This window comes from Glossina fuscipes, unplaced genomic scaffold (assembly GCF_014805625.2).
Source record: "Glossina fuscipes isolate IAEA_lab_2018 unplaced genomic scaffold, Yale_Gfus_2 2, whole genome shotgun sequence".
Classification (NCBI taxonomy): domain Eukaryota; kingdom Metazoa; phylum Arthropoda; class Insecta; order Diptera; family Glossinidae; genus Glossina; species Glossina fuscipes.
Genome location: NW_023998416.1, coordinates 5,774,573 through 5,845,936, shown reverse-complemented (window position 1 = coordinate 5,845,936; position 71,364 = coordinate 5,774,573). Strand labels below are relative to the sequence as shown.

The window sequence follows — 71,364 nt, the reverse complement described above, 5'->3', positions numbered from 1 at the left end:
CACCATTAAATGCCCTGCACCACCCTGCAATTATTCATAAGTCGACTTTTCAAAATAAGCCATTACACTGGAGCTCCTAAATCGCTTAACTTATATAATAATAAATAAAACCGAATTTTAAAGAATAAGGAAAGTGTTGCACGATTTCAAGGCAGAAAGCTTTGGTTTAACCTTTCATCGTCGTGTGGGCCAACTTTTACACCGGGGGGAAATTGCATCTGTTTTCAGGTTGATAATTTTCATAGGTTACAGTTTCTTCTCTGAGTTTCAGTTTCTTCCAAAGTCGTTAATTGCGTTTCAAAATTCATTTCGCTTTTCTGGACTATTTTTTTTCGAAAAATTTTTATTACCAAATTTTAATGGAACCGTTGCTTATTTTTATAACATTTACATCATTTTATGATCATTTTTCATTTCATGAAATATGAATATTTCCATATGAAATAATATTTTATATAAATAATAACTGTGGACAATTCATGTGTGTCGACAGAGATGGATTGAATTATTTATACGTGTTTTTTTGACTCCTGTTAATCATTTATAGTATAATAGTTAATATTGAAAATTCTGCGCCTTTTTTTTTCGCGGTATGATGTCGGTGCCTATATATCGAGCAACATGCACCTGATTGTCTCAAAGAAACATTTGCTTAAATTGTGATATTTCAGCTTATATTTCTTGTGAAGATAGTTTTCTGATTCTTTGCTAAGGTATAACACTCATATTGATTTGAAAATGAGAGAAATATCTGAAGAAACACGCTACGTCATGCTTTTTTAGTATAAAGACTATAAAAACGATACACCTATCAGTCACTGAAAAGGTCGGTGAAATTTTGCAACGGATGGAGCAAGACACTAAACATCAACTACATGACAGACAGATAAAAGCTGACTGCAAAAAGAAGCTCGAAGAAGCGGAAACCTTTCAATGTGACCTAATATATAGGTTTTTTTTAGTTTAATTATTTTCTTTTCTATTTATAATTTAAAGTCACACTGCCTATAATCTTAATTTAACTGAAATTTTAACGTAAGCTACTACTTTACGTAAGCTAAATACTTTACGTAAAATCATGCAGTGAGACAGGGTAAGTAGTATAACTTAATTGCCAAGGCAAGGAACTTAGGTCTTACCTAAAAGATATTCAAAATATCTGCACTAAGAGACGAGCAGCGTCAAAATGTCTGTTTACTGAAATGACATTTTTTTTCATTATCAAGCACAGATCATGTCCACCGTTTAGAGTTGACAAAAAGCCGGATTTTATCAAACTAGGTTGCTTCAAAATTCCTGCAACAATCTGATGGTTTCTTTCTGTTGCATTCGAATTTACCTAACAGACGAACAGTCGTCTTTGGAAACTATTTATATTCATTCAATAGCATTTCCAAGCAAAAACCGGCTATGAGGTCGGAAGCGATTCGATTCGAAACTCTATAGTGTTTCTGCCAAGGAATGAGAAGTTTGTGTAGAAGTTTCTAGTATTGATTAAAGGAACCGCGTTTTTTCCTAATTGGCCTACGGAAGACCTTTTGTATTTTAACTCCTTTCATCTGGATTTTTAACATACCTTTAAAACGATATACTCTAGAGTAGTAAGTAGGACTGTTTCGAGAAGTTAACTCAAACATTTTTTGATAAAAATAGCGTGAGTTTATTTCACTTAGAAATCGGAATAAAGAAAAATAACCTACGTATTCCCTTAGCTGCAAGTGTGCAAATTAAATGATTTTTTTTGAAATTTGGACAAAGTTGGGCCTTGATCGCAGAGGCCTGGCTTCGGTTTTCATATGTTTTCGATATTTTTTCACAATAATTGTGCATTTTAAGGCATGCTTGATAACAGTTTCAAATAGTGTTATTCGATTACCTTTCATTCCATCCCAAGAAGAGGCTTTAACACTGATATTCTCCCTTAAGTTCAATCATAATCATAAGTTCAATCATACTCCTACTGGACAGGAAAATAAGAAAACTAAAGTGCTCACCACGACTTCCATATAAACGGATATGGTTGATCAATTTGCCTAATGATTGTAGATTTTATCTCAGACCTTTTATTAAATATTATATAAAAAAACGCATTGGCAAAATTAAAATCAAAAGCTTTTTATTTTTTAAGAAATGCAAATATATGTTAAATCTAAGATCATTGCAATGCATAAGCATTTGATAGAGAACGAATAAGAAAATTATATTTTTCCACTCTTCCACATTGCTTTCTTTCTGCAAATTTACTTGTTTAAGCGTGTATAGAGAACATCTCTTGAGTGAAAAGCTTCGAAAGAATCCTGATTTCAGATGAGAAATACATAATATGTGCAAGCTTTCGTAGTCGGTCTCGTTATGGCGCCATTTCAAACTTTAATGGGAGACTTAAAGACGAGCGACTTAAATCAGTTCCGAATTTTATCTATATCAAGAAGATCGACGCTTTAGGGCACCCCCTTTACGTATGTTACACATGGAAGGATAAAAAAAATAAATAAATAAATAAAGAAGCTATATTCTATTATATAAACTCACTTTCCATTTTGCAGTGTTTATTAGACTTGATAGGAATGATTTCTGCAAAAAAGCCTGGACATGGTTATATTAAATACGAAGGAAAGTTTACATCATCAACTATTATGAGCTTATAAAATTTGCGATATAATATATAATTTGCATATATAATACAATCGACGGACTGATGGACGGATCATCTAAGCTAAATCGATTCCAAGTCTCACGTTTATCAAAGCAATTGAATTGGAATTGCAAATAAAAGAGTGGAAAATGTAAAAAGGAACAAATATGAAAAAATAAGATATTATAATAGATCAAGGTAGAGAAAACAAAAATAATAATTATTATTACTATTATTATTTTAATTTTAGACTAATGAATTGAATTCTTAGACTAAAAAAAAGAGACATTGAGCACTAGCAACACAGGCTATCGGAAGTAAAGGAAAACCTTATACAACAAGCTATCTTGATTACTTTAACATCATTTACCACAAAGTTAGCGCACAACATACCTAAGCTTACACTTAATTTCAATCGAAGAAGTGCATTCATTATTTTGCAACACTGTACTTTAATCTCTCAGCGCCATCTTACGGTTATTTTCCTCACCAAATTATACGGTTTATGTCCAATCTCTTGCATAAGTAAATTTTATAAATGATTATCTTATTATTGCCACATGCAAGAAAACTAAATTCATCTAAATAAGATTCAAGAAGCATGTATAGATATAAAAAAACATCTTTTATTTATCTTTTGTAAAATGCAATAAAGACTTGGTTAAGAACAATTGATAAGAGTCTAAAGTCCCTTCTTACAGGTCAATTACGTTTAAATGGGAAACGGACGTTAAAAAGTATGTTCCATTTATACGATATTTATGCTTCGTTTGCGCGATGTTTATTTTATGATTTTTTCGGATCTTATATATGATCCAAAACCGGTATTTTCTATACACCTCAAATTGCAATTGGTATGCACTTGTTAACTTTTAAAGAAAATTATTATTTGCTATGTACTTTTTCATCATCGTTCGCTATTTACTTTTCAAAATATTAATAGAAATGAATTAATCACATTCGTTTTCAAAGAACATAACGAGCAAGAAAATTATTTTGGGTCGCACCGGAATCTTTTATCACGATTAACCTGAAAAAGACTAAAAAAAAAAAAATTTCGATGCTATTTAATACTGGAGGGGTGCGGTTGATTTGTACCTTGTAAACGTGTACTTTGAAAATTTTGAATCCTTTTCAAGGTCTCTTGCAACTTTGTGACTGTTGCGTTCATTTTTGCGAGCAGCAGAATATTTACCACAAATATTATACAGTTGGGCAGACGAACAGACAGACGTGTTTAGATGCATTCTGAATTTAAGATTGGCCAAGAAGTTATATGTTTTATGGAGTTTTTGCGTTTCTGCGTCTTCTAAAGGCATTAAAAAAAACACTATGATCTCTTGTATGTGTCCTTCCATTTCTTAGTTCAAGCAGCGTGCACGAGCTTGCAATCTTCCTGCCAAGATTGGAATTGATGGCTTCATTTTCGCGGCCGAAACAAACATTACATAGGCGGACAAATGGACGGATGCTTAATCGATTGAGAATGTAATGCTGATCAAGAATATATATGTTTTGTGAGGTTTCTGAAGTTTCCTTCTGAGCGTTGCAAACGTTTCGACAAAAAGTAAATGCATCCCTCATCCTCCGATGATGGGATAATATTAATATCTATGAAACGACGTTTGAAAGTTCCGTGAATTCGGCAGATAGAACGCTTATTACCCAACTTTCTTTTTGGTCTGTCTGGAAAAAGAATCATAGCCATAAGGTCGACCAGCTCCCCTAAGATGATTTTCTGCACAATCACTTTCACTTGGTTAACAACTTCCTTCCTGGCAGCCGTGTTAATGGTTGTGCGATAGTTTTGAGAAAAGACATCACTGTAACAAAAACTATCACCAAAACGAAAATTAAATTTCGAAATCATTTTTGGAAATTTGTCAAAATTTTTTCAAGTTTTTTCTATTTTTCTTTTGTGACTTTTTTCAATAAACGAATAAACGCAATTGTACGTTATATGCTTCATTATGGAGTTAAACGGTGGAATTATTGATGACCTGCTAGAGCAGATCAACCAAAAGTTGAATTTCTCAGCGATTGCAGCTGATTTGGAACGTATGAATGTCGCCCGCGAAAAGTTGAACTATTTACAGCAGCAATATGTGATGCAACAAATTTTCACTGGGAAAGGTAGACCATCAACCGCCAATTGTTCATTTCTCAGCTTAAACAAGAAATTGCAATCATTACAAGATGAAACAAGTGAGGCGTCATCGACACTTGACGAGAACGAGGATCTTGAAGAAATTGAGGAAGAAATGTGCAACGAATTGCAAGATGATGCTTGGTTAGGTTTTTTCAAAGGATTCAAAATACTCTGCGAGGACGATGAATTACGCATTTTCGAGAATAAACAATGCATTGAAATTTCGGATTTCGATGCTAACGCTTTGGAGAGCTTACTACGCGGCGGTGTGCGTTGTTTTATGTTTGATCTATTCAAGGGCACGGGATTCGAAAATCAGAAAAATATATTAAAATTACGCGAAAGCGAATTGAATATATCGCGGGAATCTGGTTTTCCGGTAATGGCAACGCTATTTGGTTTATTGAGTCCACGCATGCAATTTACCGGTATGCTTGAGCCTCCAGACGCTGTTATTCCGTTAGAGAAAGGTCACGCTTTAGTATTAACTTATAAACGGGAGTTTTCGATACACAGCACGGCTACTAAGATCTTCGTAAATGCCCGATTTTTAATGGACGATTGCAAAGTAAATGACTTTATACTTATCGGTCCGACAATGCAAATAAAAATAGATACGATAGTAAAGTCTGAATTATATTGCACGGTCATGGAACCGGGTGTGTTACGTTCCAGATTACCAGTCCGATTCCCGGGTAGATGTAACCGCGTTAATGTCTCACTTGAAGAACTCGAAGATATAACTTTCTCCCGGGAGGTCGGTGTACAAGTTTTGATTTCATATGCCCCGGGAAATCGTCAATATTTCGACGATCTAAATAAAACTCTCGGTTTATTGAACTGTGAAAATGTGCGCTTGGGTACACGAATCGTAATTAATGATATTAAAGAAGAAGACGATGACGATTTAGATTGGATCGCCGAGAGCTATGACGTGTTTCTCTTTGAATTAACTATGACGCAACAGTTTGATGAATGTAAAGATCGTGAAGTACCTGAGGTATCTGCCGATATTTTGCAATTATCGCCTGGTGTTGTAAATTTCATTAAAAAGATTTATGCAATGAAGAAGCCGACTATTTTGAATGCAAGCCTTGTTGCCGAACGTCGCTTATTTGTTCATCCATCTTGTTTAAATGAAATATTTTTCTATCCGGACCGCTATGTATTCCGTACTGGACATATGGAGAACTCATTCTATTTTCTATTCTTGCAAAATGCTTATTTCAAACAATTGACAAATACTTACTGGGTAAACCAACCGTTCTGTGACGATTCTAACACAGGCAGCGACACTCTCGCTCGTTCCTGTGTTTTATCCGGCGAAGAACACGACGCCGTGGCTTATGTTGTGTATTCAGTAATACCCGATATGTCAATTAAGCTTTCGCACTTTCGCCCATCTGCTCCGATCCTATATGTAACTGCCATAAAATCATCAAGCGACTATATATCGATGTATCATAAAATTGTTTTACTCTACTATTGTACACGAGATACTGAAATTTCTCATTCCGAGTACGTTTATCGGAGTCTTCTGTACGGCTTAGCATATCTGAAAGCTAAACGTATCGTATCGAAGGATAAGAATGTTATGCTAGTCTATTGTACCGAAGAGGGCACAAAATTCCCAGATAGGTACACAAATTTTAAATTTCCTGCCACAAATTTTGCTCAACTCTTAACAACCGCATTAGATTTTTGAATGATTCGATTATCTTTTTTTTTTTTTGGTATATTTTTAAATGAATTCTGTCTAATAAAATATTTTTGAAAATTTTTTCATACATTATCTGAAACTCTATAAAGCAAAACAAGAAGAGAAGGCGAAAAATTAAGACAAGTACTTATTGTAGGATATTAAACGAATAAGAGAAACAGAGAGAGTTACGATATCTGAATAATCCTTTAGATATGAAGAGCTAAATAGGTAGGAATAGTTAACACTTGATTTTTGCAAAAGATTTTTCTAATCGACGTTACATGACGTGCATGAGGCCACAAAACCCATTAACTAAATAAGAGCTAACTTCTTACACTTACCAAATGGTATCACCTAATGGAACGGAGCAGTAACCAGTGGGCATATATGTTCCCCAGCTTATAGGCAGATGAAACGAAAAGAAAATTTATATTCGCCTTGTGACCTGTCCTTTTTTGCCTACCCTTTTAAACAATTAGATGAAGGACATTTGATCATTTCGACCGTGAGATCAAATTTGCTCTCAACTTTTAAACGGCCAAAGGATATTCTTATACAAAGTTCGATCATAGGCGAAAATTATAATTTTTTACGAGTTTAGTTGCAAAGCATGTGCAACTGTGCATGTGCGTTCGTTTTCGAATTCTGATAGAAGTAAGTAAAGTAAAAACATGTAAAAACACTATGGCGGCCCAACGTTACACATCCTGTACTTTTTCGCTTAATCATATTTTTGGACAGTTCAGAACAAGATGTTATATGGAAAGTGGTCGAAAAAGTGGTTCGATCCGAACTGTTTCCATTTTCAAATTTTATCAAAATATCTCACAAGTTGCGACCTGTAGGTGGAATACAAGAAAGTAAAACAGCCGGACGGTCAGACAAGCTTAAATCCTATAATAAACGATAGATCTACCTCATGTCCTTTTTCTTGTCCCCCCAAGTGATGTAGGGTATAATAAAAAGGGAATCAAGCTTTTTTTTGCAATATTGTGGCAATATTGAGCTGTCAACCTTTACAATCCTAGGCTAACAAACAGACGAGCAACGCAATCAAGGATAATGCTCCATGTTCCATAATGTTCATTCTTCGGCGATCATGGATCGTTTAAGCTATTTTTTCCTTTAGAAGACAATTCTTTCTTTTTTTTTCTTCTTAGAAACGTCAGTAAAATTAGAAAGTCAAACAAGGGGCGTCATTTTTGAGACAAAGGAAGTCTTTGCATTATAGTAAGTGAAATGCATTAACACATTAACCTTATCAGGCATTTTAGTAGAAAGCAACATTTAGTAGAAAGCGGTTACCCGCCTTAAGGAATCAGCAGATCAAAGGAGACTAACTAAATTGGCCCCGATACATGATCTTTATTTTTACTGTTTTCCTTTTTTTTTGCTTAAAATTTTAATAAACCATTCGACAAAAGATTTAAAACTAAATAAATAATATTCAGTAAAAAAAAAAAAAAGACAGAAAATTGACCATAAACGTGTTAACGTAAATAAATATGTCAATGATGATGATACATGAAAAAAAAAAAAAAGAAACTTTTGTATTGATGTACTGACTTAGGCAATGAACTCATTATTAACCAATGTTCTGACCTACTTTTCATAAACGAAAATTGTCCACTCAGTAGCCAACAAAGAAAATAATAATCCATTGAATAAACATTAAAACGAAAAAGCCAACTAAAGCAATATTTGCCGTCGGAAGCAGTTTAAGCGATTAAAACAGAATTCAACTTAATTATAAAATGATATAAAAGCAATTGCTTTAAACATCATTGCAATATAATCAGTCATCTGGTCTACTACTTCAATTCCAAGTTAATCGAATTGTGAATTAATCATTATGAAAACTACTATTGTTTTCCTGCTTACAATCGCTACTATATTCGTCGCAGCAGTGCAAGGTAATGTTGTTGCGGTCGGCACTGGAGTTGGTTCACAAGCTGCAGGCATAGTCGGTGCTCCTTTAATACAAGCGCCACCTTGTCCGAAAAATTACATGTTTACTTGTCAACCGCATATGGCTCCAGTGCCATGTTCTCAGTCGGCTCCCGTTAATTATGGTCCAGTTGGTGCTTACTCGGAAAGTATACCTACTATCATTGCGGTACCCTACGCTGCTGCCTCATATCCGAATGCCTATCAAAGTTACCCGCCAGCCTATCAAGGATATGCAAATAATCACGAACATGGGAATAATTCAAACTGACCGCTAACGAATACAACAAAAAAACAAAAGAAAATATGTGGATAGTGTTGAAAGGATTATTGAATAAACATACATTTTTAACAGAGCAATGAAATTCATTTCAATTTATTTCTTCGCGTTGAACAAACACTCAGAGCTGAAATGGTCTGCAATGTTAACTAATTAATAGTTAATTTTATCGATTTGGTTAGCAACGAATTAAGAAAATATTTAACTCATAGATCCATCCTGCTTTAGGAGCATTAATACGTCGAAGAAAAGGCGTCCAATGAATTTGACTTCATTGTCCAAAAGTTTTACTCCAATACGAAATATGTGTAGTTCAAGAAGCCTGAAAGGCATGTTTCTAAAAACGGATGAGATGCTTTGACTATTTGTAAATGAGTAAAGAAAAATGCAAGCATATCAAGCAAGTAGGAAAGTTGCATTCATTGTGTTAGTGAAAGCGGATTATTGAAGCTAGTGAAAAGGCAGGAAGAGCAAACAGCATGAAAAGTACTTACTTGATTAAATTTGTTTTCCCATAATAATTTCCGCGAACGTGTTTTTAACGTGATAATGCATGGGCCGCATAGTGTACAGCTAAATAAGAGTTTATTACCAATGCGCCTGAATAAACCTATTTTTGCCCATCAGTGGGTATATTAATTCCGTGAACATGCTTGCAGCATGTAGAGAGGTCTTACACATTATATATATATTTTTAAATCTGTCTTTGCCCGTCGATATCCGTTCCTATGTTTTTTTTTTTTGAAACACATTCCAACAGTCGCGGAAATGAGTCTATCCTCTTCAAATTGCACAAAAACATTAAAAGCGAGCGTACGCAGACTGATGTTAAGCGAAACGCTTACATTCCTACATAAATTAAGAATAGCGATCCCATTATCCACAAACTGCAATGTGTATGTAATCATAAAAAATTATGGAATATAGGAACTTCATGTTTTTCGTTTTAATGAGTTTTGTTTCAGGTAAGGCTGAAGACTATAAAATATTTGGCAAAAATTTGCATTTTTTTTGTTCTGCTGAAATTTTTCGTCAGAAGCACAGACAGAGATCCCTTGAGTTCGGCCTCACTGCAAAGCTGCTTCATAAATTCAAAGCTTATTGTACGGCCGATTTAGCTCCATTTGACGAGGGATTCAAAGACCCACTCCGCGCCTATGGTTTTGAATCAATTGAAAATTTAACTCCGAATCAAAAATTCACTTTCTTTGTTGGAAGTCACCAATGGTATCTCATCAACTGCTCAAAATATTTGAATAAGGCTAAGTTAGGAGGCTGCCAGCTTCGCATGGCAGCTGATTAGTTAAGAAAAGCTATCCACTTTTAGTCGCACCTATAGTGAGGGCTCAGTTAATAAATGCGTAGACCACTGGTCGGTGACCGACGAGGATGCGGCCACTCTCTATCTCTTTTTCTTTTTGTTCACTTTCCCCTGACTGTCAGATAATGGGAGGTATCCCGCTTGTGATATCTTATATTAAGAAAAATTACAAGTTATTCGAATAAATCCATGTAATTTCCATAAAGAAATCTTATTATCTTTTATTTACCATATTTTAGTGAAATAAATAAATACATAGCGTTCACGTTCATTTACATATGCTGTACATTTATAAATATTTATTGCTTATCCTTAAGCAATAACATATCCAATGTAAAGCTTGTGATTTATTGAGGAATTTCCATATTTCTCGATGCAAACTAATAAACTGTACTTTTAACGTCGCTTTTTGGTTTTTCTTTACGGTTAGTTAAAATATTTGTATAATGTATACGGTATTCAATAAGTCCCTCGTCGTTTGAGGAGAGTTGCGTACAAAATATTACACGCAATCTGTGGTATTTATGGACAACATGTTACAATAATAAAATTTTGAATATTTTCGATTAAAAAAAAAAAGAAGAAGATTTTGCGAGCGTCATAAAAAGAACAGAAGGTTTAAAAGCCCAAAAAGCTAAAGTGTTGAGGAACGCTTGGGAAATGTACTTTACGTATAGAAAAAAGCGCATATATGTTTATTTAGTTTATTTATTTGTTTTTCTTATGTAAAAAACAATTCTTTTAAAAATTACGTACGCGAATACGAACGATTGTCTTATGAATTTTTCTTCTATTTTTTTAGTATTCTTGCTATGGTCGTTTGGTTTCTAGATATTGCGAAAAATCAGAAAACGCCAAACAACAACAACAACAACAACAGCAGCAGCAACAATAAAAACAACTTGTTGTCTCTGCTCATGTCGCATCCGCTATGTCTGAAGATCAATTTAGTTGAAATTTTTATCTTTAAGATTTCGGTTGTGCGCGTTTTTCAAAAGGAAATTCATTCACCTACGTTTTCTAAACAGATTTTCAAAAAATCAAAAAAATAAAATAAAAAAAAATTTAATTTTAATACAATTTTCAAAAAACATACATAAATATATGTATATGTATATATATATATATATATATATATATTACAAAGTGTATTAGAAATGCATACGATTGCATATAAAATATTTTATACCCTCCGCTCTCGTACGCTCAGTGAGTGGGGTCATAAAGATGTGTGAAGAGATTTATGGTTTTTTACGCACAACTACTTATTATGTATATATATGTGTGTTTGTGTGCATTAAAATATTTAAAACATTTAATTTGAAATATTAAGATTTTTTTTTTAAATATGAAATTACTGGCGAAGCAATGAAACTCAAATAAAAAAAAAAAATAAAAAAAAAAGAAGAAAAGGGGGAAAAAATTGTATTTTTCTCTTATTGCATAATTGCGTATGAATTTATTTATTTATTATTATTATTTTTAATTTAATAAAACAAAATTTAAAATAATTCATTCAATATGAAGAAATTACATTTGGGTAACAAAAATAAAGGCAAACCGTATAAGCAGATTAAAAATAAAAACCGCAGGGTAAGCAAATTTTTAATAAATTGTACGTACATACATATGTATATAAAATCATTAAAATAATACAAAAACAAAAGTTGTTTGATTACTGCTTAGCAGTAAATCTAAAAATTATTGGCCTATCTCTGAATATTGCTGGCCTTTCTGTTTATTTTTATACTCGCACCACTAAGCAGTAAACGTATATTAATATGGTCATTGTATTTGTAACACTTACAAAAAAAAAAAGTAAATCTGAGACTCCGCAAGCACTATACACATTTTTATATTCTTTTGTTACAATTGTGGCAGTTAAGACACAATGTAAGCCTTTCGTTGTAACTGAAGTTTCTTTTTCTAGCTGAAGCTCAAGAAGTTTGATTCTTTTACAAAAATGTTTAAAAAAAAAGTAAGAAAATTCCATTTGATCCTGACCGAATCTTTTATACGCAGCACCATTATCTTAAAAAAGTCTAAACAAAAGGAAAAGAGTAAATATTCATACTCATAAAAAGTGGAAAAAACGTGGAAAGGAAAATTGTTCTCAGGCGTTGTGGGCGTATCCTTTGGCTGGCCTGGATCATTTTCAAATTCCTTTGCACATTTGTAGGCGATTTCGAACGGCAGAATCGTTACTACAAATAACACACAGTTGGGCAGACGGACAGGTGGACAGACGCATAGACAGACCAAGAATTTATATGCTCTATGGGCTATTGCGCTTCTGCTCATTATAAAGAAACCTATAGAGATACTATTCAATTAGGTAGGCGTGGTCAATTTTTCCCCTTGATGTAAAGGTACTAAAGCATCACTTATAGAATATGCTGCAATTTTTGTAGATTTATTTGCTGTAGTTGATGAGTAATGAGCAAAAAAACCAATTTCTTATTCCTTTTGAGAAGCACAGGTGTTCTCAGTTTACGTTGTGCTGTAGATGTGTCCTTCGCCTGATTCGGTCCATTTTTAATATCACCCTGCGTGCAAGAGCTTTCAATGTTTCTGCCAAATTTGAAATCAATAGCTTTGTTTCTGCGACCAGACAGACATTACATACAGGCGCAGGCAGACGGACAGACATGCCTAGATCGCTTCAGAATTTGATACTGATCAAGAATATATAGACTGTGTGGGATTTCTGAAGCTTCCTTCTGGATGTTAAAAAAGTTTTAACAAAATGAATATATCTCTCATGCTTCGATAATGGGTATAAACAATTCTATATATTATTCGTGGGGTATCTGTTAGCCGATTAGTATTTTTCTTGCATCAAATTTTAAGACGGCGCCGTTCTTTAAATTGTTGACTTTTTGGCTTTTCTTCAAGATTTTTCAAAGTTGTACATGTAGACACGCGATTGAAGAGAAACTGTATGAACTTGAAACTTGATTTGTGCCTCGACCCTGTACCTGCTAAAAACTAAAGCTTTCTATTTATTTCGAGGCCTTGGAAGTTGCAAGCTTGGCCAAATGGTAAACAGAAGCTCTTAGAAGTTTTCGCGAAATAATAAAGTTGTTCTTGTTATATGATAGGCATAGCAACGTCACCGCAATCCCTAGCGCTTGATTGATTTTATTATATAAAAAACAACAGAAGATAACTTTTATTCGTTTTAGATTGCACCCCCTTGGATATCTACCACGGTTACTGTTCTAATGGAGCTAGCTTTTTTCAATAAATTATGGCAGTTATACAGTGTATATCATTGCATATGTATATGAAATATAAATATGATATTTCACTGAAAAGGACGGAGCAGATTCGTGAATTAACGATATATGTATTTTTATTTACAATTTATATGGAAAGGATATTTATATTCAATTCCACGAGTTATGATAGTCACCATTGGAAACCAATTTCCATAATCAAAATAATCCTTTGAATCGTTGATTCTAAAAAAAGTTGTGTCATTGTTGTGCTTATGAGTGAAATAATTAACCGAGGGATATATAAATTTCTGAAAACTTTTCGTTATGCATGTCATAAACTGTAATAAATATTTAATGTAATTATTTCGAAAAATTCTTTGTAGTGTTAATAGTAACTCAGATCAACTTTCCCATGGGCCTACAATTAATAAAAAAATAGCGATTTTTATAGAGATAAATCATATAAAATGCAGTCCATAGTAATTATGAAAATGTTTAAATTACCGTAAGTACGTCAGAGTGGTTTAAATTTTATTTTGCCGACAGTTGAAAAATACGCAGACTTTAGATTTCATTTTTCAAACTAATCGATGTAAATAACTAACTAACTAAAAAGACACGTGTAAATTGTGAAGTTATCTAAGATTCATCTCTTAATAAATATGGCCTTCTTGGCCGTGCTGATCTCTGCACGCTTTTATCAAAATTTTCCAATCCACATACGTTGGATGATGGTCCTTAATTCATCGCTGTAGCTGGTACGTTTGTAAAAATTCGTTTCAAAGAAAACTAATTTAACATAATAACATCCGACAAGTAACAAATTAACAATAAAACAACATTACTAACTGAGATAACATATCTTCCCTGGATTAAATAGAGCATAGTCAACCATTTTAGGTGGGTTGATAAGTAATTCTGTGTTATCTTCTCTTTTCTTTTGTTTAACCTTAATGTAATGTTAAACTTATTATGAGCACTCAATGCGAAGACTTGTGTTATTCTGTACTTATGCAATAGGATTCTCAAGCTTAAAAAGCATTTAGGGTTTAAAAAGCGATTACCTTCTTCTCATAAAACATTTTTAGTTGGTTCTTTAATTTCTTCTCTTTGTTTTTGACCCCACTTGCACAACACCCAGCAGGAATGGAAACACTTTCCGTTATACGGATCTGTTTGCAATCGCTTTCTGAATCTATTTATATTTGTCTGTCTGTCTGTCCCTTTTGGTTTTGTGTGCTCAGCCTACAGATCATAATTTTTGAGATATCAAATTTAATTTATCGACATGTCTTCGTCCAATTACGAACGGTATTGAAAATATTTCGGATCGGAGCCTTCCCATGTAACGTCTCATTTTGAAAAATCATTACATGAATACCTGTAGGGTAGTGCCAGACATTAATTGATGGGCCGTGGACAGCTGCAGTGATCTTACTTTTGAAATGCTAAAATTAAGTAACTCATAGTTGACTGTCTAGACTGACATGATTTGATTTACTCTTGTCATCTACTCGCTGCATTTCAAAACTATAAATTGTTTTATTACCAGAAGCCTAACTTGCGCGCAGCGACTTTATTCGAAAAACTATATAACAATACTTCGCCAAAAATTCGTTTTTTGCGAAATAGACAAAATGTGCAATGTGGTGAGTAGTCTTGGATAAAAAAAAATGTTTTTCAAATTTCTCGTTTCAAAGCATATTCTTTTACGTAAATCTCTTCAATAACTTAAGTAAAATTTATTCACTGATAGTTTTCACGAGCGTTTAGCTCTAATTCAATTAAAATACATTTATCAGTTTGCTTGGTTCGTGAAATCGGATACATATTATGACCACTTGAAAGAGCCACTTAAAGGTAGTTTCAAATTACTTTCAATTATGTTAAGCGAATTATGTGGAAGAACTGACTTAATGGGATTAAAATTTCGTTAATAGTAATAACAAGTAATACTACAAGAACAAGTAGTAAAATAATATTTTTCATAATATTGTATTTACGTACATTGTGTTACGTTTCATTTACGTTGTATTTACGTTTCATATTGAAATAGATAAAATAAATTTTGCGGTGCAGACAGTGACGTTCCAAACACTGCTCTAACGTTGGTTGATTTAGTGCTAAAATATATTTTTTATCCTAAGCGCACCTTCTAAAAATGGGGATATATTTATTTTTATAAAAACGTTTGTGCCATCCAAGGGGCAACTTCAAAAAACATATAAAGTGTGTATGTACATTTTTGTTCGGTACTATCTGTCTATCTGTCTGTCTACGATAAATATTCTTTTGGTCGCAAAAACGAAATCATTTCTCGTGAAATAGAGAACGTCTCCAGTTTCCGTGCTTTGCGAACATTTCATATACACTGCAACAGATGTACCACAGAAAATTCCGCATATACTTTAGAAAAATAGAGAAAATCAACCACGCCCCCTTAGTATAATAGAGTATAAAAATTTAGTATTCTCGTACGTATTTTTTATTCTCTTTTAGGATAAAGGTGGTGGCAACCAACAATTCGGTCACTGCTTACTTACTTTTTCTTCTCGGCTTCAGCTTAATTTTTAACAAGTAGCCAAACCACTCGGAGCGTTCGCTTACAATTAGTAAATATTGAAAAACTATTTGTCTTTTACTCAACTGTGTAATAAATTCTAATTTATATTGTGACGTACACTATTCAAGTGTATTACGTTGTCTTTACCTTTACGGCAAAGTGTGACAAAACAAACTCCAGGCTTCAGTTATCCTATGTTACAGATGTAATTTATCGTGCTAGAGAGTGCGATATTGGGCCGCTTTTAGATAAATTATCATATACGTCCACTTAGCTTGTTACGTTTATGGTATCATGGCAACAGTTGAATTTTTTTGAAAAATTTTGCTTTTAGTTTCGATTTATATATTGAATATGCAACGAAATAATAAGAACAATCGCCTGGTGAAACATCCATCCTAAGGCTAATATAGCAATTTCATTAAGTCAATCTTTCTGTTCTTTTCTTATTGAAAGGCTTGACTATGTACGATATGGGATAAACTACAAAAGTACATAGGAGTATAATAGTATAAAACCGTACGAATAATAGTGTGTGTCCTCCCTTCAGACTAAACTAATTGTTGCAACACTGACTGCCAGCTCCATTGATTTTAATCTTCAAATTGATTTACAAACAAATTTTCAATAGACAGAAGCAACACAAAGAAATACACTAAGAAGATTATATGCGGTTATGGTCGAATTTTTCATATCCACCGCTTTTGTTTTAGAAGCAGCAGAAAAAAGGTTCAAAAAACGATATTTCGATATTCTATAATATTGGATGAGAGTGGCCAGTGTTTTTCAGTTTTGTAAATGTATTGAAGAATATTTATGGAAATTTTTATCACTGCATCTGTTGATCAAGGAGCGAAAAATCCAATTTTTTTACTTATGAAAACAAAATTGTTCGTAGTCCAGGCATCCATCGACGAATTTCCAATACCAACCTACATGCAAGAACTTCTAATGTTTACAACAAATTTGAAGCCGTTATTTCAAATCTATAACAAAACCAACACAGGAATACACACAGGCGGTCGGACGGACGGATAGAAAGTTCTTTGGCGACTCAGGACTTGATTTTTACTAGGAGATTCTCTGAAATCTCCTTCTTAATGTTGCAGGTCCTTCGACAAAATGGATACACCCGCACCTTGCGGCGATAGGTACAAAAATTAATTCAATTAAGATAAATCTCTACTTTTGTATATATATGAAAAGTGTTTTGTAATGCTTAATATTTCTTACCAGCGACATAATCTATAGGAGAATTGCTTTATAGCCCTCCCTAACTTCATCTATTCCTAAATTGGTCAACGGGTAGAAAAATAAGAAACGAGTCAGTCTTGTTAACTATAGCATTATAAATTGCTTTAGCTTCATGGAATATATTACAGCTGCATATATCTACAATAGTGTGAGCCCTGTAATAAAATTAGGTCAGCAATATTTGCCAACATAAGCAAATTGTTTCAGCTGAGACACTTCAAATGTTCTGCATATAAATAAATTATGATTCGCTGATGTAGCCAAAAAACAATATAATTCACAAAGCTAGCTATATATTCGCGTCAAGACGATTTTATCATACCCGCTGCTTAAAATGAATATAGGATAAGTTTTTTTAGTTCTCTCAAAAAAATTTACAAAATAATTTTTTGTACAATTTTTTAATTCTTTTATGACAAATTTCATCCGATCGATTCATGGCAGCAACGCAAGACTGAACAAGCCGAATATGGATTAATCGTTTTAGAATACAAGCGCTATTTAGGTTAGCATAAAAATTCTTACCTTTAGCAAACGTAACAAAAAAGTTTATATAATTCGTCATACAATAAACCACACGGATAGGATAGGAATGTGAATGAACAAACCGAATAGGTATTGAAATATTTGTAAGGTCTACGATATAACATCAGATTATTATATTAAAGTGATTAACAACCCTAACAAAGAAATTTTTATACCTTATTTTTGGGTATTAGCTATGAAATTTGAGGTAGAAAAAGATCCACAAACAAAAAACGATGCCAGAAAATTTAAGATTTTAGATGAAAATTTTTTAACTTAAGATCAAGTACAAGAGAAAATATATAAAAATATTTATATCTTACACCTGAGAATGGCATGAAATATAGCACATCGCTCAATAAATCTCCGATCTGACATATGGATTTGACTTCAGGGTCAAATCGGCAGTCATCTGGATGAAAAGCAATCAACGAAAGCCGTCTTAAGCGATCGAAAGAGAAGTCTCACTAAAGCAACTGCAGCTTTAATTAATTAATTAAATTAAGTAAGTTAATTAAGTAAATTAATAGTTGGAATGTCATGGAATTTTGCAACATTTCGTAAAAAGGCTGGTGCATTGCAAAAATTGTATGGGCCTGTCAGAAAACTTGCCATATATATGTCAGATCGGTGACTTATTGAGTGGTATATTATATAAGAGATTATATAAGAGATGATATTAGCACATACTAGCTACTGAGCTTTCGATATTTTATTTACAACCATTCTCTCTCAACTATTCAGAATTCCACTTGTTATGAACATACACACATGAATTAATATTTAAGGACCCTTTGCGAATATTACAAAAAATCATTAATTTTCTATAACAATGCGTACAAAAAAAAAAAAAAAATGCATATCTATATAAAGGAAATATTTGAATCATCAAAACAGTTTTGGCATTTCATTGAACAATCATGCTACACATTTGTTAATACATAAATAACACATGTATGCTATGCATGTCTTATACGTTACATTCAGCCATTCACCCATTTACACATGGTCAAGTAATTTAAATCAAATTTATTATAAAATTTTTATAAATATATTCGCCTATACGTCTATATACGTATGTATTATACGTACATTATAGCGTTGTGGCGGCAACAAAACCATTAACAACAGCGCCAACGTTATCATTCAAGTTCATATTATTAATATTTTCGGTCTCCTCTCCATATTCACCCAAAAAAAAGTTTCCGAAAGAGTAAAAACATATTTTAGAAAATTGAATTTTTTTGAAAATTATATATATATAAATATATTTAGTAGCTCGCAAGAGCAGAGTTGTTAATTTGTTCGTTCCTATAGTGTACTCATGCATTCACGTAATGTAAACAACATCAATTTTGACAATTTGAATGAATTGTTAAATGATTGTTTCCACATTCCTTCTTTCTACACATTTTCTTTTCTCAGCGCGCATGGGCAATAATTAGTATTAAGATTATAGTCCCATGAATGAGGAAATAGTTTTGCTCTGTTTAGAGTATAGGCAGGGGAGACTCGCGTAGTAAAAAGTTCATGAACTCATATAACATTCATTAAAACTATTTATAATAGACATGTATTTATTAAGTTGTAATAATTGTTGAAGATAATCATATGACTAAAATCGATATAATAGATATTTGAAAATGATGAAAAACGCTTTTGATAGCTTAATAATCAGTGAAAGTTTATTATGTTTTGTTTACGTAGAGTAGGCGCGTAAGTAGAAAAAATTTCAATAGCACGTTCAGATGAGAGGTAAGATAAGCAAGGTGACCATATCACGAATATGTAACTGTTCCGACAAATATAAAACATTCATTAATGTACTACTTCTTTATATTCTTCAAGATTTCTGTTCATTTCAGATTCTGTTAATTTATTATCGGGCCTAGTAGGATAACGAAAATTTACGTTAAACTACAAAATCCATTGAGATTTTGAATATTATTAAGAAAAGATTTCAATCATTCTAATATAATAAATTAAAGGCGGATTTTAAAACGTATTCCACCGATTTGTCTATCAATATATAAGCGCATTTGCCAAGCCTCTGCTTTCTTCCTCATTGATTTCTTCCTCCAAGATTTTTCAGGCGTGCTGTAATGGCTGCTATTACTCGTAGACCCTTAAGTACGAAATCTTCCAATCCTCTCCTTAAAGTGCAATTTTGTTAAGATTCTTTAGTAATTTCTTGTTATTTTAAAGAGTATAACGCAGTCTTCCAAAGGTATTGAGATATGTTTTCCCATATTTAATATCCGGTGGACCGAAAAAATGACTTCCCACCAAGATTTTCTATTTCTAATTCACATAAAGTCTTCACAAACTTATATCAATGTATTACATATGTATACGATAGGCTCGTCTACATTTGTAAAGAGATTTTTTTTTTTTTTGCCAATGTAACCAATCACTCAGGAGATGTTCCCTATTCACGTGAAGCGGTGACGGGTCGCAGCAAGCAAGGAAAGAGAAGGAAAGAAAGAAATAGGAAGGTGATGACCGCAATCTAGTGGGTGTGTGCACAATCGGTATTTGTAATACCTCTAACAGCCGAGTGCTCACTGATATTAGAACGCGCGAACACTTACTTGGTAGGCGCGATTCTCTCAGCTAATCATGCGGATTGCTTGTTCATAAGTTTGAATTGCACGGATTTAAAACTTACATTATTAGTTCACTTCCTGGTAGGTTATTAGTGATAGCGAAATATAATTTAAAAAAGTATTTGCTCTTTACTTTATATCTGAGCAGGTAGTAAATCCCTGAGCTTTTTAACTAAGACAGAGATAACGGTTCGTTTAATCGTCTTAAAGGATATTAGTGCAGATTTGCCACTATTTTCTATAGATAGGCTTATCTGTTGGATAAAAAAAAAAAACACCAGAATCGTGTTCGAAAAAACGCCTGCCATGAATATTGTTAACAGACTGAGATTTTCAAGAAAAACATTTTTGGTGAGGATTTTTGAATGTCATTTAAACACCACTCAAATTTCAAATCGATAGTTCAAAGGGTTTCATTCATGTAGCTGTCTAAAGTTGATATGCTTTCACTTACTTCAACATAGAAGCTGGATAACTTCTATAAAGAAATTTAGATAGGAGGTAGATCAATACTAATAAGAAATGCGTTAGAGAGTAGTGCAGTTGTAGTTGTTATGAAGTTTTCTACTATGTTTTATATTGCAAATATCTAAAAATTAAAATCACTTCAAAAATTATTATTGATCTCGGATCAATGCATGGGATATGAATCAAAAACAGTAAAATTTTTATAAGAAAAACTCTCTCGGACTTGTATATAAACCTTTTTTTTTTGATCTGCGGTGTGGTCTATATCAGGAACTTCTTCCTCATCATCCTTGAAGACACCACGACGATTTTTAGCAAATTATTCAACTGAGACTAACCGAACCATAAACCGGATATATTACGTCTTCGCTATTGGAATTCAAATCAAAAACGCATTCGAAAACAATTTTCTAAACTCTTTTGGCCTCATTTGACTAAGTAAGAGAAGAATAATTTTTTTGGGCAAATACGACGTTGTTCATCAACATAGTTTCTTGCAAGAATAATACAATAAGTTTGGTGGATCTTTAAAAATTCGACGACTTTCTTGTAAAACTATTTACATTAACCGCGATTATGTGCTTCAGTTTTTACAATGACCTCACAAGCTAATCCAAATCTTTTGTTCTGAAGCATCCCTATGAGGTTTGTCACTGGGAGCCAGATTTCCAAAAGACCATTTAGACAATAACTTTCTTCTGTCAAATGGTTACATTGCCGTTTGATATTTGTGCAATGTCAGCTCTTGTAACCTCAACTCTTGATCACTAAAAATAATTTTCATGCGTCCATTTCCATTTTTTCCGGTATACCCACGCCTTTCACAAGTTTGAAGTCTTCAACAACATCTTTTTATGGACGATTTCGTTTAAAATCAATAAACCAGGAAGTAAATGCCTATTTTTTATAGGAGACGGTATAAAGAATGCAAACCGGAACTGAATTAACAATGTCCTAATGTAACAAAACTAATTTTCTGATAAAAGATTTTACTTCTCCTTCTTTTGCCATAAGTTAATAAAAATTGATTCTCGTTGCTCTATAAACCCTTACTATGAGAATAGTTATGGGGTGGGATACGATCCAAATTTGAGTTGCATGTCCGAATTTTTTTATAATTAAAATCTCTGTCAAATAAATATTAACAATTAAACCTTTTGGTCACAACAACCCTTTTATGTGATGTGGTACATACTCTTGAACCATGTGTTAAATGCTGTACCTTGCGCAAAATCGGAACTTACTTTTTGAGACAGTCCTTGTTTTGAAAAATAAACCTCTATGGTCCAAATTTGGTCTAGTTAATGTTTATAGTTAACTACTTTGACCATCATAACACACTTAAAAATGAAAACATCATGTTAAATACAGGTTTACTTTGCGTAAGCTTGGTTATGTGGTAGGGAGATTAAAAGATATTTCAAAATTTTTCATATCAACTTAGTATGCCAAAATACTCCTAATGACCGTTTCAAGATAAGACTTTACATGCGAAGTGCTCATAGAAATGTTTGGGTCCAAATTATTTTCAATTGCGTGCGTCACCACAAAAATACAAAGACAGACATCGCAAGGGGAGACAAAGAGATGGATAAGCAAGCGTAAATTGATTCTTCTGCATATATGGGTAAAAGAAGATATAAACATGTCTCAAGTTCTTCTAAGTGTTGCATGTTGCATCCACATACATTAAAAAACCCTATACAACAACCGGTTTAATGTATAAAAAGAAGAAAATGTAAGCCTTTTCTTTTCTTTAAAATGTCAAGCACAACGTGCAACCTGGTCACCGCAGTCGTTATTAGTTACGTTTATTTACGCACTGGAAACATATGGATAACAGAGAAATTGAGAATTAATGATAACAGTGATGAAGAGAAAAAAAAAGAGAGAAAAATCTTTAAAGGAAAACCATTTCAATACACCATAGCTCACAAATACAGAAAAGATGGAAAAATTTCAGTTATAGTACAGAGATAAGTTAGAAAAGTTGAAAAACCGAATAAAATTTTGAAAAAATTCAAACAAAATAAAAACGCGTGAATTAATCTTTTGTTTAAATAAAACTAAATACAAATTCGATTATAATTTATTTTTATAAAAGCAATTAATTAATATAATATTAATAAGAAGCGAAAGATAAATCTATCAGGGAATATATAAATTATATGATGAAGTGAAGATAAAGCAGACTGTAAAGAAATTTAGCTTTCATACATACTTGCGTACATGTATGTAGTTGTGGACGGGGTTTGGTGGAAGTGAGCCAGAGGAGAACAAAAGAATTTACTTTTACACAATGTGTATATTATTGTTTTATATATAAACAAAAAAAGCTGAAATATTTTTAAATATATGAAATGTAAAACAAGTTTTAAGCGAATTTGTGAACATCAAAGAAGAAAAACTAAACCTTTTTTATCAAAAAACGAAAAAGAGTCTGCAAAAAAGTTCTTCTTTTCTCTTTTGTGTTAACATTCGTTTTCCGTATTGTTCCCGTTTTCCTGTGCCGTAATTGTCCTTTTTTGAGGTTAAGTTGATTGTGCTCTGCGATGGGTAATCAGTAGGACAAGACCGTCCAAGTCTTATGTGCCTTAAAAAAATAAGGAAACGATTATTCCGTTCAAGTTTTTGTTACACATTGTTCGAGTGTTATATTTAAGAGATCCACACAAAAACTGAAGTTTCTGTTTAATTTATGCAACAAAGCGTTCATGTTGTCACCGAATTGTTTTACATTTCAAACATTTGTCTCCTTAGACAAGGAAAAAAGTTTTGCCTTGCCTTTGAAAAGAAGAGTAACAAAGCTTTGCTTTTTGATAAAAGACTTGCTTTTACATTATACCAGCCTCAAGCAACTATAAACCACAGTAACACTTTAGGTAGACGTTGTACGTGCTCTAAAATTCAGTTCGTTCACTTGAATGCTTTGTTGCCTAAGTATCATCTTTTTTTCTTTTTTGTTTTTTTTTTTTTTTCTTTTAAATATAGATCTCAAGTGATTAAGGCAGAGCCTTATGTATATATTTAAAAAGAATAAAATTTTATTTTCAACTATTATCGGCGTTAACCGCTAGCGAACTATTTTCGCTGCAGTTCTTAGTGATTCCTTTCTTTTTTTTGTTTTTTTTTGAATTAAACTTTTTTGATCCTGTCGCCAAAAATACCACCAAAATATCTTCATTCGAAGAGGATTATAGGGCTGATCGGCCCATGGTGCAACGTGCATCTTCCACAGATGCACCCGCACCACCCGCCGTATCGGGCAGCGGTCATCGTGAGTCTCGTTTCGGTCTGGGCTATACGTCATATCAAAGTGGATACAATAAACTATTTACACAGGTTGGTTCAGAAAGAAATTTGATAAGAAACATGTACAATAAACGTTAATTCTAGAACCTTTGAAAGCTTTTTAATATAAATCTAAGAAAAATTTGTAAAATTTTTCGAAGATCGATCACAAATTTCGACTATCTCTCTTTTTCGATTTGGATCAATTATATGAGAACAACACAGAAGGCGATAACAATAGAGAAAACACAGAGTTGCTTTCAAGTCCAGTTGTTAAAATCTTTTATATAACTGTTATTAAAAATTTTGTACTCCACTGATGAAAGTTACATAATCTTAAATAGTTTATAATATTTAAGGGCACATTTGATAAGTCTTTTCTTTGCCGCACTTGCATTGTTTCGATAATCTCCTATGAACTTGTAATTCCATTTTTTATTTTATTAACTTTCATCTACAGATCCTTCACAAATATAAACTTTTTAATATTTTTGATTCGCCTGTGCAGGCGAGAAGGCAAAGAATCTCGACTAACAACTCAATTGGCGTGGCTTCAAAACTCAAGCGCTGTCGAGTTCTCAATAAAGCCGTTAAGACTTTATTCTTAGAACTTATTTCACTGGCATAATAATATATGTCATTTTTGCTTTTTCCAAAGTTACGGTATTCACCAATTACGTTTGAAAATAACTTGAACCGTTAGCTTGTTGCGAGCATCAGTAGTTGATAACTAACAAGTCAAAACCGGTGTCTAAAAAACAAATGGAACTCTTGACAAGAAAATAGAGATTACTACCATCTTGAAATCTAGAAATCTAAGTTCGTCTTTGTTTCTTGTGTTCAACCGCCAAGTTGCGCTGCTCGTCCAGAGCTCGTTCGCCAGATCGGATCACCTTTTCGACCACTTCCTATATGACGCTTTTATATAAACAAGATGGTCTGGGTTATACAATGGTGGGTCATGTGTCACTTTGATGGAAATACATTAGACACGAATATCAAACTTGCGAACCGCAAGTCGAATACGGCGGTTGCGATAGCAGATTTGGCCTTAGTGTGCGTATCGAAATTACCACTTTTGAAGCGTTTAAAATATATTACTCAGGTAGTTTTCAACAGAGCGTCCTCGCCATAAGTCTCGTTAAGAAAATGACATGATTCACGTGCTTTTTTTTCAAGTTAAATCAGAAAAGCAAAGCTTGCCGCAAATAATGTTCATTCGGGACAAAACTTTCATTATTTTAAATATATTTGATGACCGGTTATTGTTCAAAGATATCCAAAATAAGAAAAAAAAACACAATTTCAGACACCTGTCCACTTGTACACCTAATACGTTCGGCAAAAGTTATGATGAAACGCTATACATATTTCATAAGGAATCCGAACATATTTCAAATTAGTCAAATCTAAAGGCAACTCTAAATAGTTTTCGGAAAATCCAGTGAGGTTGTTTCCAATTGGCAATAAAAGCCCTAACCAATATCACAAATGCATTGCATATGACAAAATTTAACTATCAAAAAAAATAATTCAGGTATAAACAATCATGCAAGTGATCTGCTTCGCTTATCAATACGAATATGAAGTCTTTCGTATTTCTTTTTGTCTGTTGAATATCACGGAAAATTTTGATATAAAAAGTTAAAAATTAAGAAGAAAAATTGCCTACATTTTGTGTTGAATATTGAGAATTTTATTGCCTACCATTGAGGGCAAAATAAATAACCTTTAAATGAGTTCGTTTCTTACTTTGGAAGAAATAATTGTACGGCTTTCGGTTTTTGAGATATCTCATATTCAAGCCGATCATAATAACCGCCTCGGCTTTTTTAACTTTTATAAAACGATTTGATTTTTAGAAGTATAATGGTAATGGGTTTAAATCTCAAAGCGGTTAAGTTTGCTTTGTTCATAGTTATATACAGTCAGTGCTCAGTTGGTGAAGTGAAAACTGGAAGTTAACTTATACTTTCAATGTTTTTACTGTACATATTGTACAAGGCTTACAAACGATTTTTTACCGTTTCGTGACTTATGGGATGCAAATTTTTTATCTTTTTTGCATAATATATGCTTTGAACCTTCTAGAATATGTGGTTAAATTCATTGCCCGTCACAAATGCTTTCCTTGATATTTCAATCTTTCCCGTAAGAAGTTTACAAAGACTGGCTGAGACAAATGAATCCCTATTAAGAAGTCGCAGACGAATGTCTGTCACGCCCCTCTAACGCACTAACAGATGTCTTTAAAAAGTATTTATATTCATTTAAAAGCATTTATCAGAGCTAATATCCTCAGTATAGGTACACAAAGACGGCGGTCTAGTAGATATGAAATCAAGAGCGATTCAAAAGCTTTCCGTGCTTCAGTTCAAAAATTAAAGGTTTGGAATGAAGTACATATTTTTCATAAGTACGTTTATGAAATTGTAAATTTTCTGCCTTTTTCTCTGTCATTCCTTAAAACATGTAGAGTATAGGAGATTTTGTCTTTGACAGATTTGGGAAAATAAGCACCTTTGAGCATAAAATCCTCGAGGAAAGACATTGTGAAAAAATATTTGAGCTGAAAAGGGAAAGACTTGTGTAACATGTTTTAAAATTTTAACTGCCTCTCAGTCGGAATACATCCGCCATAACTCAAATGATTCGCGTTCATTACATTCGACCTAAAGTGTAACGTTCTAAAAGAAACTAGTAAGAAGTTTTCGATACCTCAATTTTAACATTATTTATTAACAAGAGATTATTCTTTTTGGTTGGAAGTTGAACTTCAATAACTCGGCAATAAATAGTTTTAGACTCCTACGTATTTGTTTCCAAATCAAGTTTACTTTAGCCATACAGCGTGGCCCATAAATCAAAGATGGCTTTGGAGAAGGGTTTTGGCAATTTTGTAATGTTTTTCAAAAGCATTTGTGATACACGGGGATATTAAGCTTATGGGAAAGTATGAAACGCTCAGAAAGATTTGAGTAGACCCACCTTATTCTTTACAGATAGATTCACCATCGGTTTCTGGATCACTTTCTGAATCGACCAAAGCTTATTCGAAAGTTGACCCGTGAACGAACGCTATTGAAAATCGTTCCGATTGGACTTTTTTGGTCACTTTCCAAACAATGCTTTGAAAAGTTATACGAAAAAATATATGGTGGTACGTGGCATTTAAAGGTGGGCCATAGCCCACTATAATGTTTCTACTTGTTAATACTTAAAAATATGCTCAATAACTTCCTCGAAAGTGATTATTATATTTCTCAAAGAAAATTGTCCAAAAATTTAATCTTTATTCTACAGTGGTGTTGTTGGCCTTCAAGAGTTATAAATGTCCTTTTTGTTATTTTTTTGACCACGATTGCAAAACTGATTGAATTCTTAAATTTCATGGTGCCATGTACCAATCAATCCATTAATTAATTGTTGCGCTATTACTTTAGAAAGTAATGGACAAATAATAATAATAAATGGAATAAGAGACTAATAACCGAATTCTGCGCTCTATCCCTTTTTCAACTTGCATCGTAGTTGTTTTGCCCTAAACACCAATTACTGATAATTAATAATGTTTACGATTAATTGGACTTCTCATCGATATACCGTTACCTTATTGTGTAACTAGTTTTGAATAATTTTGTGTTGGAATTAAAAGTAACTGCTTTTAAGTCCAAATTTTTCTCCTGTATTGCGTAATAAACAGTAATACATATAAAAATCACATTTCCCATTCACAGCCTTTTCAGGAATTTAAAGTTAAATGCTCGTTTCCCGATATAAAAATAAAATCCGGTATTAACGTCAACATTCTTTCTAGAAATCCTTATTTAACTGGATTTTATCATCTATTAGTTTACAGCGACCTATACGTTGAAACACCGCTATGCAGACTTAAATACATTTATGTTTGTGTTAAACTAAAACCAGCAGCACACAGTATATGTTGTATAGTGCCAACGACAGAGGAAAAAAAAAGAAAGAGAAGGCATTGTAATAAATTCATTCAACCATATGCGCTTTAACAATTTACATTCGTAGATAGATGATATATGAAAGTGAGAAATAGGATTGGCTACAGGAAAGTATTAATATTTTAATAGAATCAAACTAAAAAAAAAAAAAGTCGGGTAAGCCGCACGTTCGATAGGCATGTGACAAGAAGCAGTACATAAAACTAGAAATTCATACAAAGTTTTGCAGGAGGTTTTGCTGGCATTTCGTTTCATTATCATCAATAATTTGCACGCGGGGAGAGAGAGTTTCAAGGATAATTATAAACGCTTTTATTTGAACTAAGCGCTATAAATAACCGCATTCTTTAACGTGAATGATGAATGAAATTTAATCAAGAGAGAAACGTAAATACAAGAGCCACGAGATGAGTATAAAAAGAAGTTGGCAAATAGTTCAATATAAGTTTAAATGAATAGATTGAATATTATTAAGAATCCTTTCATTTGAAGCAAGTCTTTTATCGTATAGCCTATAAACTGTTAAGACTTAAAATTTATATATTCATCCTACTTTTAGTTACGAATACTGAGAACTGAGAGAACTCCATTCTCTTATTGTCTTTTAACGCAGCTAACATAAGCCTAGCGTTGGGTATGCTCAAGGGATGGGATCGTTTAGTTAAGTTAGTCCTTATTGTATTGCAAGGAAATCCGTATGCTCGGGTTACCTTCTTCGGCGACCCAGATGTTCTTAGAAAGACCATTTGCATAGCTGGAACCGCCGCTGAGAATGAGGCGCGTTTCCTCCTCGCTATTCCTTCGGATATCATTCGCAGTTGTCTGAATTTCCTTATACTTTCCCTGTCTGACTCCACGTGACTAATACTGTGATCTATGTCTGCATTTATCTTCACAATCCTATTTCATTTCGAATTCCAAGCTAGCATGATTCACTGTTAATAATTCTTCCTTAGCTTATCCTGCTAAATTTTAATTACAAATTCACATGACTAGCTCTTAAATTTCTGGACTATTTTTTCACCATTCACTTATTTTTCTGATTACCGAATTCTGTTACATTTTCTAACATCTCTTGCGTAGTATGAATCCGACTTGATCACGGCCCGAAAGAACTTTTTCTTCAATCGTTTTCGAAACCTTCCTCTAGCAGATAAGCGTTTCCGATCGGTCTTTCTAGTCTAGTCAGTCAGATGGCAGTTCCGCCCCACTTGCACTTACTAGCTACTTAATCTAACCCTATATATTCACCTAAATTGACTGAAACCTATGTGTGGAACTAAGGTTAGGAACAATTTTGGTTTTCATAGTATTTTAATAAGATAATGGCAATGCGTTTCATAAAACTTATTATAACGTTTGCGCAGCTAACTCAATTAGCTCTAACGGCATCTCGCTTACTTTAAGTATCGCAAATCGAGGATAATTTTTGCGTATAAAGCAAAAAGATAACTAAAGGGTCAAACAAACATTTGTTATTCCAAAAACAACGAAAAAATTGTTTCGAAATCTCTACGCCTTCCTCATGGACATATCTAGAATGGTTTTCTAACTTCAAAGTAATCATCACCTTGTTTAGTTTATTGCAAAGTACTTTTTATATCTGGACTTATGTCAACAAAATGCCAGAAATTATCACAAGCAAGCACGCAAACAGCCCTCAACTCTTTTACAATTCTCTTAGAAGAAGAGCTTCTTTTTTGTTACTTAAACAATTTCATTTTTCCATATATCAGGTGATCACTTGGTCTTAAACGAAGCATTTTAGCACTTGAATAGAAAACATTTCCACAAACATATACATTTTCAATATCTTTTAGGGTTCTGCCGACTCCAATTACTCACAACCGTCATCCGATCTGTCGCTAGACGAGGAAAAAGAATCGCTTCGGCGAGAAAAAGAACGTGCGGCCTTAAGCCAGTTGGATAAAGCGAGAGTATATTCATCGATATATATATATATTTTTTTTTTTTTTGAATAAAAAACTATACCGTTTTCTTTTTTGTTGCGTTTTTATAGAGTAAACCTGTAGCGTTCGCTGTGCGAACAAACGTTGCCTACGATGGTGCTATCGATGATGATTCGCCCGCCCAGGGCCGTGCCGTTTCATTTGAGATGCGTGAATTTCTACACATCAAAGAGAAATACGACAATAACTGGTGGATTGGTAGACTGGTTAAAGAAGGCTGTGATGTGGGCTTCATACCCAGCCCCGTTAAGCTAGAACATATACGTGTTCAGGTGTTTAATTCGATTTGTTTATATATATATATATACATTTTTTTTTTTTTTAAAGAGAGGAAAGAGACAGATTTTTTATATAAAATAATAAAAATTTTATAATATTTACAGAATCAAACGCGACCCTCAAGACTGTACGGTACAAAAGGTTCATCGAGTGGGAATTTAGGCGGCGGACAAGCAGGTGCGGAGCCATCACGAGGTAGCACACCCCCTAGCACACCTGGTATGACACACATGTTCATGTTAGTTTTTGTTGTTACTTTTTTTGTTTGTTTTACTTTTGTGTTGTAATTTATGTTTTTCTTTCTCGTGTTTAATAATTATAACAAATTATTTTTTACAACATTTAACGCGTTTTTCGGTAAAGAAACCAAAGAGTAAGTGCTATCTGTGTAAATTAAACGCAGAATTTTTTTCCTTCCTTCTAGGAGGAGGTTAATTTTTCTTTAAAAACAAGTATTAATTTTAATTTATTTCTTGCAATTACTTTATATGTTCGTTCTTCTTTTACGTTTCTTTGTGGGGAAATAGTCTAAGAAATGTGTAAGAAAACCTAATTTAGTCTAAATTGTTCTTTGAAACGATAGTTAATAAGTTATACGGGTAGTTTTCGGTTTTAGTAGCCAGCAAAGTTATTTTCGATTTTCGTATATTAGCTTCTAGACAAAAGAAGTTTACAAACTTTCCTTCAAATTTTTATTAAAGTATTTTCCTCATGCGTGCGAATGAAGAGAAATAGCATTCAACCATATCCTACTCATAAGTCTGTATAGATAAATCCTTTATATTTAAAAGAGAGGGGAAGAATAATTTCCGCCTTTTTCTTGTCGCCGGTCTACCAAATTTACATAGTCATTCTTATGCAGAAATTTATCTTTCCTGAACAATTTGGCTAAGAGTTATTAATATGCAAGAAGGCTGTGTATTCTTAATTCTCTTCTAAGATAGCCATCAAGTCGGGTATACATTAATAGCAGCATTACGGACGTGTCAACTATGCCGATATAATGCCGGCATGGTCTTCACGATACCCTCTTGTATTTCCAGGATGTACATCCGCATTAAATTTGAGATCGTTAGCCACTTTGATCGGCAGTTGAACTCTGAAAATCTACTTTCAAACTACTGCTAGCGGAAGGAAACCTGAAGGAATCACGTCCGACTATGTTCTGTTCAGCTCCAAGAACATATTTTCGCAGACTCTAGACTATTTAAATGTACACTTCTTGGTACCTACGACGTAAATTCCAAAGTGGTATTAGCCTCAAACCATCCGTGTTAGATTAGAATTTATATAAATCGGACTAAATGTTCTTTCTTTTGTCTTTTATGTTCTAACTTTATTTTTTAAAACATAGATAAAGCATTAAACGGAGAAACACGTATGCTTGAATAGCATAAGAGTACAATGGTTTGGGTCAAGGTTTTTTGTCATTTCTATATAAGCAGACAGAGTATTACCATCTTCTTTATTTTTAATATAGAGCGGTTCTTATCTCAATTGTTTAGTTAGATGTTTACTTGACCGCATTTTTATCAGACTTCAGCGTAGTAGGTAGCTTTTTATCAAGTGACCACGACGAGGTACTTTCTTCATACATCTACCTTCTTGTCTCACTTTCCCGATAAGATGCTCAGCTATCCAAAACTTTCTGTCAATTTTAAGCTTCAAAGTATTTCTAGTTAAAATGCTCGATATTAAGGTTAGAGAGAATGGAAAGTGAATTTCTTTCCTGTCATCGAACTTATTTTGCTTTATCGACCATGAAAGTACCTGAAGTTCACAAGATCAATACAGAATTTAAATTTATTAACAGGACCAACACATCCTGCTTTTTAGCCTTAGAAGTTTTTTCTTTGGTTTAAATAATTCCTAATAATAATAATAATAGTAATAATATTTTATTTGTAGTTGGCGAGTTGCCCAGTTAGTTGTTGCCCAAAACTTTTCTCACTTTTCTCCTTGCCAGGATCTCTTTAAGAACTTGCGAGCAAACATTGAATATTTCTTTGTTGCATATATGAAATATTTACCGACAAATACTTAATAAGACGTGAGAAAGTCCGAATATGCGTACAAGTTTCGAGCTGCACGCTAATAACAAGAATAGAGCATACAACCTTAACAAACTTTAATACATATAGCTCCTAAAAGTTTTCCAGAAGGAATGCCTTAGAGAAAGTATTTAATACCCGCCATCTAACGCGGTCCATTAATTCTAAGCGATTCGAATTATTCTTATCGCGAACACAAACTTTCAGTAAGCAGTCGCGCCAAACTCTCTCATACTCTGTTGATTGGCTGTGCCTCTGTCTTTATGGTAAATCCCTTAAGACAATTTTTAGTTCATTTCATTCTGCCGTCACATCATGCGCACCTCGAAGTCGTCACTTAGAATCGATTCTATTTTGTCGCCAAATAAATTCTTTAATGTTTCAGTCAATCACTTGGGTAATGTTTCCTATACAAGAGATACGGAGGGAATCGGGGGCAGCAGAAAATTTATCTCCGCCTCTTAATTAAAAGAGTAAAACAATATATCATAGTATATTTGTTGACTTAGCAGCGTAGTGAGTTATCAATTTAAAAGCATTTTATTATTCTTATAGGTTAGGAAAAGTGAGGATTTATTTTAATATATATTTTCTTTTTTTAATTTATCTCATCTAACATTTCGTACAAATGACAATACACACACAATATCCTATAATTATAATAATAAAAATTTTATATAAATTGTTGGATAGAAAGTATGAATGCTTTAGCTCTTTAGAATACCTGTAATAAAACTGCATGATTACCAAAAATTCTGCCAGCGCTTGCTTAGATAGGAATGTGATATTTTTATAATTGAATCTATAATTTTACTAATATGCACTTTTTAAATTTCTACGAAAAACAAAAATTGAAAAAAAAAAAAAAACTAATTGCACAAATTGATTGCAATCTATCTCAAACACAAATTTTTCAATAATATACAGATCCTTATAGTACAACATCACGCAAAAAAAAGAAAGGTTTGTTCTTAAACAACATTTACAAAATATATACAATTTATGGAATTGTAAGAGCAATTAATTGGTTTGCTAGTCATGCTTACGTAGTACTTTTGTATTCTGCTTAATGAAAAATGAACACATTATTGATTTGTAGAATATTGCGATAAAAACAATCCCTTATTATTAATTTTTATCTTAATGTCTTGACTGTTATATTTATAATTTTCTCACCTTCGTGATCTTCATTGTGCGCCGTCATTACACGGAGATCAATACACCACTTATCATAAAATCTCAATACTCGCATTAGAAACATTCTGTAATGTACGATATTGCAGTGGAAAGAGAAAGAAATAGATAGGGGAACAAAGCAATATGTGCGTGTACTTGTAAACTAAAAAAAAAAAAAACAAATCTGATCATAAAACACACCTTGCACCGGTCTACAGTCATACATATGAACGACGTTTCAAAATAAGCCCTTCTATCGGAGGTGATTGAAAGAGTAGTGCGATCTAAACCATTTTTAGTAGGTGTCGTTCTCTCGTTTGCGAGTTTCGTGTCCAGTCAAAGAAATTACTAATTTTAAAAGATGACAAGAAATCGTCCGCTTTGAAAAGAGTTTTCTTTTCTTTTTTTTTTTTTTTTTGTTTAATATACTTTGCCATACAATTGAAATTTGTTTAAATTCACATAAGTTTTTCGAAAATTACTTATTTATGTAACTTAAATTTCCATTAATTTTGTGGGACAATAAAAGGAAAAATTCCTTTGTATTCACTATCAGGTGTTTTTGTCCCTTAAATTACTTAATACCTGTCATAATATTGAAAGAGATTTTTCTTTATGTCCTTTTATTCATCATTCTTTCATTCTAAATGTGTATGTGTGTGTCAACTAAATAGTATCATTTAAGCATATCATGTGTAGTTGCCATAAACTCGCTCATTTGCAACCATACTTTGTCTTTTGTTTTTTTTTTTTTTCGTGCGTTTTTCTTTTTTCCTTCGCAATTGTTTTTGTTGTGCAATGATACTAACGGATTAGGTGATGAATCAGATTCCATGGGACCAGGACGTGGTAAATCAACGCTAGCCACCCCGCCCAATAAGGAGAAACGTAAACCATTCTTTAAAAAACAAGAGACCGCCTCCCCATATGACGTTGTGCCATCGATGCGTCCGGTTGTTTTAGTGGGTCCAAGTCTGAAGGGTTACGAAGTAACCGATATGATGCAAAAGGCTTTATTCGATTTCCTGAAACATCGTTTCCAGGGACGTATCATTATAACACGGGTCATGGCCGATATATCGCTGGCGAAACGATCGATAATGAATAATCCATCGAAACGTGCGATTATGGAACGTTCCAGTAGCCGATCAGATTGCCTAAGTAAAGTGCAAGAGGAAATTGAACGCATTTTCGAATTGGCGCGAACATTACAGTTAGTGGTACTCGATTGTGATACAATCAATCATCCGTCACAGCTAGCAAAAACTTCCTTAGCACCAACAATAGTTTATCTTAAAATTAGTAGCAGTAAGGTAATTGAAAGATGAACAATTTCCTCCTCCCTTCTCCCCTAACCCCTTTCAATTATTAAATTGTCTAAAATTTATTGAGCGCATAAAATACAGTTCGCTTCTTAATTACTGCACTATAGTTATCGTCGTATGCTGATTGCTCAAAAGTTTGCATACCATGCAGGGGGTGAGATATTGCACTGTGCGATGATGATCACAGTTCCCGCAACACTACTTTGCAATTTGTTATGAAAAGCATAAATGCACAATTCTATTAAATGAATTGTTCTGCTTATTAACACTATATATGGTCAAGAAGACCTTGGCAATGAACAGCTAATCACAGTAGTAAAAATTTATGACAAAATTCGGCAAATTCTCGAAAGTAAGCGATTATGTTAACGGTAATAATAAAAAATTTATCGCTTATCAGAGCTAAAGCATACCATCCGGCTTTGTGGCTAAGCCAAACTCGAATGAAACATATGAATCACGAAGTCAATCCATTTCTGAACCGAAGGCTCCAATCGCTTAATCTGCGTCACCTACGTCCAGTTTCCCTATAAGCATATACGTTTTTCCAATAGGTGCATATATAGTTCCACAAGTTTCTATCTTCTTAATGCTAAACTTAATGGGCTCAATACATTTTAGACATGTTACTACTTCTTGATGAAAGTTTAAAAAATTGACCGATAACTATAAAACGATATCTATATATACATATATATATATATATATATTATATATATGTTATATTATATATATATATATCTATTCACAGATAAATCGTACATTCACATATATTTATGTATATATACATATTTGGTCGCACTTTAGGCTTTCATCATCTGCTGAAATAATGTGAAAAATACAACAACAATAATAAATTTTTATTATCTTGTTTAGGTTTTACAGCGTTTAATCAAATCTCGTGGCAAATCGCAAGCGAAAAATCTTTCAGTTCAAATGGTCGCCGCCGAAAAACTGGCACAATGTCCCCCCGAAATGTTTGATGTCATTTTGGACGAGAATCAACTGGAAGATGCTTGTGAACATATAGCGGAATATTTAGAAGTAGTTTAACAATTTTAATAACTTTCTCACGATATAATTATTTCGTTTTAATTGCAGACTTATTGGAGAGCTACGCATCCTGATATAAGAACGTCACCCTCAGTACCTAGACCGTTACCGCAGGAAGCGTCACCTACCACAGATCAAGCACGAATGGGTCCTACACCGCCCGGTAAGTTTGGAATTTCTCTTCTATTCTCACAACCGATAAGATATTGCTCTCTCTATTTATTCTAAAATTTCTCACATGATCATCGTTAGGATTTAAATTTTTGCTTTTCGTTTCTTATTTTTGAAAAAAGTTTCACCTACACATACTTATTAATTTTTAATTTTACTACTTAACAATGATTATTAAAAAATAAAAATAAAAAATAAAAAAAACAAACAAATCTCAACAAAGAAAATGCAACATATTTAATAAATTTTCATAAAAATTTTGTTTATTCTACTTTGTTGTTGTGATTTTTTCTTTTCGTAAACTCAAACAAACAAACAATCGAAACTCTTACTTACTCGTTCTCTTGCGATGATGATGAAATTCAATTGCTTTCTCATGTGAATAGTGGGCGGTATTATGGACGAAGAAACGCGTGACTATAGAATGGGTTCTAGCGAACGTGAGAGTAGTCGCGAACGCGAAGGCAGTCGGGAACGTGATCGAGAAAGGGATAGCGACTACGAACGTGATTATTGGGATCGCGAATTTACAAAGGGGGGTCGTACACCGCGCGAACGTCAACGTGACTTAGAATGGGAACGTGAGAGAGCAAGAGAATGGGAAAGAGAACGAGATCGGGATTGGAATAGAGAATTCGATTGGGATCAAGGTAAACATTTTTGAATTAAAATCCAACAAATCAATACTTTGATTTTGTTTATAAATGATTTTCATTAAAAAATTTCATTTAATTTTTCATTTATTTTTATTAAAATGTTTTTCGCTTAACAATATACCGTAGAATTTTTTAAAAATATTTTTAAGTACATTAAAGCGTTTACCTAGAAAACCTAAATTAATTACGTAGACAAAGAGGAAAAGAAGCGAACGACAAACAGCTGTTTTCCGAATTCAAGAATAAATCATATTCTTTTTTCCGCTTCAGAGAATATGGATTTGCCCACCAGTTATGCACATATACCAATTTTTGAAAGTTAAGCAACTCATAGTGGTTTAACTATAATTATACTTTTAAACCAGCTCTCGTAATTCGTAATTCTATTTCTATAAAAAAATCATTTTCACTTTTATTGCGAACCCGAAAAACACGATATATGTGTAAAATTTAATAAAAGTGAATGCAACGAGACGCTTGGGATCCAACCGTAGGGCCCCCAAGAAGTGATCATAAGTTCGATTGGATGTTGAGATAACCGGTGAAAACGTCATATGAACTATTCGTCTCGTTTATCGTTTCAATCACTTGACCGAGCGGGAAGCACGACAACCGAAATAGTCTATCTTCTTTTTTAAATTTTTACACGCTAAATCGCTTGTGGTACAAGGGTATGTTAAGATTGTATAGATGTATGCAATGCACATAAGGACTTGAGATAGACCCGCCTTTTATTATACCCATTGATCTAAGTTTGTCCGTCCCTCCATCCGCCTCGGTTTCTTGTCTTCAACATATAGCGCGCCTTCGGCCAAAGATCGAACGCTTTGAAAATGGTTCAAATCGGACTACTCTTCGACTATTTCTCATATAACGCCTTTTCTGAAAGTGGAGTGACATTTAATGAACCGTGGCCGAACATAGCGTTTTTTTTTTGCCTATTTTGGTTTTGGTCGTTCAGAGAAAATATAAAATATATCTAAATAAAAAAAAAAAAAATTGAAAATTTATCTTGGATCGAACTTCGCGAATAATTGTTGCAAACTTAAAGGGTTTTCGGCTAGCTATGGCTGTATGTGCAGATACGAAATAGACTATGATTGTGTAAAAACCATAACTTTATCAATTATTTTAATTCTTCATTTAACTTATTCTCAATTCCTATTGTTATGTCCAAATAGAGCTACGTCTCTGATCACATATGCACTTAAAAGATCGTACAACTGATTTTCATAAGTGAAATATGCGAAATCCCATTACAAAAATAAATCTAGAAAACATTTAGTCCACATCAATAGACCAAAAAGCAATTTGCAAAGAAGACATTGTCTCATGCTCTTATGTAGCACAGAAGAGATTGAGGTTAAATATTCGAGTGTACTAAACGCTCCATGCAAAACAGCTGTTTATCAAGAAAGCCTCCAAGTTTTTAAACAAATTTATTTAAATAAATATGCGCTTATTATATATTGTGTTATGCTTTTTTTATTTTTTTTTTTTTTTTGTTTGCAAATTTTCTTCATTTTCGTATTATTATAAGTTTTTATATTTTTAATCGAAAAACCAACTCCAACATATTTTCAGCTTTTACCACACAAGACCTACCACCTGGTACATTTACGAGATTTATTTAAGAAAAGTTTCATTTTAAAATCATCAAAGTCCTGCTATTCTTAAAAAAAAAAAAAACAAAAACAAAACAAAAACAAATAAATGCTAAGAGACAATCCTGAAACAATCAGAGCTGCTCAAACCAAACTGCACCACTCCTCTAAACCCTCTACGAGTATGACATTTAAAAATTTCTTAATTTTTATTTATTTTTTTATGTTTCATTTTTTTTTTTTAAGTCACTAATCCTCACCATTAAAAAAATTCCTTTTATTATCCCAACAACAACTTCATTCTTTGCATATATTTACTTATTTTCTTAAGTTGTTTTTCTCTAATTTTTCTTAAAACTTTTTGTTGCCCTATATTTACTTTTTTAGTCACTCCTGGTATTGTTCGTATATAACATGGATATTGCAAAAAAAAAAAAAAAGAAAAAAAACAGCCCTACTTTCAATTGTCCTCCAAAAGATTTAGTCTATTTCCGTTTCGTTTCGTGTTGAGTTCTTCTATCATCGCTCTAGTCGTTATCTTCATTTGTTCATTTCTTAAATGTTCTCTTATATCTTTCATTTAGTGAGTACTCCGGAGTTATTTCAATTAAAATTTAATTTCGTTATGTTTGTTGTTTAATTCCTATTTCCTTTTGTAAAATAGCCCGTTTCTTTGCATTTAATTCACTATGTACCTTATCTAAAAGTTCAACCAATCTGCATAATAACTTTATGAGACGTTAATCTGTCAATACTCGCTTTCGTTAAATCTTTGTATAGATATTTATAAATTATTCCAATTTGATATTTATTTGTTTTAATTCAAGTTTTCATTGCCTTTGCAAGTAAAACTTCATATTCCTTACCAGCCGATCGTCTTACCTTTAATTGCTTGTATACCTTATTGGACTTTGGAAGAATTTTTATACCCATCATCTAAGTGTTAGGAGTGTATTTCATTTGTTAAAACGTTTGTAACATCCAGCAGGAAGCCGCAGAAACCCCATATAGATTCATATATATTCTTGATTAGTGTAAAATTATAAACCAATTTAAGGACGTCCGTCTGTCTGTGTATAATGCCTGTAATAAACATTTTCTTGGCCGTAAAAATGCTCCAATCAGCTTTAAATTTGGCACAAAGATTGCAAGTTGTTGCGCGAAAGTTGGCAATGAAATTGGGCCAAATCGGCTAAGAACACGACCGGAGTACAACATAACCTACAAGACCTGATCTGAAATCGGCCTCAGAGACCATATAAAGTTTAGATATTATTGACCAGTGTCAAATCTAAATCATTCTAGAAACATTCGTTAGTCCGTCCAACTATCTGTTCTAATTACGATAGCAAGAATACTCACGATCGCAAAACACAGTTGTCTACCTGTATTAAAAATGCAGCAAATCGATGGAAAGACTCGTCCACAGTACAATATAAGGACAAGCCCTTTTAACCACCCACAATATTATATAAAGGCGAGTACTAATTGTGTACATTCCGGTTGCCTAGGTTTTCTTCTCCTAAGCTACCACCGACACACGATATAAATTTTTACTTTTCTTCTATAAAATCACGTAATCGGCCCACGGTGGAGGTTATAAAAGATTCTGTCGCGGCCGAATGCTTACTCGCTAATCTATTTTTTAGATCGCACCATAGGGGCTCTCATGAAAGCAAACTCTATTAAAGCCTACTTAACTAATTGTTCAATTGACAGCTTAAAGACGTCGAATAAAGGACCTTTGCTAGAAAGTTTTTTGTTTAAAGAAAGTTGCTGCCAAAAATAAATTTCACCTTGATGATCGCTATAAAATTCAATCGGTTTAAAAAGAAGAATGAGAATGAGATTTTTAATTAAGTGGAACTCTTCATATTAATTGTCACGGATAACAAAATAATTTGTAAACTTTAAGCTAAATTATCTGAATATTTCTTGCAGACCGATATCGATATATCTTTTGAAGAACCCCTTAAGGCAGAAACTTAGATTGTTGATACTACACATTTTGTCATACATAGATTGTCTCGGGATTTAAACGGGTCATGTAGTAACCGAATTGTTTCTCACACTGTATGGGATGTAGCGCCGTCTTGTTGAACCCAAATGTCATTCACCTTCATATCAAGCAGGCACAGAGACACAAACATTTGATTATTATAAAACTCCTTGCACCTTGTTGTTTGACGGCGACAATTTTGGAAGGGAAATAGTTCCATGCAAAAATAACCATGTTTGTTTCTCAATAATCACATCTGGGATTTCTGAATCCTAAGGGCAAGAAATTTGTAGATTAACAACCCATCAAGGTGAAAATAAGCCTAATTGCTAAAGACAATTTTGCTCGGAAAATCGGCATCAATTTGTTGCTATCCTTTAATCTGGTACACGAAATCTAATAGCGCTTAATTCCTAAGAGAAATTTATTTAAAAAAAGGTGACAGGTATTCTGCAATCTAGAAATATTAAGGCTTCGGATAGTCAGAATTGACCTGAGTGACTTTATTTATTCAACTTCTAATCAGATACAATGACAATGAGAATTAATTAATGCCAGGTCTTTTATTAATACCCTTTAGTCTTCTTAAGACTTGCTCATAGTCTATGAACGAACTGTACAGGAGACAATTATTGAACGTGAAATACTACGTCAATGTCGCTTCGGATATTTCACGGTTATTTGCGATATTCGGCTATCGGATAAACGGCTATGTATGCTTTAAAGGGAGGCAGTCGTAAGAACACAATGTGTATACAAGGAAAAGCCAATTGAAATGTCAGATTGAATATGTGATGTTTGCAACTTCGAAATATGGAATGAAATGGAATTAATTCGATTGATTGCCTCTTTTTCTTATCCATTAATTAAATGTCGAAATTTTTGTAGTCCTCCCTATCATCAAAGTTTCGTTTAAATAACGTTCGATAAACGTTCTTTATTTTTCTTTTTTATATTAGATTTATTAATCGAGTTTGTGATTTGTTTTTTATAATATTAATCATTTTGGGTTGTTTGATTTTAAGTTGTATTTATGTTATGACATGTTATATGAAATACAAATATATATTTATATATATATACATATAGATACCTAATTACTTACCTACAAATATAAATACTCCACCTTTACGAGTGCGAATGCCTAGTTTATGTTTTTCGTTTTTGTATGGGAAAAAAAAATCCTTTTTCCTTTACTATTGAAATTAATCCAGTTTAGTTTTTTGTTATGAAACTTTAAAGGGTTCATATTTTCTTATGATAGTACGAATTGTATGTAAATTACAGGCGGTGTTCCGTATGCTCATAGTCGTCGTCCGGCAACAGGACGTCATCATGGTTATGAGCGTGAACGATTTGATCGTGAACGGGAACGGGATCGTTTTGAGCGTGAACGTGAACGGGAACGATTACATGCTCGGGAACGTGATCTGATGCAGTATGATTTAAATAGTGAAGAATTATTGGATGAACGCAATTATGGCATGGATTATCCTACCGCGAGGGGAGCAGCGAGCGGAGCTCATGCTTCGCATTTGGCGAGGGGCAGTCGTTTGATGGAGGACGCTGAGCTGTTGCACGAAAGAGATGATTTAAGAGGAGGTCGTTATGGTAGCGGTGCAACAGCCCGCATTGATCCACGCGATTTGCCACCATCAGCGCCTACTACAAGGCGCGGTCCACCCGTTGTCGATCGCGATGAATACAGTCCACACAGAGGTGGTGGGAGTAGTAGGAGAATGCTGAATGCCATGTAGGAATCGTGGATATAGGGGTGGGATCAGATCGATAAGTCAGGCAAGACGGCGACGGCAATACAAGCTGCCTCAACGTCAAAGGTGAGAACAGATCATAGAACAAATTTAACTGCCGCAGCCAGTCATATTAGTGGTAGTAGCAGTAGTAGTAATGTCGATCATCATTACCACCTACACGATCATCTTAATCAGAAACAATCACAAACCACCACCACCAACAATAAAACGCGTTATACCTCTTCCCTCGCCTTCGCTTCCTCCATGCATACGGCTAACAATAGTAATAATAGTAGTAATCATCATAGTAGTAGTAGTGGTAGTGCGTCACGTTACGATACAAGCCATCAAACTACCGTGCCTCTGCTTCATTCAACTCCTAAAACTTCAATATCATCTAGTTCATTAGTCTTGCAACCATCACAATCGTCATCTACAACACCACTCCAGGATTCAATCGCTACCACCCAGGAACTTATACACTTACATCACTCCGAACATCCACATACAGCGTACACAAACAAACAGCAACAACATCATCATCATCAGCAACAATTGCTCAGAAGTCGTCACAAAGAGACTGTCGGCAGCATGGATAAAACAGACTACGCGACATCGTCGTTCACCAATGTCGATGCCATCACAAACGCCATACGCAACAAAATCATTGTCGAAGAAGATGAAGAGGACATTTTAAGTAGTGAAAATGCATCGTACCCCTATTAAAGAGATTTCATGTATTTAATAATTAATTTATTTATGAATTAGAGTAGTTAGTCAAAATAATCAAGAACCAAATAAGAATTTACATAATAAATACAAAAAAAAAAAAACAAAAAACAAAACCAAATAAAAAACAAAAGAAAATATATATTGTTTTTTGGTTTTTCCCAATCTTTCATGTAATAAACTTAATAGCATTTTGGAAAAGTGCCAAATTCTTAAAAATACACCGAAAATTCATTTAAACATTTTTATTTATTTATTTACTTATTTTTTTTTTTTTACTTCTCGTTTTTTGGTTAAATTTCAAATAAAAAAAAAAAAAAAATAAAACAAACGCTTTGTTATTCAAGTAAAGTTGATTTACTTTACTTATTATTATAAAAGAAAAAAAGTATAAATGCTAACAAGCCTAATGTGTCTTAAATTTTAGCTAATTATATTACATTAATTGAATATATATAGAAAAAAATCAACAGCAACAAAAATAACAAGAAAAAAGCAACAACAACAACAACAAATGAGTAAATAATTGTAAAATGTTTTTCACTTTTAAGCGAGAAAGAAGAAATATTTTTACTTAAGCCTCGAAATTGATATTTCAAAGTTCTATTTTAAATGTTTGTAGAAATATGATAAGGAAATCACACACACACTCACATATATAGTCTTAAATACGCATATATTGTGTATATTGATTATGAGCCAGCTTTAATATTTTAAATAATTATAATTTTAGAACTTAATTATAATAACGTGAAAGTTAATCTTAACGAGAAACAAATCAATAGGAAAAAAAAAAATTGAAAGAAAAAAAGGAAAAAAAATTTCAAAAATTTGGCTCTTTCTTTTCACTTTTTCTCTCTCTCTCTCTCTCTCTCTCTCTCTCTCTCTCTCTATTTCTATCTCTCTCTCTCTCTACATTCTTTACTTTAATTTGAAAACTCACTTTGTCGAAAAGTCGTCATAAGGCGATTTGACATCAATCACCTTAGAAAGTGTTAATCATTAATTATGGGCGTGTTAGCAAGACATCTTTGATTCCAACTCTCTTAAGGGGACATGTTCAAGGCTTTATCAAAGTTATGTTATCCTATCAAAACCGTTTCTGGAACTTTTTTTTTTGACATATTTCAAAAAAAAAGAATTCTTTTTGAACGCCCTTGAAATCTTATAATTAGACTCAGCCATTGAGATACTAATAGATGGACGAAGTCAACATACCTGGACCTGCTTTAATTTTGCAAGTATTGTGGGCACTTTTATTCGCTAACCATATCGATTTTCCAAGTTGATCTTAACATGTTCGAGTTTTTGTCTTTGAATTTGAAGTCATAAGCGATAAGGATCTCTTCTTCATTGAAGGATGATATTATCTAATTTTTGCTTCTTTGGTGATAAAATCTTTTGTATATAAAATCAATGCATTGAAAAGATTTTTGCACAATTTCTTGATTTTCATTTGGAGAATAAAGCAAATATTTTTTAAAATTTAATTAAAAAATTATTATATAATTCGTGTCATGAAATCTCTTTAATATTCCTTCAGCAAACTAAGATTATATTTTATACTCAATTTGATATTAATGTTTACATTTTTAGATTTCTATCTATCTATTATTTTACTATCATTTTAAAGAACATTTAGTTATCATTATTACGTTACTGTATTTGTAAATAGATTTAGTGGCTTATATATAATTTGTGTTAAATGTTTTTCGCCCAAAATTTTTTTATATTATTTATATTTTATTCTTTTTTCACTCGTTTTCTATTAAACGTAAATGTTTTACCTTTGGTTACTTACTTTGCAATAAGCTCACGGAGGAAATACTTTCAAAACGGAAATTTATATTATATATATATTTTGATTTGAATGACCAGACGATGATGCTGTTTTCGGTGCAAGTTCTGGAAGCTTTTTTTAATTTCTAATTTTCTAATAATTTTTCAAAATATTTCCAATAATACGTTGGGCAACATTTTTTCGTCGTAAATTGTCTCCACTTCATTCTTAACAAATATGTTTCAAGAGCATCATGACAATACTTAAAATGTCATAGTCGTGCAGAATTTACTACACCATTTCTTCACATCCTCTGCATTCAAATACCCTTAAGATACCAAAAATTGCACTTTGTTATCCTTTTTATGAGAACGCTTCCAAACTTTTCAAAATAAATTTATATCCGAAATTACTATTCTGTCTCAAAGAGTTGACAGTGCAAGCCGAGAGCCGAGGAGAGACCGGGGGGCTTTGGTAGGTTTTTTCTGTATCGAAAAACCAAATTAATAGGCTGGTATTGCAATGGGCACAAAAAAAATGGGGTTGCCTTTGAAAACAAGGCCCAGGACAATGAAAGGAAAAAGATTTATAAAATCTAACGGTGTAACACACAAACTACTGGGACGGTTTCTCCACGAGCCATAATTCACTTGAAAAGTATGAGTATGTGTGATACCAATTCATACAGATTCTGACAAGGGACAAGGGAAACGTCCCATCATACCCTATGTCAATGCGAGACCATCTGCAGAATCAAACACCAGGTGTTTGGCAAATTGAAAGTTTTAAATAATTAAAAGAATGAAGTAAAAATAAAAATTTGGAGATGATTACCAGGGTTTAATAAGAATTACTAAACAGAAGACAGCGAATCTTGAGTCTGACTAAATTTTGAACCTGACATGGGAATTGAGTATTCACGTCAGGGACACATTACCAATGTCTTTTGCTCAGATAAAAAAAAAAAAAATGAAACTCAACGGATAGTAAATATGTCAAAAGAGCTTCGGCGAGAAGTATGCCTTTACATAGAAGTAAAGTAAAGCTTTTTGCATTTTATTGCCGGCATAAATAAAGAATTCTGTTAAGAGAAGTGTAGGTAGGATACGTGATAATCCGTCTTACACGACTGTAACTTTATCTATTAAGATTATATTGTAAAATAGTATAAAAATTAAAATTCGAACATCGTTTATAATAATGGAACTATTAGATTTCCTCTGCTGGCTTAATTCATCAATAACTTGCGTAACATTTACAAATTGTTTTTAATTTGCAACTATTTTAAAATAAACAGTTTTTTTTAGTATTCTTTTTTCTTTTATTTTTTAACAAAACACTCCGAAAATCATTGAAATACAATTTGAAACATTTCTTTCTTTTAATTAAAAACTCAAAGGATAATAAATATAAATTGATCTGATCCATCCCGACAAGCAGTCTTTTACAATTCCAACCGCTGCACATTTTAAGAAAAAGAAAAAAAAAAAAAGATTACAAGCAGAACACGTGTTATATTATAGTAAGTCACGTGTACTGAATTCAAAGTGATCTGGCGGGATTTACTCTCTTTTCCTTTCCTAAACTCTTGAAATAGATTTTTTTTGTATTCAAATTTGTAAAAAAGCAAACATTACTTTAAGGCTATAATAGCAAACGTAATTATGTAAAAAAAGAATATATATATATGTACATATATATATATACGTATATATATATATATATAAAAATACTTTAAAGATAACAAATAAAATTTTTTTAAGTTTAGTTTATAGCTAAATATAATCACATAAGTAAGTCACCCACACCTAAAGAAGCTACCAAAACTAGCTAATTACAAATTATTACTACAATGAACTTAAAACCACAAAAAAGCATAACACAACTAGAGAAGAAAGTTATATTTGCCTTAGGGCGAATTTTTTCTGATACCTACCGAATCAAAGAATGCTTTAGTAATCGCGCGGGCTTCTCAATGGGTTAAAATGAATCTTGTACGCTTTGGATAAATGCTGCAAGCTTCCCTACAAAGGCTTTCTCTCGGCAAACCTCGTTTTCAGTTTTAATGATTCTTTTCTCGCCCGTCTTCATTTGCGCCAAATTACATATCGGAAGAAAGCAATTGCTGCCATTCAATGACAGGATTACTTGTGAAAGCAGGATTACCGATCAAAGCATTGTCCGTTACGCAATTTCCGAATTCTTATCGAAGTTATCAGCACTCTACGTACTGCCTTCATTTTTCCTTTATTGTTTCCACTCTTGTTTTAGTAGCGCAACGGACAACATAGGTAGATCCGAATTTATTCACCAAGCATTCAATGGTTCGTTCGATTATTTAACATCGCGCTAAAGCTACCTTATGTAAAATTGTCATGATCATACGGTTACTCGCAAAATATTGATAAGGGGAATATAATTCCAAGAGGAAGAGGAGGAAGAAGGAAGCCAACACGAAGAATTCACCTCAAAATAAGAAACGACAACAGAGTGCACTTTTAAAGGCATTCTATATATTGAAATTATCGACTTCTTATTCCCTACATCATTGGTGGTATTAAGTTTGGAGGGAAGAAAGCCTTGAGATAGACGAATCTTCTGTTATAGCGATCGATCGATCTAGAAAGTGATTCTAAGCTGGATCACATAAGTGGTCGAATAGGTACGAATCGCGATCAGCGCTCGCAGGTTTACATCTCAAGGACTGCAATTTGACAAGCCCGAAAAAAACCTACTTTCAAAACGAAATAAATTTCTTTCGATATATCGCCTTGACTCCTTGATGGAAAATCCAGCGATGCAATTAATTTTGCATGCATATCCGCATGCGTAGCCCTGTAAGTAAGAATTCCGATTATCAAGTTAGTATTCGCGAGTTCAACTCTCAAGCTTGGTAAAGTTTGCTTTAGTCGTAGGTACAGTGACTGTGACTTACCGCTTGGGCATACATCCGCTAGGCTGCGTCCATCTCCCTACCTCTTCCTCTTTGTTGACTTCCTTCTGATTTTTACCATGTTACACGAATAGGAAATCTGTCAAAAGTGAGAAGTCATATTAAAAATCTTGTCTGTCTGTCTGTCTTGTAACCTACAAGCCGAAATTTTTGAAATTTTTCGATGGAATTTGGTACATATATATATATTTTGATTCAAGGCCGAACGCTATTGCAAGTCTTTCGGATCGGATCACCTATTTTGTTACCTAAATAACATTATTAATCGAAATGGTGTAATTGGGCAATGTCCCACCAAAATATTGTTGTCCCAATTTCTTTACCTTACTTAGTTCCCTACTTCTAGCTGACCTCACCTAAAATTGAGTTTGCGCAATGTTTCACCACTGTACCACAAATCCAGGGATAGAGCGTAATTGCATTCCCAAGTTAAGAACGAGAATGAGAAGTAAGAATGAGGTAGCCCGCTTCTTTTAACGGTGGGTAAAAAAAAGCAACTGCAAGAAAAAAGTCCTTAAAAAACCAAACATACATAATATATATGTATATACTATTTACATACATACATATGTAATTATGTAAATTAATACTTTAAAACCGTTTCATACTACTTGATTATTACATTATTGTTATACATTCTTCTACATAAAAAATTAGTAAAAAAAAATAAATAAAAAGAAAATAGAAGAAAGCGAAGAGAAAACTCTGTAAGCAACTGAAACTTTACTAAAAGGTTTAAAAAATAAAAAAATAAAGAAAAATAAAAAATGAAAAAAACCTTTTGATAACAAAATACCTTAAAAGTATTTAATATTTTTTTTCCAAATTTGACTTAAGAAAACATTTTTTAACAAAAGATCAAGATATCCAAAAGAAGAGGAAAACCTGAGCTAACGTAATAATTAATAATTCAACCATGATTAAATAAATAATAATAAGAACTTAAAAAAATTTTTTTGTCAGCTATTTTCATAAATTGCAATTATTTTTTTAAGCATTGCCACATATACATAAAAATTTAAATTTACGATATTGTTAAATAATTAAGACCCAAAAAGTAAAATAATAAGAAAAAAAATTAAAAAACAAAAATTAAATTAAAACTTAATTCTTAAGTAAAAATACCACAAGACATAGGCACACAAATATTTAGATAAATTTAAACAAATTTATTACTTAACTTATTAATTAAAAAAAAAACAAAACCAAAAAAAAAAAAAATACAAAAGATCTTATGAAAATCAATTTTTATTTTTTCTTCCGTATTGAAGCAAATTAAAAATTTTTTTTTTTTTTAATATTATTAATTTTATATTGTCTTTTTTGTTTTTGTTTGCAATTTACATTTTGAAAGTTTTTAAGTTCTCGTCAATATGTTTATTCTAAATAAGTTGGAAAGTGAAAAAATAAAATTAAAATAATTAAAAATTATAATGATAAAAACAAAACTTCCATTTTATTTTCGGAACATTACCTTACCATTCATCGAAATATATTTAGCTCAATAAAACCAGCATGTTAGGCTCGATATTATTTTGCTAATTAATTATCAAGTATTAGTCCTGCTTGTAGGTCAATCTAATGATTATTTGCTATTATGATCCATTATTGACGCGGTTCTGCTGTTCTTCCTATCTTTCTCCTCGTTCCCAGAATTTTTTTTCTTATATAAGAAGTCGCTCAAAAGATGTTTCCTACATGGTAATGGTCAAAAAGAAGTGGGGAAAAAGGGAAACCGATGGAGAGCGGACCAAGGATGCTCAAACCGTACCGATACTTCAACACGCGAACTCGGACTGGCCAGACGCGTCTCATACTTACTCGGCTATCCGGCAGAGTTTTCGCTTACAGAGTGGTGAACGTTAGCTGGTTTCAGGCCATACCTAAGTTTGATTCCTCGCCGTTTTTTTAACTATTGTCTTTTTAGTAATATCTAAGTAACACTTAACGTTTCTTATTTACATTTCATTATACAATAAATGTCGTCATTGCTAACGAAATTCACTGATATGGGTCCTCTTAGACGATTCGATTTCTCTGTAAACCGCTCGGCCGTGGGATCAGCGGAACAAGCAACCTATATCAGAAAGGAAGAAAAACAAGCAACTTATACCAAAAAGGAATAAGAACAAGCAACCTACACCTAAGTTTTTGCTTATGTATCCAGCATATAAGGCTATCATGGAACGTAGCATGGAATATGATCAAGACAATGTTGGTTTAATTCAAAACATCAGCTGATATTGCCACTAACTGATAGTTACACTGATTTGCCTCCGGGTCCAATCAGGTCCCAAACGATAGGTCCTGATGCTCTTACCCATTCTACAACGATTTCTAAAGCATACTACGGTGTGATATTTTACATGTCCCCATCCCTTGCGCTCGCTCTTCTGATTCACATCAATTTCCAGATGAGAATTACGATAAACTTGTTAATTTTTGCATAACTGAGGGGTAGGCAGTTCCTTAAGATAATTGGGTACATTTCATGTTCGAAAATCATCGAACCAATCTTGCAATTGCTTTTTTTAAAGGTATTTGTTCCAATTTTCTTTAATTAATAAAACATTTTATGCTTTGCTGGAGGTCCTTAGCAATTGTTCATCTTTCAAAGTTTAAAGGTAATCACATTAAGCGCTTTTTGCCAAAATCCATGGTCCATCTCCTGTGTCTTCAATTTCTTTTAACTTGGAATAAAAACCAATACTAAAAGTGCTTCCCTGATAACTTAGGCTTACACACGGTTGTGACAAAATGATTTTTTTAGACAGTTACGTTGAGTTTCCGTCTTAAGTAAATTGTTTCTCCGAAATAGTTGCCTACTCGCAGTAAGTCATATTTCCACAATTATCGAAGTTAATCGAAACATTTAATTCTCTGAATTGTTGTTACAATATTATATTAATTACATTATTTTCTCACGTTGTTTAATTGTCTTATTTTTCATAAAATAATAATAATTATAATTTTTATAAAACGCAAACGAAATGAATAATCGTACCAAGTCGGTTGACTGGTATTATACGGAATCTAATCCTAGTTGCAAAACACCAAAAACAACCACCCAGGAAATGCTGGAGGCTGGAGCATTACTCGGTGGTATACGACAAAAAATTAGCATTCGTAAGCAATTGAATTTTCAATCTTATCCAATAAGCGACGCGGACGTGATCAAAAATCGAAAGGAAGCGGAAAAAAGAAAAGTTGAGATCACAACGTCATACAAACGCGACTATATGGAGCATTATCCGGACACATGTCCGAAAAAACTAGTATCGGAATTTACACCAGATCCGTTATTTAATCGCAGACCTTTGTCTGATTTTCCATCAACTGAAGCATCAGCGTTTAAATTTATGGACGATCATTTTATAAATTTATCCGAAAATCGAAAGAAAATTAACTTCTTAAGGCAATTAAGGTAAAATGCTGCATAATGCAAAAATAAATAACGTACGTTATTTCATATCTTTTGATTTTCATTTACAGAAATGTCCACCATCCGTTCATTTAAAAAAAAATGATGACTTGATATTGTTAATGTAAATGTAAATTGTTAGTAGAACTAACTTGCGTTTATAATAAAATAAAACGAAAATGAAAAAAAGAGACCAAGCAAAACAAAATAATTGTGTTTGTATCGTACACTAACAGTAGATGCGTGAATGTAGGTAAGTAAGCTGTTTCACTTTTTTCCCTAACTTTTATACCCTCCACTGTAAGATGGGAGTATGCACATTTTGTTTTTTCCCATAAGGTATGTAACAAGCATAAGGAAGCCTGAGAGACCCTACGAGGTATATATATATTCTTGATCAGCATGAAATTCTAAATTGATTTAGCCATGTCTGTCCATCTGTCATACTGTCGGTCTGTCCATCTGTGTGATGTTTGTTTTTGGCACTCTCCTGATCGCAAAAATGAAGCTATCGACTTCAAATTTGGTGGAAACATTGGAAGTCTTTGCACGATTTGCACAGATCGGTAGAAATGGTGGAAATGGGTCATATTGATCAGAGCAGAAGGAAAGAAAAATGATATTTCGGAAATGCAAATCATTATACTGAATAGGCTAAGAGGGTCTAAGCTATAACGAGTTTCTTTCAAAGGTCCGTCTTTTTAGTCGATAGAAGCGACTTGTTAACATGTATAGATCTTAGTAAAATTTCGCACACTTTTTCTAGGTCTTAATACCGCTGAAGTGTATGTTCTATTAAGTTCGATACGTTCACATACTGTTGAATAAAACGGAGAGTGATTCAGTTAATTGTTGATAATAAGCTTTGCGATTTTCTTGGAAAGGTAGACTTATAAGCTATTTTCCCAATTGCTCATTGGAAATACGCGTAGGAGACACCATGAACCGTTTCTACTCATCTTCACTGTGAACGTATGTAACAATGACCGCTTGGCTCTCAGTTTTTAGGCCTCGTCTTACCCAATTCGCATATCTGGCACAACAATTTGGTAAAAGTCCTGTAATAGAGGGATGTGAAGGACTTTGACACGCCAGACAGCGGAAGTTATCACTTGCATATAGCTGCATAAACTTATGCATATCACTGTGTAAGAAAAGCAGACAGAAGACATCCTCTAATTAATAACAATTTTAAAGATGTTTGTCTGGCATTTTGATGTAACATTACGACAATGAACTTTATATTAAAGGAATCCTTGAAAATTCCCTTTTACCAGATCTTCGCCTTACACGCAATTATCAAATAATATTAAGAAAAAAAGAAAGAAAAACTAACATTTCTTACTTAACAATATCGAAACTTTCTCAAAAATGCTTGAGAGCTATTTTCAAAGGCTAACGTAGTAATCAGTTCTCTAAATGTGATTTCTGTCATAATATTAAAATAATAGCATTATTTTTACATTTATTGTTGTTCTTATTTTTAATGTAATATTTATAATTTTTAAAAAAGAATTAGTGGTAACATAAACAGTATGAAGGATTACACTGTCGATTGGTATTATACTGAATCTAATCCCACTTGTAAAACTCCGAAAACAACGACGCAAGATATGTTAGAAAATGGAATACTTGCTGATGGCGATGGCGTACGAAAAAGTAGATTCCGTCGGCAATTAAATTTTCAATCATATCCTGTATATACTATAACGAAAAGGTATGATAGCATCAAGAAAAAACCAAAGAAAGTTGAGGTGACATCAACTTACAGGCGGGACTATAGAAAAGATTACATACCCACAGCTCGAGCAACACTCGAATTGCCTCATCCACTATTTAATCGTAAACCGGCAGGAAAGCTTCCAATCACGGACATAACAAATTTCAAATTTATGGACGATAATCTCGTAAATTTGTCGGAAGCTAACAAGAAAATGGGCTTCTTCAGACAATTAAGGTGCAAGCCGAAATCAGATATGAGAGGACCAATTTATTTACAGTTTTTTCAAATTTTATTTCACAGGAATGCTCAGCATCACTTTATTTAAAGAGCGAATTTTTTGAATGCAGGTGATGTCGTTATCAAAGTAATTCCAAATTCCTGATAATAATATAAAAATAAAGCAACAAAAAACAAAAAAGGAGATGAGTTAAATATATATATAAATCTAGTCAGGCAAGTTCGTGGAGAGCTACGCTATTGAGCGAATGTGTTGAGTCTCTATCTTCCCTTCTGCAAGCTTCTTAAAGTTTTGATTAAAATACAATATCATGAGAATTTCAAAGTTCTGGAAATTAATAGCTGACATGTACGGAGACGTACCTCGACTGGAAGGTAGTAGTCGACGACTTCATGTTTGTATATAACTGGTTAATGGCTATATGGGCCCAACCAATTAAAACGAGCGGCCAATAGCTTCGCCCATGTTTATGGGCACGACAAGTCTGCCTGCCAACGGCAACTGTTCAAAATATATTTTTGCTGATAAAGCTTCAATTTCCAGGAAGAGAGAAGAGATTCCACTTAACCAGCCAAGCCCTCTGAAGGCGTCCAATAGGCTTTATAAGAGTCCGTAGGAGTGACAAAAGTGAGAGATGAAGCTCATCAGTATAAGTTAAAATATTGACCAAAAATATGTTATACGGACACATAGTTAGTATAGTAGCTATGGTAATAACTGGTTACTCCTTATTGTCGGCCGCAGGAAAGCAGTTATGCTAAAGCTCAAATTGTTTCGGGTGGACTAGTATGCAATAATCAGAAGCACGCGAGGTAGAGTTAGAATCATTTTTTTGATCGTTCTGAGCTTGACTGTCCGTCCGTCTGCTTCGTTTTTTTGTGTTCAACCTACAGACTGCAATTTTCGAAACATTTTGATGAAATCTGCTTTACTGACATATTTTGGCCCAAAAACGGACGCTGTTGAAAATGGTTCAGATCGGACCATTTTTTTAACCGCCTTATTATGAAAAACCGATGTATATGGATAATTACAGGGTGGTGTAGAATATTTTCTCTCTCTTCTCCTCCTACGAAATTTTAAGATGTCCTTTCGTTTGCAGGATCGATCGGCACGTTCGCTTAGAAATCTAAACTGTGTACATATTACTTATGCATATCTGCAAAAAATAGATAGATTTCCTGAACATTTGACGTCTTGCATATCTTAACTACCTTTTCGATCAACGCTAGAAAACGAACATATGCTTTCGTATTCAGAGGATGTTGTCATTTTAAAAATGTTTTTTCAATGAATTGAAAATTTACGAAATCTAGAGGCAAATTTTAAACTCGAGGATTTTATAACCGTTGTGGGGGTGTTTTTGAACGAATCTAAATTAAATGCGGTTATATTGATTTAAGAACATATGTTGATTATCAGCATTGGTCCTTCGAAAGAGTTTCGAAATTTTTTTTTATATGATCTTCAACGAAGAAAATTCATTTCTTGTTCACTGGTAAGTACAAAAATTACGCCTTTCAAATGCTGCGCTCGTCTTTAATATGTTCACTTTTTTTTCAGTCTATATTTAGGTATTTGTGGCAATAAGTTCCTCAAGGTATTCAGAACAGAAAGTCTATACGCACATTGACATTCTTGTATGAAAAATCCAAATCGCGTTCTTTCTCCATCAAAGTGCATTTGTTTTCTCTGGCAATTGACCGAGTCCTGCACAGCATTGCAGCTCGATTTCAATTTCTATCATAATACTGAGGATTTAGTGATAATGAAAAAAAATATGAACAAGGTGACGAAGCCAACTGATTGGTACTATACGGAAACTAATCCCACTTGTAAAACACCAAAAACAACGACTCAGGATATGTTAGAAAAGGGAATACTTGTTGGTGCGGGACAAAAAGGTTCGCATTGTAGGCAATTGAACTTTCAGTCGTATCCAGTAAGTGACGCCGACTTGATCAAAAAACGTAGCGAAGCAGAGAAAACGAAAGTTGCGATCACAACATCATATAAACGAGATTTTACGTTGCATTATCCACCCCTTTGTGGACCGCTTGAAAGGGAATTTATACCTGATACACTATTTAACCGTAGACCGTTGGCTGACTTCCCATCCCCGGATGTAACAAATTTAAAATTTATGGACGATCATTTTGTACACTTGTCCGAACATCGCAAAAAATTTAACTTCTTAAGGCAATTAAGGTAAAGCCGCGCTAACTGTACATCAAATATCCATTAAGAAACTAATTTGTATCTTCCCTTTACGATTTATAGAAATGCTCATCATCCACTTATTTAAAGGCAATAACGATGATGGCCTCATATTTTCAATATAATTGCAAATCATAAAATTAAGATGCCTTAATAGTAAGACAAGAATAAAATTAAAAAATGTTGTTAAAAAAAAATTACATAAGCTTTCGAAGCGATATTGGATACTTCTGCCTTTAAGCTGTTGAAGTGTGTTAGCGAAGTTTTTCTTCTAGATATCTATGACTTGTATGCTAAATATTCGCAATCAAATATTTTCTGAAGATAAGCTTCTTGATTAGGTTGACTTGTATTAGCTGATTATTTAGATTGGCCTGGAGTAATAAGAATGAGTATCATTTAACTTTTGCCCCGTTGCGGACATAAAGATGACAGATTTCGGAACTTAACCATAAGTTTTCATACCCAACACTACTTACCGTATAAAGGTACATTAAGTTTATTCGGATGTATGCGAAACGCAGAAGAGCTTGTGGTAAAGCCAACTTTTGTTATAAGGAAGCTTGTCCATTCGCCTTTTCGTCTTATTTTCTTGTATTCTATCTGCAGGTCGGAGTTTTTTAGATATTTTGTTTAATTTGAGTTCACTGACATATTCTGGCTCAAAGACGAGCGCGTTTTCAACGATTTTCATTACATTACTTGGAGAAGTCGTTATAAGAAAAATCGTATGAAGCGAAGTGGTATAGGGTATTTAAGGGCAGCCATAGCACATCATAGCATTTTACTTGTTTTCCTTCATCCTTGCCATGTTAAGTGTATAGAATAACACTATGAGTTTTTAAACAAAAATTATAATCACCAGCTTATAGCTCAAGTTATTTGTGAACTTCGAATATGAAAAAGCAAATGATGTTATGCCCATCACTGAACTTGAGAAGTTAAAAATTTTTTCATAATTTTTGCTGTCAAAAAGACTACAATCAAAATAGCCTACAAGGTATCTTTCATCTTTTGAACTTGCAGTAATAATTCCAAAAAATCGTATCTCAGAAGAGCATACGAACGCTATTAAGAATCTCGCCTAAATATGTAGATATCGTATGGCGCTTTCTTTCACTATCACATTTAAAATACCTGACATTGTTTGCAACACATTCATCACAATGTTAAAATCTCTAAACTCAACTGAAGGTTCTTCTATGATTTATTCAACTACATTTACTGTAATATATCATATCATATACTATACTATATATAAGTTAAATAGACAAGTGGTTGGCTGGCTAATGTAATTATAAGTATCTTTAATTATGGGCACACAACAATCCGAATCTACGTCTAATTCAAAGTTCACAAGGGGGAAACATGTCCGTTATGCCGCTGCTAATACCTATGGCTAACACCATTTAGAGTAGGGCTCCTTTCGGCCAAAACTTACTTCTTCGCAACGCTTCTATTTGGATGTAAGTCAAATTGTGGGGGTAGCTCTGGCTGCACACATTTAGCTCAATATGTGCGTGGATTAAAGTGAAGGATGCATATCTCAGTATATATGTCTATATATATATGTATCGATTTCTGATCCTCGCTCTTGAAAACGTACATCAACAAAGTGTGCGCTGCTGTTATATACAATTATTTACTTACAGCATCGTCAACGCTTAGACGGGAAACTAAGCTTCGTGACCAGCAGTAAAGGCATGAAAATTAGACGTAAGACACACTAAAACCTAATGGGTGAAAGACACTTTTTTATATATGCTATTAGAACAATGCAAAACGCCACCAATTTAGTTGTTTATTAACAAGACATTTTAATTTAACTTACCTTTAAGCGACATTGTATTCCCTTATTCTTTCGTTTTCTCACCTCTGCATCTTTTTTCTTTTTCTGATCACATATAGGGTTAGGTAGTGACAATGATATTGTTTGTAATCCCTAATTTATAAGTTATTCATGTATGTTACACATCTATCCTTTAATTTATAAGCATAAAGTTTGTGGCATAGTTGATAACTTTAAATGAATAAAAACGTTTGCCTCTCTTTTCGTTTGTCTTTGCAAAACACTTTATTATCCATTGGATCGTTTTTAGCGTACTCTATGTCGAAAGAATGCAATTCAAAATATACATCGTATTGTACTTGGAGAAACGAATTAAGGTATGAGGAGCAAACTGCGGCTATAGTTACTAACTGTAGAAAGCAGGATAAGATATCTTGTAAATCTTCGGTAGGAAATGAAAGTTACTTCCTCATAGGTCCGCCAAGTAGCGTGCTAAAATGTATGATCATAATTAATTCAAAAATTGTTGTATTCGAGGACACAACTTTTTGGCCTACCCATATTTTACAACAGAGTAATGTAAACGCAGAGTAAAGAGGAGTGAAGTAAATCTACCATAAGCGCAAAATAAGCAAAAGCTGAAGTTAGCATAAACTTTGCATTTTTCTGTATTACATAGACATAGGGAGTTACTTAAAATATTTTGATTGTTTAGCTAAGCAACGAAACAATTGCCTTTTATATTAGCTTCCCATCTTCCATTGGTCCAAATGCCAAAAGCAGTTACTTTCCTTAATAAATTGATTTTTGCTCAATGTTTGCTGTAAATTTCTGTTGTTTAAAATTCTTGCTGCTAATGCAAAAGGGTTTCTATCTTGGCTATATTAAGAATAAATTTTACAAACAGAGGCCGTTAGTTAAATAACCGAAAGCTAAGCAAAAGTTTCTTGACACCAACAGTTTACCACTGCTCTTTCTCTTCTTTATACTAACCATGGAAAAATTCAGATATACTAGATATCGTATTCTGCTTATGATGCTCTCAAATGTGCCACAATTTGCCCTAAAAAGCATGGTATGATGGATGGTATTTTGATCATAATTTATGCAAATGTGTTTAGTAGTCATTTTGTAGATGGTATTAGTGTGATTAGTAGTCATTTTGTAAATTGTATTTTGATCATATTTTATGCAATTGTGGTTAGTAGTCATTTTGTAACTGGTATTAGTGTAGTTAGTAGTCATTTTGTAGATAGTATTTTGATCATATTTTATGCAAGTGTGGTTAGTAGTCATTTTGTAGATGGTATTCTCATCGTACTTTATGCAGAACTTATTGAGTTTTTTTTTTTGTAAATAATGTAAAAGAAACAAACTGCTAACGGATTTCAGAGAGAGATCAAAGCAAATCAAACCATTTTACAAGTGTGTTTGACAAATTTAAAAATTACCAAAAAATATAGCACTAAAAAATTAAAATTGTATAAATATTCTTTATGTAGTTAACAATTATAAATTAGGTGTATAAGAGACGAACTGAAAAAAATATAAAGAAATTGTAAGAAATTAACAGTAAGTACATTTTATTCATGTTTTTATTTTGACAACGAGACCCATTTGAGGAATATATTTCTATTATACCGATCGATGCAGAAAATTATTCTGAACTTGTCCTTCCATCTCTCTGAGTAGTTTTCTGGCATTCGGTCTACATGCGCTACAGTATGAAATTTAATGCACTGATTTGTTGAACGAGGATAGACAACAGTATCATAAGTTTAAGGCACAATAGAGGAGAAAGTTCGAGGCAAGGAAAGTGACCTTAGGAGCTTACATCCATGTGAAAACCATAGGGCCGAGGAACATGCCTGTCAAAGTGAACGTAAACATGACATGTGTCGAAAGTATTTACATAGGGTTAGGTATGATAGCTTCCCATCACCAAGAAGCAAGTTCTGTCCGTCCTTCGTATGTCCGTTAATTGAGCGTCAAGGGCCACAAATGTGACCTACAAAAGTAAAAGTTTCGCACCTCTATTAGATTAGATTAAATTTGTAAAACGTTCAGAAAATACACCCAACTACACATTCAATAGGGAAAACTGTGATGTATATTTTGTATGACAGATGTATTTCATTCCATTTCATTTATTAAATAAATTCCGCTACAGAATAAATCGTTAGCTGAATATAAGCTAAAAGATAATTTAATTTAAAAATAAAATTTACTCATGATATGCAAACCTAAAAAGGGAATACATGCGGATGAGCGAATATCTGTTCTAGGTACCAAGAATAACGTATGAAGTAAGTAAAGGTATTTTTAACCTGTGCAGCAAGTTAATTGAATTCATTGCTAAGAGATAAAATATGCGATAGCAAAGAATAGAGAGTTTAAAATTTGAACATATATCTGAGACATAGCAAACTCGAAAAAATTGTTACGATAGACTTATCTATGTTTATACAAAGATCGAAAATTTTTGCAAATTAGTTACATAATGTAATGTTTTTGATTTTGCAAGCAGACACACACACACACACACACTCACAAATACAATCAAGAAATCAAGTAAGTGCTAATAGTCGTCGAACATTTCGCATATTACCCCAAATGAGTGGCCGAGTAGGCAAGAGTCTCGACTAGCAACTCAATAGTCGTGGGTTCAAACCTCAAGTGCGGTAGAGTTTTTTAATAAAAAAGTCGATAGCCCTAGATGCTAGTGCTTTAAGACTTTAGTCTTAGAATTTATTCTCTGGCTAAATTTATAATAATAATAATAATTTAACAATTCATAAGTAACTCGGCGTATATATGTTCTCAATAATTTGTAAAAATGCCAACCATGTGAGAATAGGCGTATACGCTTGTTTACACTTCTCAATAATTTTGCATGTATTTGTATAAAATTGGTGCCTTTAGAGAATAAGAAGTGCGTCAAATGTAAGTCGCATTACATTACAAAAAAAGAAAAAAACAGTTGTATTGAAATTGTCATCATTTCAGCCAAAACTCATCTGATTGATGAACAAAATGATGTAAACATATCGAATTGCCCTAAAAATAAATGTTCGCTCAAACGTAATACTGATACTGTGGTCGAAATCGAATTAAAACCAAAACGTGACTTTAAGGAACTCAATTCCGATATTTAGGGCATAATATTAGATGTTCCCATACCGTTTCTTGGCTATTAGTGTACCAGTGCTTGCCCTCATATTTATGATTTATGATGCTGAAGGTAAAAATAACCGTCAGTTTAGTTGTACATTGGAGTTTGGGCACTTTGATAGTACTATATATCTGCAGCCCTACTACGGATATAAATATCTATGCGCTCCTATGTAGCCGGCGAATAAATTTCCAGTTTTATTAGCTTAAATACGGACGTGACACCTAACATTGGATTCCTTTTTTCGAGGACAAGTAAACCAATGTTTGTCAATCTGTTATCATACGACGGAAGAGATAAGGCAAGCAAATAGCAAGTAGTCCCGTTAAAGAGACTCGATGAGTGTCAATCTGTTATCGTATGATAGAAGAAGTAGGGCAGGCAAATAACAGGGAGAGAGTCGAAGACGTTAACATGGCACCTACACAGATACAGTATATATGATTCGGTCATTGGTTTGAAACTTAACGTAAGCATTTAAAAGAACTTACCCATAGATGGCCCTAACTGTCATATGAAAGCCATACATGTTCGAAGTTGTGTTTTTTCTCTTATAACTTAAACATCTGGCAACGATCGTAATATTTTTTTCCAAGAACGAGAACCTTGAATATTGCCCACTTAGTCCGAAGGGCACGAGTGAGATTCGTTTTTGCATCGTCCCTAGGGAAAAAAAGGTGCATTTAGTTTGAAAATCCAGTTAGGGTGCGATCTGTTGTCTGATGAAACATTTAATACCAAATGCTACTAACAACAATTAATCGGTTTGAATCGTCCGTTGCAAGAAAAACAGACCAGAATATGGCAAAATACGACCATATTTTTTTAGCTGACACCGATCCACCCATCCAGCAAAACTGGTTCGCAGTATATTGGAAGCACTCGATTGGAACGTCCTTCCCAATTCGGTTTGTTCACCAAACTTAATTTCTTCCGAATAACATGGATCAATGGGACGTGGTTGAGCAGCGCTTCACTTCTTACGGAAATGTATGGAAAAGACTGGATGAGTGATTTATCTCAAAGCTATATATATATGTAATTTATGTTATGCAATGTGAGCAAAGTAAACATATGACCTCGACTATCTTGCTTTCTAGAAGCTTTTTATCTTTGGTTTCGCGTAATTGAAAACATTCTTGACAGATTTGCCTTAGGCTGCACTACGCAGAGACACCATATTTTTACAAACAATACAAACTGGATTTAAGCCTTTTGTTCAAGTACCCTTGATAATCTTCCCTAACATTACATCGCAATTGATTAATATTTTGTATATACTCTTCGAGAAGTCACTCATGCAAGTTTTTTGACAAATGCGTTAAAATAACATTTGCAATTAATCTAAAACAATTTATAAAAGCAATTTTTTAAGTTTTTAAATATTTATATTTTTTACATCATCTTTTTATCACGTTACTTAAAAACTCGTTTATAATTGCAATCTTCGTTAATTTCATTAGGTGAAGAAAAAAATTTTGCAAAGAAGAAGAAGAAGAAATAAAACCCAGCGATTTACATCTCAGAAACGCATGAATCTTTAAGCAAGGACAGACAGCAAGTCGTCCTTCATAATACGTTGCAGGAAATGGTGAACTTCCAATCCTATAATGGAATTGAGTAAATTGTGGTTACTTTCGCCCCGTAGGACAATGTCCGCCATTTTTGTGATTTTGTATGTTTAGTTACATGCGTAAAACAACTGAAGGGACAATCGGATCTCGGATCCGAAGAAAAGATAAAAACTGAAGAATACATTTCGCAATATATGAAGGACTATCCTATATATTTTCCAAAATCTCGCACTTTGCCGGTGGATAATTTTGCAGATCCACTGCCAAAATTGAGTTCGGATTCCCAAAAATGAGTTCGTGATCTCGAAAGATTGCGAGCATAAATTTATGGATGAGTTTTTAATGTTATCAAATCCGAATCACCTTAGAGTTATGCCTCAAATGAAATTTAATTTGATTTTACTCTCAAACCTTAAATCTTTTTTACATTACAGAAATCTTTCCTATTTCGATTACCTTCTTAAGCAGCTACCGTCGTGATGATCATAATACACTTTATATATGCATTATATGTAATTCATATTTTGATCATATGTGATCGTGCTGGCTATTAAGTAGTCGGTCAAAAGTGCAAATTACGTTCGCAAAGGCCGAGGGAGTGCTTACAAGTGGACTTCATATCAAATCGATACAGCAAGGCAATTTTCTTAGGCTCGTTAGATTTTAACTAATTAAAGAAAATATAAATTGTTAATAAATGCATATTTTATAAAAAATAAACTTTCCATGACTTGAAGATGCCAAGCGCCTATGGCAAATTGGCCAGCACACTGTGTGATACTCGATTAGCGTATTAGATTTTATTGTACGCTGACATAAGCTAAAATCTAATAAGACCTCTTGTTCCGTGCAATGTTCATTTAAATGGATCGATTAGTCTTTGAATCGAGGTATTGGCCGTTCTAAAGTAAAGGCTGAATAATTCCTATGATACGTTCGGTTGCCCTTGAGGCATTATTTAAATTAAACCAATGTATTTGTAATATTCTTTCAATTCATACCAAAATCTATTGAAATCGAACGGATGAGCAAATTTCTTGCTCAACTGCTCCATGATTATAGACTTTGTTTTGATGTCGTTTATTTGTTTTGCTTTCGATTTATATTCAACAGCTTTGCCGAGAGCAATCTAATCTTTAACTTTACATTACAGTCAAGAAGTGATAATCACTACATTATGATTTTATGATTAAAATTCAAGTCTTGTTGAAACATAAATGTTATGACGGAGATTGCTTTTGAACAAAGTCAAAATAGGAAATATTCCTGGAAAGAGAATTTGCAAAATAACATTAAAAGTTATGAAATCAAATTTATATTTAACCTTATTTGACGGAGAAGGTTGATATTTTGTCGGGCTGGAGAAGAAGGTTCAATTAAGTAATCGTCCATAAACTTCGTTGGGGCCGACGGTGACATAATAAATTCATATTTTCCAATTCTGTTTAACAAATTATAAACTGGTTTCACGACTTCTTTAGGACGTTGCGAACATTTGCCGGGACGTGGATGGTAATCCAGATTATATTGAGTAGACATTTCTCGTTTTAAATTCTCCATATTCGCTATACCGAGTTCTTGATTCTTCTTTGATCCAAATCTATATATGAATGAAATAATTGATGCTAAATAAATGCTTTCGTCTGCGAGTGAATAAAAATAACTGTTTTGCATCCATGGATTGAAAAGTTGCCAATTTTCGCCTTCTAGTACCGGAGACCAGGTTCGCTCTACCCTCTAATAGAAAATCATGAGTTTCTGAGATTGGCGTACCCAAAGAGTCATCCATGCAAAACCAATCCGTACTCAGTTTGTTTTTTCTTGCCATTGCAAATTTTTTCTTTCTTCGCAAAAAAAAAAAAAAAACACTCTCAGAAAGTTGCAAAAATGGAAAAAAATCTTATAAAAATGTTATAAAAAAAATATAAAAAATAATATATAAAAATAACGCTCTGTCGACTGCTTTAATAAAAAAATTGTAAAAACACTTAAGACGAATACGTCACTTAGTTCTTAAATTCTGAAGAATAATTTGATAAAGAAATGAATAAACAATCGTCTAAGGGTTGTCCTCTGTCAGTTAATAGAACTCGGTAGTTTTTTTCCAAGCGTTGAAACGTAAGCCAGTGCGCACGACAGTTCATCGAGCCGCTAAAGCTCTTGAGCCAACTTGTTCGAACTCGCACGCTGGTTCAGTTCTATATTCCGTAGCTCTAGCCATTCGAATTTTTTATAATTCTTTTTTATAGCTAAGAAGAATTCTCGTACACTTGACGAAATTAAAAATCAAGGTTTACGTTGAACTGAATTGTAAGTGCACTACAGGCATACTAAATGTTGTCTTTGACGAGAGCATTTGAGGAATTTTTCTAATATAACCAATTCCTCGAAAAATTATCAGAAAGAGAAAGTGCCCTCTTAGAGGAAATAATAGTAAGCATTTTATCATTTCGCCTGCGCAAAAAAGAGCAATAGGAACCCTACATTCACCAAGATAGCCATATAATTATGTATATATATAGAAATTCTATTAACTCTTTTTTTATATTTCAATAACGTTCTACAAGTTGAGTCTCATTTGTTCAAGGTCCAATCCCTAATACACGCTTGTTACCAAGTAGCGATAAATGGTTGCGAAATTGATTTTTATTCCTAATTGCAATTTCAATTTTTATATGCTGCACTTGTGGACTGAATCATACCGTACACTAATTATAATTTTTTTTTGTTTTTTGTAGTAAAAACAAATTCTTTTTGTTTTATATATATGGATTTCATTATTATCTTTTTGCGGGATTTTTTGGAAAATATTTAGTTTTAATAACTTATCGAATATTTTGAAGCAGCACATCCACAAATTTAGTATATGTCGCATTTTTTGCACGATTTTTTTTGCACGATTCTCTAACGAAGAGTTGGGTACATTCAACTTTAATTCGCACGTCTGCCTCTTAAATCAATTTAAACGCGGCTTCCAAAGGCTTTGCCCACTTAACATATCTTCTATATTTTTTAAAACGAGAGCAGTTCCCTGTGTTCAATAGCAAATATGAGACGAATCTGAAGATTCAGTTGCAACCTAATACTCTCAGCCTTTGGATATCAATTTTTACATTCCTTACAACCCCTACATAACATACATTAAGTTCCCGCGAACCTATGCAAGACCCAAAGGATTTGAAATACGTCGAACAGTTTATTATACCAATGTCTGCATCCTTGATATCTGCCCAAGTATTTTTGTGACTTCCCGTATCAATTTTATGCTCTACCTAACCATATTTTTGGGATCTCTTAACGTACTAAAATTAAATTAAAAAAAAAGGAGAGAGTTAAAGCACATATGGTCTTCCGTCAAATGCGAAGCGTTCGTTTTTTTTCATATCGGATGTCCGTTTACCAATATTGCTTCTTTTTCTTTGCAAAATATGTGCGCCTGTCCATTAGGTTGCAGTCCGTCTTTCCGACTTGTGACTACTCTGAGCTATAGCATTCTCAATCCATCTTATCGTAGAAAAAATGAAAACATTATTGATTTCTATTACAATTCCAGTTAAAATATGAAAAACTACTCTGCAAAAGGTATAATAGGGATATGTTTTTGTTTCCATACCAGATAGGAGAACGTTAAATATGCAGCACGTAGCCTCAAATAAAGGGCTATTCACGTATAAGCTTATTAGGTTTAGGTACTAGCATTAGTTACAACTAACACATGAATGTTGCTACTGAACCCCGTTATAATGGCATCAATTCGGCATTCCTCGACATACCTTCGCTACGCTTCAGTCTTTACTTGCTTTAGGCATGCTTTATAAGCGTTTTATTGCATGAAGTTTTCAATTTATCAAGTATAGCGAGTTGATTATACTCTACGCCACTTGTGGTACAGTGCATATTAAGTTTTTGCGGTCGTATGTAACACGCAGAAAGGCTTAAGATAGAATCACCGAATTTATTATACAGATCGATTCAGAAAATAATTCTAAGCATGTCTGTCCGTCTGTCCGCCTGTCCATGTATTTTTGTGTTTTGTGATATTTCGATGAAATTTGATGCACGTGCTTTTACCCAAAGACAAAAAGCATCCTTACGTTCGGAAAAGAAAACATGTTGGGAAAAGTTACAGAGCTGTTGGTAGAGAATGCATTTTATTTAAGTTTTCCCGATAGTGATTTCTTTATGTTTAATAATAGTTTGATATGTCCGCTGCTCCGTTTCCAATAGGTCCTCGAAATATTTTATCAAAATTGACTTACATTTGACGTGTTCCTTTCCTGGCATCCTTCTATAAATGTGGGATTAGGCCAAGAGTTTTAAAAAAAGCCCGTTGCTTTAGGATCAATAATCTTACAATATTAGTTCAGTAATATTCTGCAAGATCCATACGAGTATTATGGCTTGGAGAGCTTGAGCTGACATTTCCTTGTAATACCTACCACTTATTTTTAGAAGAAAGTGAAATTTCTTTCGAAAATCGTTAGTCGTTTACATGAAGCTGACAAGCTTTCCTTAATTATCATTGATTATTGTAAACATTAATTTAATTCTCAATCTCTCAGATCTTTTTCCGTATTTTCAGTTTCGCGATCTGAACAAGCATGTGACGAAAAAATGGTAAACTTAAATTAGTTTCAGTTTCATCACCACTCAATAAATTTCCTGTTTGACACATATATACCAAATTCAAAATTTCAAGACATATTGACCACTGATTTATTATACAACGACAAAAATAACGAGGGCAACAATAACGACGAGGACCACAACGGCAAAGCTAAAACGACGACAATAACTACGTAAAAGCGACAGGAAAACGACAACATCAACTAAAATGCCACAACAACTACGTAAAAAGGCGAAGACAATGAAAATACTACAACAGCATTGACAAAGCTGGAACAACATCAACGAGGCTACAAAGGCTGCGGCAACTATAGCCATGAAGCTACAACTAAGTAGATGGTTGGGCGACGAAACGGCAACTACAGAGCTACAACCAAAGAATTGTAACTACATAGCCACAACTACAAAACAACAAAAAATGAGTTCGGATGTAGCGCAGCAGCTGAGTTCAGCGGTGCAGCTGAGTGTAGCGCAGTTGCTATGTGGAGCACAGTCGCTACGTGCAGCGCAGTTCATAGGTGGAGCGAAGTTGCTTAGTGCAGCGCAGGTGCTAGGTGCGGCATAGTCGATAAGCGCAGTGCTGTCGCTAGGTGCAGCACAGTCGATAGGAACAGCGCAATTGCTGGGTGTAGCGCAGTCGCTAGGTGTATCGCAGTCGCTAAGTTCAGTGCAGCAATTGGGCGCATCGCCGTCGCTGGGGAGTTCGAACCAAACTTGAGCCGTCTGTCTCTATAAAGTAAAATTTGAAATTTGATTTAGCAGAAACAATGTGCGCAATAATCTCTTTGTTCACATATTTATTTACTTGAAAACACGTTGTCAGAAAAAAATTCATTTTTTGTTCATAATATAGGATTTTCCAATCCAAGCTGTTCTCCAAGTCACAAGCCTTGTTCGTAAAACTAAACTTACAAAGGTTATTATCAAAGACAGTTTGTTGGTCGTAAAAGCGATCCGCAAATTTAAATTTCAACAGGAAAGCGATAAGCAAAGTGAATTAAACTTTTTTTGAAAAAAGTCATATTGGTTTCTTTGGAAAGGAGCCAGAGCTGAACTTGCAACCAAATCCACACCTTTGACACCTTCAATTACAGGCACCGCGATGTAAAACTCTGACCTTGAAAAATTTATTAAAACAATTATTACGAATCCACCTTCGTCAAGCTATTGCAACACAACAATTGATCCTAGAGAAATCTACCTGCACAACTAAGGGTAAAATCTTAGTCTAGCCTTATGAACATATTGAATACATAACACAAAACATAATACCAATAAAACATTTAACTTTATTAAAGCGACTTGACTAACGATCTACTCTTCCTTTTACAAAAAATAGACGCGCCGCTATTCATTAACGACGAACGAGTATAAACGATTCGATCACAACCGAATATGATTTTGTTACTTGCTAATCCTAGAATCCATTTCCTTCGTCTAAATAAATTGTAATACTAATAATAATAATAATTTATTTTTAAATAATTTTTTATTTTATATCTGGCTGATGATATTTTCCCGTAGCAGAATTCGTTTGATAAATAAAGTACACAAGTTACACAAGTTCGAATAAAGAGCAATTAAGAATTTGACATATCGCCAAATTTGCAGTTTTAAATATGTTCAAAAAGAACAAATTTTATTGATTTCAAAGTAATTGCAATACTTTAGTAACTTTTACGATCTATATATATGGTCAACCGCAAACTGATATATCTATAACGCTTTAAAGTAATGCTCACAAATTCAAGCATATACATACGCTTATGGTTACGGATGACTTTTTGTTTTGACCTACCGCCTGTCAGACTCCTACATCGCTTTAGTAATAAAAGGTCGTAATTTCAAACTACTGGCTTTAGTGGTTATTGTGACAATTGCGCAAAAAAATGACGATGGTTAAAAAAGAATATACGATGTCGGGTAACAGTCGCTGCAAAAGTGCCCTTCAACCTCAGACTAAATTGAAGCAACCCATACTAATTACTGAGAAACAAAAAAAAAAAAAAACGAGTCTTTCTGGAACATTTTTGTTTTATGATTTTCATCCGGATGAACAAAGTTGTCATCACCTAAGAATACGCTTCGTGATGTCACCTAAAAATTAGGTACATTCAAGGTTTGTGTCTGCTTAAGTAAACACAGATGCTTGGCTTTGATCGAATTGCACACTTACTTGGTCAACTCATGTATTTCTGGCCGCTGCGGCCGTTGTTCTTGTTTTCAATGCTTGCGGCGCCAATATTCATGTGTTTAGACATAAACAACCCCCCTTTTTTTTTGGCTGATGTACGCAACGAATTTTAGGTGGAAAAGAAACGATGTAATTTTTTGAAATTTGTGAGCTCTTAACATACGATTTTTTTTTTTTTTTTTTTGGTAATCGTTAGTACGTAAGTAAGTATGCAAAATGGCTACTGTCCAGCAATGAATGTTAAACAGTTACCGTATAATGTGAAAACTTATGTCTACATGGAAACAAATGCACGCAGCAGACACATGTATGTATGGAATTATTTACACATAACCGGGATGAAGCAAGCAATGTATAAATTTTAAGGACTGACAATTCACTTGGAACCATGCTCCCTCAAAGATAGAAATTCCCCTGGAGACCTCCCATCGAAATGTCGTTTGGTATACTGCTTATCTCATATCATTTGCGGTCACCAGGATTTCACTTAAAAAATAACGTCTAATGCCAAGTCAATATAGCCGAACGCCGGCACTTTTAATGGCGGGAAACTTTGACGTGACCATGTTAACCTTGCCATATATATTATTGATTGACTGCAATGTAGGAAAAACTGAACAACAGCAAGAAGCTATAATGATGACCATCCTACGAACTCAACTTCGCTTAGAAAGAGACAAGAGAATATTCATTTCGTCGAAACGCTTCAAAGAGCTCACAAAGCATACATATTTGCGATAAGCATCAAATTTTGAATCGATTTAAGCACGTTAGTCTGTCCATCTGTCCCGCTGAGAAACGTCGGCCTGGCCGTAAAAAAGAAGACACCGACTTAAAATTTGGCAAAACCATTGAAAGCTGTTGTACGCAGGTTGGTATTGAAAATGGGTCAAATCATTCGAAGGATACGCCTACAGTATTGCCTAAACTGAAAACGCCTGTGTTTTTCAAAAGGAAAAGAAGAACCCATTACAAGAAGTACAAGAGATAAATCTACGAAAATGTAAACACAGCTCGCCTTTCTAATATTATAGTGTATCATAATTTCGTGTTTTTCTAATACTTTTATATAAAGTGCAGCAGAAAACTTCAAAAACTCCATAAACTATATAAGTTCTTAGCCAATTTCAAATTCGGAATGCATCTAAGCATGTCCATCTATCCTTCATCTATCCTTCTGTCCTTCTGCGCAACTGTCTAGTATCTGTGGTAAATACTCTCTCGCTCTTAAAGAATGAAAATAACGCCTACAAATTTGCAAAAATGACTCATAATTTTCAAAGAACATATCCACAAGACCCACATGACAAAACAGCGAACACTTTTGCTTTCCCACGCTCTTGCTCGGTACTCATAAACTAAACATAACTTCCCACGAAATTATTCTACAAAAATAGAATAAGGATGAAGGGTATAAAAAATGCGATTACAGCTCCATATAATTTTCGCAACCTAATGGGTGTGTACCCAATCGAGTGAGTCTCTACTAAGTAAATGCTATCGCACTGAGATTTGAACCCCCAATCGCAAACATTGTAATAGCGATTCTCACCTGCTTCGACTTCTATGCGGTGAAAATGAGACCAATCAGCCTATCTTCATGTATTAAAATAACAAAAATGTATCCCTGTCTAAAAAGTATTGAACTAATAAGGAGTTAATTTAGGAGCATAGTTGTTATTATTTAAAAATAAAGTGACGAATACTCCATGCGATACTCTTTGCGGCTTGAAAACCCTCTGGAACTTATCTGCAATGAAAAAAATAGTTGCAGTCTTGTAATGTACAGACATGCCGTAAAACTATAGTTCTCGGAGTTTCGCTTCAGAATCAATGAGCAGATCCTGCTCATAATCTTTAAGATCACGTGAATGCAACGGGTAAAGAAAATGAAATGTAATAAGTTTCACTGGTCCTTTAAGAGCTTTAAGCAAAATATAAATTTTAAATGTTGTGGTTCTCAAGAACTAATATTTATTTAGTCATAGGTATCCTTGCAAGTCGGAGACAAAATGAAAAACGTATGTCATGTATTGTATGAAGGGTAGAAGAAAACTTAAGCTAAAAATGGAAGAAACAATTGCTTACAAGTCCACCCAATTGATAAAGGATATGAAAACCAAAACTAGCTAAGTCTATAAATCAAACTTTCTTGTTTTTCGTTTATTAATTTAATTTACCTTTTTTTTTCCATCTAATACCCCATGTGTGAAGTGTGTTTATGCATAATTTTATTGCTTAAGATATTAATGAAACGCCTGTATTTCATTTTATCCTTAAAGCTTAAACACTTAAAAAATGATTGTAATGTTACCCCGACTGCCATACCAATCCCTTAATTTGACCATTTTCATTAATATCGTACATTTCAATCCAACATCGTTGCTTTATGCAATCGTGAAACTTGAATCTCTAATTAGAAGTAAATGAAATTTACCTATGCAAGCGTGTTGCTATGAAATTTGCTTTCGCTTAAGGACGAATGATGGATTCCTGCCTCATCTAAGATAAATTTTGTAAAATTTACTCCGCCTATTTCTTGAACTCTTGGCAATAATATTTTACGAAACCGAAACATATTCTTTCTCAGGATTGATTCAAGGAAACGCGATAAGAATATATAAATTATTTTTTTGGATAATTTTTTCAATCATTAGAATTTCAAGAATAGGCAGACGACCATACTCGTTTCGTTAGCGTTACTGAAGTAATGAGAAAGTTAGTATGCCTTTCTTGTTCGATGAATTTCGATGAGTCACCAAAGATTTTGTAAACGAAATGCGCTCTTCACTATTCCAAAGAATCGATGAATTTTACTTACGTTTGCCTATGCTTTGCCAATAAAGGCAAATATGTCTGCGGCTGAAAACTCATGTAAATTACACGGATTATTGAATGAATGACCACCCTACGTTTAGCTACCACAACGATTGATGAATGATTGTCAGTTTGAAAACTGCCCATCAAAAAAATTGAC

General features: G+C 33.4%; 5 protein-coding genes across 20 annotated transcripts; all 5 read left to right on the top strand.

The window, feature by feature from the left end:
• The first annotated feature begins 4,605 nt into the window (after positions 1–4,605).
• Positions 4,606–6,489, top strand: LOC119632860. Its single transcript, XM_038025999.1, has one exon. The coding sequence runs from the start codon at positions 4,606–4,608 to the stop codon at positions 6,487–6,489; it is 1,884 nt and encodes a 627-aa protein (XP_037881927.1).
• Positions 6,490–8,271: 1,782 nt separating this feature from the next.
• On the top strand, positions 8,272–8,798 carry LOC119633651 (vitelline membrane protein Vm26Aa). Its single transcript, XM_038027309.1, has one exon. The coding sequence runs from the start codon at positions 8,339–8,341 to the stop codon at positions 8,702–8,704; it is 366 nt and encodes a 121-aa protein (XP_037883237.1). The 5' UTR covers positions 8,272–8,338; the 3' UTR covers positions 8,705–8,798.
• Positions 8,799–11,492: 2,694 nt separating this feature from the next.
• LOC119633650 (voltage-dependent L-type calcium channel subunit beta-2) lies at positions 11,493–42,062 on the top strand. Of its 16 annotated transcripts, XM_038027296.1 has the most exons (10): positions 23,852–24,013; positions 29,754–29,870; positions 29,954–30,175; positions 30,287–30,359; positions 33,161–33,196; positions 34,238–34,722; positions 35,611–35,778; positions 35,836–35,950; positions 36,345–36,608; positions 41,505–42,062. In XM_038027296.1, the coding sequence occupies exons 1-10, from the start codon at positions 23,885–23,887 to the stop codon at positions 41,972–41,974; spliced, it is 2,079 nt and encodes a 692-aa protein (XP_037883224.1). In that variant the 5' UTR covers positions 23,852–23,884; the 3' UTR covers positions 41,975–42,062. The 16 variants fall into 16 exon arrangements, 14 of the variants coding, with proteins under 14 accessions (XP_037883229.1, XP_037883228.1, XP_037883232.1 ...); XM_038027301.1 differs by lacking the exons at positions 23,852–24,013; positions 33,161–33,196 and adding an exon at positions 11,493–11,627 and having other exon boundaries at positions 30,287–30,377; XM_038027300.1 differs by lacking the exons at positions 23,852–24,013; positions 33,161–33,196 and adding an exon at positions 11,493–11,627 and having other exon boundaries at positions 30,287–30,401; positions 34,226–34,722.
• Positions 41,974–50,950, top strand: LOC119632858. The gene is made up of 3 exons (XM_038025991.1): positions 41,974–42,055; positions 49,087–50,857; positions 50,926–50,950. The coding sequence occupies exons 2-3, from the start codon at positions 50,424–50,426 to the stop codon at positions 50,948–50,950; spliced, it is 459 nt and encodes a 152-aa protein (XP_037881919.1). The 5' UTR covers positions 41,974–42,055; positions 49,087–50,423.
• A 3,645-nt stretch (positions 50,951–54,595) lies between these two features.
• Positions 54,596–55,120, top strand: LOC119632857. Its single transcript, XM_038025990.1, has 2 exons — positions 54,596–55,023; positions 55,096–55,120. Exons 1-2 carry the CDS (start codon positions 54,596–54,598, stop codon positions 55,118–55,120), a joined length of 453 nt encoding a protein of 150 aa, XP_037881918.1.
• Positions 55,121–71,364: the final 16,244 nt, after the last annotated feature.

Coding starts and splice junctions, on each gene's coding strand:
- LOC119632860 (XM_038025999.1), top strand. CDS start 4,606: ATGGAGTTAAACGGTGGAATTATTGATGACCTGCTAGAGCAGATCAAC.
- LOC119633651 (XM_038027309.1), top strand. CDS start 8,339: ATGAAAACTACTATTGTTTTCCTGCTTACAATCGCTACTATATTCGTC.
- LOC119633650 (XM_038027305.1), top strand. CDS start 23,885: ATGGTGCAACGTGCATCTTCCACAGATGCACCCGCACCACCCGCCGTA. Junction 24,014..29,753: donor ACAATAAACTATTTACACAG/GTTGGTTCAGAA, acceptor AATATCTTTTAG/GGTTCTGCCGACTCCAATTA. Junction 35,779..35,835: donor ATATAGCGGAATATTTAGAA/GTAGTTTAACAA, acceptor TTTTAATTGCAG/ACTTATTGGAGAGCTACGCA.
- LOC119632858 (XM_038025991.1), top strand. CDS start 50,424: ATGAATAATCGTACCAAGTCGGTTGACTGGTATTATACGGAATCTAAT. Junction 50,858..50,925: donor AACTTCTTAAGGCAATTAAG/GTAAAATGCTGC, acceptor TTTCATTTACAG/AAATGTCCACCATCCGTTCA.
- LOC119632857 (XM_038025990.1), top strand. CDS start 54,596: ATGAACAAGGTGACGAAGCCAACTGATTGGTACTATACGGAAACTAAT. Junction 55,024..55,095: donor AACTTCTTAAGGCAATTAAG/GTAAAGCCGCGC, acceptor TACGATTTATAG/AAATGCTCATCATCCACTTA.